The sequence below is a fragment of the Medicago truncatula genome, chromosome 5 (assembly GCF_003473485.1).
Source record: "Medicago truncatula cultivar Jemalong A17 chromosome 5, MtrunA17r5.0-ANR, whole genome shotgun sequence".
Lineage (NCBI taxonomy): Eukaryota > Viridiplantae > Streptophyta > Magnoliopsida > Fabales > Fabaceae > Medicago > Medicago truncatula.
The window spans coordinates 6,919,511-6,989,284 of record NC_053046.1 but is presented as its reverse complement, the minus strand read 5'-3'; the positions used below and the strand labels follow the sequence as shown (position 1 = coordinate 6,989,284).

Genomic DNA, 69,774 nt, shown 5'->3' with positions numbered 1-69,774 from the left:
ATACCTCTGTATAGCTTCTGGTCTACTACTGTTCCAGTATCTTCTTTGCTTAAGGTGCAGGTTGGATGCATTGGAGTGTTCATCACTTTACAATCTTCTAGCTTGAACTTCTTCAGAAGCTCCTTTGTATATTTTGTTTGATGAACATATACTCCTTCTTTACTTTGGTTGATTTGAATTCCCAGAAAGAATTTCAATTCTCCCATCATACTCATTTCAAATTCATCCTGCATTAACTTAGAAAATTCTTTGCAAAGAGATGCATTAGTAGAACCAAATATTATATCATCAACATATATTTGCACAATCAAAATATCTTTCTTAAGAGTCCTTCTGAAGAGTGTTGTTTCAACTTGTCCTCTTTCAAAATCATTTTTAATTAAGAAATTACTTAGTCTATCATACCAAGCTCTGGGAGCTTGTTTCAAGCCATATAGTGATTTCTTAAGTTTATAAACATGGTCAGGATGCTTAAGATCCTCAAACCCAGGAGGTTGTTTAACATACACTTCTTCTTCAATGACACCATTAAGAAAAGCACTTTTGACATCCATTTGATATAATATTATGTCATGATTAATTGCGTAGGATAGAAGTAACCTGATTGCTTCCAATCTTGCAACTGGAGCAAATGTTTCAGTGTAATCAATGCCTTCTTGTTGACTGTAGCCTTGAGCAACAAGTCTGGCTTTGTTTCTGGTTACTTCTCCTTGTTCATTCAGCTTGTTTCTGAATACCCATTTTGTTCCAATAATGTTCTTCTGAGAAGGTTTGGGTACCAGATCCCACACATCATTCCTTTGGAATTGATTTAGCTCTTCTTGCATAGCTAATATCCATCCATCATCTGAGAGAGCTTCTTCAACAGTTTTAGGCTCAATTATTGAAAGCAGTCCTATTAAAGACTCTTCTTGTCTAAAATGTGATCTTGTTCTTCTAGGACTATCTTTGCTTCCAATGATTAACTCCTCAGGATGTGAAGATTTGTGCTTGAATTTAGGTTGAATAACCTGCTGAGTGTTATCTTGAAAGTCCTCAGAAGCACTTTCATTCTGTACTTTTGGGCTAGGTTCTGCTTCTGAATTAGACTCAGCTTCTGGAGTGATTTCAGTTTCTGGACTAGATTCAACTTCTGTATACTTTTCAGAATCAGAAGGTTGATCAGATTCTGATGCATCTTCAGAATCAGTTGTACCTGCATTACTTTCACTTTGCTCTGAAGTTTTACTTCCAGGCTCTCTATCATCAAATTTTACATGCATAGATTCTTCAACGCATTGTTTTCTGAATTATACACTATGTATGCCTTTGACCTTTCAGAGTAACCTAAAAAGATTCCTCTTTGAGCCTTGGCATCAAATTTCTTCAGATAGTCTTTAGTGTTTAAGATGTAACAGGTACATCCAAACTGATGAAAGTAAGAGATATTGGGTCTTCTTCCTTTAAAGAGTTCATATGCTGTTTTCTCCAACATAGGTCTGATATAGATCCTATTTTGAATATAACATGAAGTATTGACTGCTTCTGCCCAAAAATGTTTAGCTAAGTTGTTTTCATGGATCATGGTTCTGGCCATTTCTTGTAAGGTTCTGTTCTTTCTTTCTACAACCCCATTTTGTTGTGGAGTTCTAGGAGAAGAAAACTCATGGAGAATCCCATGTTTTTCACAAAAAAGTTCAAATGGCTCATTTTCAAATTCTCCACCATGATCACTTCTGACTTTCAAAATTTTCAATTCTTTTTCAGATTGTATTTGAGTGCAGAAGCTGCTAAACACTTCACATGCATAGTCTTTACTTTTAATGAATTTTACCCAAGTCCATCTGCTGTAATCATCAACAATGACTAATCCGTATTTACTTCCATATAAAGATGCAGTGTTAACTGGACCAAAAAGATCAATATGGAGTAATTCTAAGGGTCTGGAGGTTGATACAATGTCTTTAGATTTGAAAGAACTTTTCACAATTTTCCCTTTCTGACATGCACCACAAAGTGCATCTGAATGATAATCAATGTTAGGCAATCCTTAGACCAGTTGTAACTTGCTAATTTTAGAAATTAATCTCCAATTAGCATGTCCCAACCTTTTATGCCATACCCATTTTTTATCATTCATTGACAGAAGGCAAACTACCTTCTGATCAGCCAGATCAGAGAAATTTATTTTATAGACATTCTCAACTCTCTTTCCCTTGAATGTAATGGATTTGTCATCCTTGTTGACTAGTGTGCAGTTGGTCTTACTGAACGTTACATCATACCCATTGTCACAAAATTGACTAATGCTCAATAGATTATGCTTCAGACCATCTACTAGCCACACATTATTAATTGAGATGGAGGAATTACCAATAGTACCTGTACCAATGATCTTTCCAGTTTGGTTGCCACCAAACTTCACTTCTCCTCCATCTTTCATTGTAAGGGTAAGGAACAAAGCTTTCTCTCCAGTCATGTGCCTTGAACATCCGCTGTCTAGGTACCATGACCTTTGTTTCTCTCTTGCCCTTAAGCACACCTGCATTTTTGGCCAATTCAGATTTAGGTACCCATATCTTCATGGGTCCTTTTAGGTTAGTTTTGGAGGTTTTACTTTTCCTCCCTTGTACCTTAGGGTGAGTGTTGAGTGGCTTCTGATCATTCAATACTTTAGGTTTGACACCTTTTGGTATTGTTTTCTCAGAAGCAGTAGCTGCTTTGTTCTTCTGATCCTTTTGTTTTGGAATTTTAGATTCTGGTTTAATCAGATTCTGATGAACAGGTTCTGATCTTTTCAGAATTTTAATCTTTTGACTCTTAGGATCAGATTTTGTCATTACCTTGATCTTAAGATTCTCTGGCTTTGATGTGATCTTAGCCTGTGAACCTGAAGCTTCAGGTTTTGACTGAACAGCAGTTATAGCATTTGTACCTTCAGGCACAAAGGTGGATTTCAATCCATCCTTGATACAATCACAGTAGCTCTTGAGACTGTATTCTTTGGATTTCTCCTCAGAATATCCAATCCCTTTGCCTTTGTTCTTGTATGTGCTGTAGATCATAGAAGCAACTTTGCTTCTGTCTATTCCAGCCATAATAAAATCATCCAAGGCAATCTCATGTTTATTGCCTGAACCTTTATCACATTTTTCTTGTAGCTTCTGACAAAGACTCTTGAGTCTATCTTCATATGTTGTTGATATGAGGTTAAACCCTTTGAGTTCTTCTTCAGAAGCTTTCAGTTCCAATAGAGTTGATTTTTGTTGTTTCATCAAATCAACATATTTTTCTTTTAAATCTGTCAACTCATTGGTTCTGTGTTCAAACAGTGATAAAAGTTCTTTTAGAGAATCAACAAGTTCTTGTCTAGGGATTTTGGAATATACCTCATTTTCATCTTCTGAATCTGATTCAGCTTCTGATACTGCTTCTGATGATACTGTTGCCACTAACCCAACGGCTGCCTTAGCATCATCATCAGCTTCTTCTTTATCAGAACCAGATTCACTATCCAAATCTTCCCAGGTCGCCATCAAGCTCTTTTTGATTTGCTTTCTGAATTTACTGGAATTGAAGCTTGATTTCTTGGATTTGCCTTTAAACTTCTCCTTCTGAAGATCAGGGCAATCAGCAATGAAATGACCAGGCTTCTTACAATTGAAGCATCCCTTCTGATCTTCTTTCTTGGAGTTCTTGTAGCTACCTCTCTTGCTCAAAAATTTCTTCTGCTTCCTTGCCAGATACTCAAGCTTGTTGGACAGCATAGCCATTTTTACAGATTGATCTTCATCAGAATCTCCATCAGGTGATTCTTCTTCAGATTCACTGGCTTTGTAGGCTTTGGAAGATTTTGAGATCTTTCCTTTAGATGGTAAAGCAATGGATTTACTCTTCTTAGAGGTTTCATGCTCATTTAAACTCATTTCATGCACTTTGAGTGAGCTAACAAGATCTTCAACACTTAAAGTATTTAGATCCTTAGCTTCCTCAATAGCAGTTACTTTGGGTCTCCATCTTGAAGGTAAGCTTCTCAAAATCTTACTAACATGATCAGAAGCAACATAGCTTTTCTTCAGTATTTGCAATCCAGAAACTAAAGTTTGAAATCTTGAGTACATTTCTTCTATACTCTCATCATCTTTCATTCTGAAAAGTTCATACTGATGAACTAGCATCAAAGCTTTAGCCTCTTTTACTTTCTTGCTGCCTTCAAAGTTTGCACATAGAGAAGCAAACATAGCCTTCGCAGTAGATTTGTCACTCATTTTCATGTATTCGGTGCGAGGTATAGAAGCCACAATGATTCCTCTTATCTTGTGGTGTTTCTTATAAAGCTTCTTCTGAGCAGGAGTATGTATTCTTCTGTCTATAGCAGCTCCTTCTTCATCCAAATCCAGATCATCAACTCCATCTTCCAGTATATCCCATAGCTCTTCATCCAATCCCATGATAAAGCTGTACATATTAGTTTTCCACCATGAAAACTCTTCTGGATCTCCATTAAACTTTGGAGCTTTTCCAGAGTCTGTTTTCTTGTCAGCAGTATCATAGTCATGCTTGACACTTGTGTATTTTGTAGTAGCTGATTCCTCATCTCCAGACATGTTTTTCTAATAGATCTTGAACTGTAACACGGTTAAGTGCTGTGATAACAGAGCAAGCTCTGATACCAATTGAAGGTGAAAAACACAAGAAGGGGGGGGTTGAATTGTGTTTTCTTTTTCTCTTAATTAAAACTTCTTCTGATAAAACTTCAGAAGCAGTTTGATTGCTTCTGATGAAATGATCAGAGTCAGATTGCAGCGGAAAAGAACAGAGCAGAGAAAAGAAAGACAAACACACAAGCAGTTATCCTGGTTCCTTCCACAACACGGAAGTAGTCCAGTCCCCTTGCACTTCCAAGGAGATTTCACTATAATCACAAAGATTACAACTGCTCAATACTTTCTAAGTATGAGACTTCACAAAACTATGCTCAAGCACACACGCAAGAGTCTTCCAATGCTCAAGCACTAAGCAAGAGACTTCTAATGCTCAAGCACGCAGGCGAGAGACTTCTAATCAAACAAAGATACAGAGAATTGAGTTTGAAATTGAACACTTGATATACAATCAGTGGTGTTCACAATACAATACAGAAAAGACTCTAGACTTTGAATTTCTAAGATGTATCAAATCAGTGCAGAAATTCAGTGTGCTTTGTAGAATCAAATTGACAGAGTTTTGGCGCTTTTAAACTTATGTATCTCTATCTAAAATCTTCAAGTCTTCATTCCTTTATATAGAGGTGTGAAAGAGACGTTGAGATAATCAGCACGTCTAAAGAGTCGTTTGAAATCCTTTGATTATCCACCAGTGATCCTTTGCCTGATTTGGGTGTAGTCCTTTGAAGAATAAACTTCAAATTCATTCCCATCTTGAGTGTACAAATTCTGCAGGCATGGCTGTTGTTTTGTCTTGTAGCGTAGACAGAAAACAGAGTAGTGGAGGTAGTGGTTGTACACTTGTACTTTGTCAACTCTATTAACGAGAGACAAGAGCTCAGTGCTATCCATATATCCGTTGATACCTCCCTTTCAATTCTTTGTTCTTCTTTGATAAGACTGAATTGAGAATCAGCTACTTTGAATCTTCAGTTTGATTAAAGGATCAAATGTAGCTTCTGGTGAAGATATTGCTTCTGATGAAAACTTTTGCTTCTGATGACTTTCTGCTTCTGATGACTTTCTGCTTCTGATGACGTCATCTCTTCAGGAGCAGTTTTCTTCAGATGCTCAGAATTTCTTTTTTCTTTCCATTGTTCTTCCAAGACCTATTGAAATAACTTGAGTAGCCTTTGGTCCTGTACACTTGAACAATTATTAGTAATAACCAATTGACAATTTTTAATACCTTGTTATCATCAAAACTTAATAAGGTTCATTGTGAAACACATTTTGTTCCAACAGATTATCACTCATCCATTGAGAATTTTTAACTATTTAAGCATAGTTACCATAAATAATTATTAAATCTATAACGGTTTCATAATCAAACCATCGTTTATTAAGTACTTAGTCATAATTGGTATTGAATATTGGATTAATATGAAATAGAAGACAGATGAGATTGAAGAATCCTAATCGTCGCCTAGCCTTTGAAGCAAACCTTTTACTTTCACGCAAAGAACTACTACTCACATTGTGCACTTAATTCAAACGTGCAACCCCTTGAAACCCCTTTAATTGCATTTAATTTAAATAAATCAAGTAAATTGATAAGTTGACGACAATCTCAGTAAAGACGATAAACTTACTCCTATTTTTCTTGTTATATAGTTTGATGCACTTGTCATCAAAAGTGATTCAAAAATCATGATTAATATGATAGCATATAGTTGCGACCTTAGGGGAGCAGCCCCCATTTTGGTGATGAGTATTCGTAACCTTCTGAATTTAAATTGACATGTTCAAGTTTGTTATAATGAACTACGTTGTTTGTTTTTTTGATGATTTTTCTAAGACTTGTATGTCTAGAAGTGCTCGACTAACTTTTTTGTTTTGTTTTTTTAGCTTTGACACTCTTTTATGTATAAAAAAATAATAATACAAAATAACATCCGAATTTATGTAGTCTTGAATATAGAAATAATTTTTATATGATCCATAACAAGCGTCTTAAAATATTCAAGCTATGTTTATCCAAAAAAGAGATTGAACTTCATTTTGTTTCTTGATATATTTTTATTGAAGGGATAGAACCACTCATTAAGTTTTACAGGTAGTGGGTCATTCATGCATGCTATTGAATAAATTAACAGTTTAACAAGCTAGTAGTAGCTACTGACTTATTGGCACTTGCTATAGTATTTACATGCTTTGTGTCTCATGGATTGTTGTCATGCTAAAATATGACATGATTTAAGCCCCCTCAATAAAAACATCAATTTCCAAATTTAGTCTACAGGTGATCAAGCCTCTGGAGGGGATAGATGGTCCAAACCTCCTTATTTTCTTATAGAAAATTACTCTTCTCATTTTAAATTTTGTTCATTTCATTTATTCAGCATATCTTTTAAGATTGATTGAATTGATCTTTAAATCGATAATGTGAGTTAACTCACGTTGAAAAATGTCAAACGTAAATTACTCACACCAAATCAAGAGAATGGGCAAAATTCAAAGTGAAGAGAAATTTTCTTTCTTATATGCAACATTATACTTGGTATTGGTTTTTGTCTATGGAATGATGTGCTCCATGATAAGATTATTATTTTGGGTTGAGAGTGAAATATGTGGTGGATAGTTTTTAGGCATTCATAAGACACGTCACTTATATAAAATATAAATTGTGTCGTTATCCTTTCTTTTCTTTCCAAAACTAGCTAGGCAACAAAATGAGGAATCAAAAAAGCTATATAAAAGCAAGCATACCATGGGCTCAAAAAATGAGCACGTACCAATTGATCTCTCCTTTCATACTAGCATATATATTAAGAAAATCTTCTCTACGAAGTAAATGAATAAATCCAAGGCCTATTATATACTGTTAAATAGTGGGGGCAACTGGAGTGAAGTCTTCTCTTTTCCTTTTTAATTTAAAAATAATAAATAAATTCAAGGCCTATTATATACTGTTAAAAAAAGGTTGGCCTTTAAGATGGGTCAACTATATGCTGCATGCCCATGGATGACAAACGCCTAACTATATTAAATACAGAGCTCTTATATGAAATTTGTCTGGTTAAACGTTATTCTATAATAATAAATGTTCAAATAGTCGGATAATTCAGTTAATCTTTGATACGGTGAGATTAAATTACAAAGTTCGATCTAATAATAACCTACTTCACTATCATTCCAAAAAAAAAAAATATGCATCAAGAAGAACACATGAGATGTTCTTTTTTGTTTAGAGATTCTCACAAAATCACATTCTAACAAAAGATACTTTACTTATATGTCGGATTCAAGACCAAAATTTCCATTTATATATTGGTAGGTGTAGTGTTGAAGAAAATTTAAATCGCTATTTATTTGGTCTGCAATTACGATTTGGTTAGGTGTTTCTCGCGCTCTTTCAAATAACACATCTGTTAATTTCGACCAATTATGTGGTATACATGTCCTCAATGTGAAGTCAAAAGATTGCTTTCTTGTCATTTGGTTAGCTAGCATTTGGATGATTTGAAAACTTAATAAATAGTAACCTTTTGGGCAAGGTGTCAACTAGGCTACCCATGAAAGAATGATGGGTAATTTACCCCAACCAATACATATTAGTCACATAAGCACATATTCATGAACTATCTTGACCCCACAAATAAATTGTTCATTTTCATTGGTTGGTGGGTAAATTACCCACCATTCTTCAAAGGTAATTTAGAAAAAACATTTGGGCAATAATAATCAATATTGAGTTTATCATTAAGCAAATCAAAATCTAATGTGGTGGTGTGGCTCAAAGTGAAGGTGAAGGAATTAGAATATGACTTCGTTCATTGGTGGGACAAATCCACTTCATTGCCTTTGCTACTTGGATCTTCTTCATAAGATTTTGTGAACCTTATTGTAATCCTTTCGTTTTTTTTTTTTTTTTTTTTTTTTTTCATGTTGAACCAAATGCATGCGCAAAGGAACGAAACAATAAAAGGTTCAACATAAAAACAACAACTCAGTTTAAAAGTAAAATATATGAAAGCAACACAAATAAAAAACACACCATATATTTAATGACGAAGTTTTGTTAATTATTAAGTCTTCGACTTTATAGGGACCATTGTACCTTTGTATTACCACCAAATAGACAATGGTTTAGTGAGTACTGGTTGTATATAAATTCAATAGTCCAACAACTTGTCCAATTATCACTCAATGAACCACATCCTTAAATTATTTTGTAAATTTGAATATCAAATTACTTTATCCATACAATTGTGTTTTTTGTTTTGCATATTAACTAATATACTGTGGTTGACTCATTAAGGCTATACATTATTTATAACTTAAAATGGAATAATAAAACCAATGTTGTAAAACCAACACTCCTCTTGATTATAATTCAGCTGTACTGTCCAATTGAGCTTTAATGTGTCCTATATTTTGGGTGGTCAAAGGTAGGGCACGTTAACCTTGCTGGCAAAATGTGTTGAATAGGAAGGAAGTTTCATGGCTATTGACGTGCTCAACTTTATGTTAATATCGATTCGATGAGTTTCAAAAATCTTGTGATAATAATTGTCACACGACTTGAAAATCTAATCTAATAGTTTGACATATCAAAGATGTTTTTAGACTATACACACACATAACATGTTATCATGTTCATGTGTTATTGCCGGTTGGTGGATTTTATGTTTTGCTTCATGTTAATTACATTCGTGTGCTTTCTAGTCCTATATATTATTATTAATTTAGCCAACTAGTAAACCAACGCAATATTATTATGTACTCAAGAATATGAATGCTGGAAGCTTAAATAAAGGCACATGCTGATTGAAATAATCATTGGTTTGTTGAGTACATTATACAAAAATGGCATACACAACAATGCATGGAGTGTAAAAGTTTGAAACTTGGAAACAGGGCAGGGCTTTTAGCTTCTTAATAAGAAACTATATTCAAGTTAAGTTAACTATATGAAACTATATAATATTATTGTACAGTCCAATGAATGTGGCCAAGTTAATTAAGTAATGCTTAACTTTTGGGGAGGACTTTAATTTGTTTTTCTTAAAAAGACATTCTTGAAGAGAAGAACTTTAAACTCCTACCTAAGCACTTAAACAAAGAAAAATACTCATTGAATAGTTACTATAAATTACACTTTTAGGATATCTTTTATGATGTTGATTAAAATTTCGATAATGACAGCAAATGAATCAAAATAATAATAACCCAGAGGAGTACAAATTTGGTTTATTTACATGAAGAAGTTAAGGTTTTCTATTGGGAAATACTTGATGTTGCTATTAAGTAATTTCATGAAAATAAACGAATGACTCTAATTGACTGCTTTTATATGCACACCTGCATGATTTCCATCAAACATGGAAGATAACGCCTATGTTTGGAACCACGTTTCTCAGCCGAGTCACCACATGTCCAAGTCAAACCTATCGAAGCTATTCATCCCGTGTCTGTGAGCAACCAGTTTTTGATTCTTAAAATGCAAAACACATCAGCCTTTTTATGATTTGTGGAAACAAACATTCATACTCTTTAGCATTGCTCTTTTCGATTCAGTAGGAGTTCACATTTATGTCATTCAAATCAACTTTGTTTACCCAAGAGCAGCTGGATAAGATGGTTCGGGTCTCTTCCAGTTGGGCGTGCAGAATTTCTGGTTTACAAAAAAAAATCAACTTGGTTTTCATGTGTAACAATAGAAGACTTGGATAAACTTTGGAGTAGAAACGATAATTCCAGTTATGAATCTATGCCTTTCCATCAATAAAACTTTATGCTGAATTAAATATAAGAGCAGTATATTTCCTCTACATCCAAATGTTTACATGGATACCCCGCAGACTTTAGATGATCCATTAATTGACCCAGCATAGAGTATATACTTGTTGAAGCTCCATGTCTTTTATCATCCACCATAAATTGATAACAACAGCCATCAATTTCAATGAAGCTAATTGCCCTGCACTTTTTTATCCCATTTTGATCCAGTATTTTCCAAATATTTTTCATGTCATCCCATCTTTGAGATTCTGAATACATGTTTGAGAGAAGCACATAAAGACCAGAATTGTATCGTCCCAACTCCAACAACTGCTTCATGATTTGCTTACCAATTGCAAGATTCCCGTAGGTTCGACATGCACCAAGTAAAGCACTCCAAACAACAACATCTGGTTTAACAGGCATCTTCTTAATCAATGATATCGCTTCTCCTAACAATCCACGGCGACCTAAAAGATCGACCATGCACGCATAATGTTCAACATCGGGAGAAATCCCGAAAGTCAAATTCATAATTTCAAAGTAATGTTGTCCCGTGTCCACAAGACCACTGTGACTGCAAGCAGAAAGCAACCCTGTAAACGTAATCTCATCAGGACAAACTCCACTTGCCTGCATCTTCTCAAACATCTCAATAGCTTCTTTTCCATAACCATGCAGAGCAAGTGCCCCGATAATAACATTCCATGACACTGCATTCTTCTCAGGCATCCCGAAGAAGACGTCCATGGCAGTCTGAAGAGCACCGCATTTCGCATACATGTCTATTATAGCGTTGCAAAGCGTCGCACTCAGTGTAATGTTGTTATCAAAAATGTAACTGTGGGCTTGTTTTCCCAATGCTAGATCACCCATGTGACTGCAGGATGAAAGAATGGCAACAAGAGTAGTATCATTAGCCATCACGCCTGAATCACACATCCTATAAAAAAGATCAACGGCTTCCGCATAAAGTCCTTCTTGAACATGACACCAAATTATTGAATTCCAAGAAACCACGTTCTTCCCCGGCATCTGGTTAAAAAATTCCAAAGCACAATCAATAAGTCCATGATTAGCATAAGCGTTAATCATACACGTCCAAGAAACTACATCCTTATCAAGCATTTGATCAAAAACACTTTTAGCACATTTCAAATTCCCACACTTGGCATACATATCCATGAGTGCATTTGTAACAATTGAATCAATTTCAATACCGGTAACGACCATATGAAGATGCACAAATCTTCCCAAATCGAAATTACCATGTTTTGTCGAAACAGAAAGCAAGCCAACCAACGTAAACACATCAGGCTCCAATCCAACTTCTTGCATTTCTCGAAACATCAAAACAGCTTCTTCAGACCTGCCCATTTTAGAATACCCATTAATCATTGAATTCCATGAGACCAAGGTCCTTTCAGAAATATCATCAAACACTCTCCTTGCACTTGTTATCAAACCACAAGCAACATAAATATTCAAAATTGCATTCTGAACACAAGCATGTGACCCCATTCCAAGCTTAAAAGACTGAGCATGAACACAAACACCAAGCCAATAACACGATTTCGCAGCACAAGCTTTGAGAACAAAAGGGATGGTAAACTGGTTTGGTAAAATACCATCACACACCATTCGACGGTAAAGTAACAAAGACTTAATTGGGTCACTGGAATTAGAATAACCCTTTATTAAATGGTTAAACATGAATTTATTTGGTTGAGGAATTTGATCAAACAGTTTGTGTGCGTAACGAAGATCTCGAAGTTGGACACTGGAGGAGACTAATTTGCCTAATGTGAGAACTTGGGTGGCAAGTCCATGGAGGATGATTTGTGCATGAACATGTTTGAGTTGTTTTAGGGAGATGCATTGGTCTATGAGATAGTGAAGGGTTTGATGAGTTGGGGACTTTAACTCTTGCAAAATGGTTTTACTGATTTGTGTTTCTGTGTGTATGCAAAACGAAACAGCTTTTGCTGGTTTCAGTTTGAAAATGGAGGACATTAAAAAATACCTCAGTTTTTGTGCTGGTTTCAAGTTTATATTGTTAAAAAACAACTAAATATTGGTGATACTGGAACATGACGATGATGAAAAGTGCAGGCAAAATTAGTTTACCTTACGAAGAACTTTAGTCCTGTGTGAATATGTAATGTCAATGGTATTTGAATATAAACACTTACATATATTTAGAATAGCAATGCTGAATAGTACGAGACGAAAGAGAAAGAGAAATGATATTTGTAACCAGTTTTTGACAACTCGTCTCTCATACTCATATGTGATTTTATTCTTTTTCTCCTTCTTTCTCTCTTCATTATTTTTGTCCAATCACAATAGAAGAAAGGTGGTTGTCACCAAAGTTGTCTAATATTAGTTGTACAAATATCAATCTCTATATAGAATTATCAAATTACACCGACGTAAAATTTGAGGGGAATGAAATGATACACGGTTAATAAAATTTTACTTGATACATTGTTAAATAACATTACACAAGATATGGGGTGAAAAATATTGGTTGTGTGGAGATGCCAGTTGGGGTATCCAAAGTCAGTAGAACAAAGAGTAAGAGGTATTAAAGGATTAGGAGTTGTGAATTAAGGACATAATTATACAATGGATGAAAGAGTTGTTGAGATAGTCGTTGAGAGGCGGTTACAATCGGCGCGCATAAGCGTTGATATCATCAATCATTGTTCTGCATTTATGATCAAAAAGCGTTACGGACCTGACCTACATGGATCCTAAGCTTCCTGATCATTGAAGGTATTGGGTTCGAAGATATGGTTTAATGTGTAGTCTTGATGTGTTTGGACTTCTCCTGCAACTGAGCCCTTTTTTGGTCAGGTCAGAGCGCTTTGGGCGTTGTATGAGTTGAATTTAGGGTTTTAGTCCAGTCTAAAATAATACACATACATATAAATTTATAGAAATGAGCTGTATAATATAAACTTTCAATTCCTTAAAAAAAATGTATATAAACTTTCGATCTAACAGTTTGATCTATATAATATATATTGAGAAAAATGTCATTGAGTGATCTAATATTCTTATAATATTATATTCATATAATTTGATCTCTCTTTAGGTGGGACAATAGTCTAAGTGACATTTCAATTTTTTATTACAAATAAAGGGCAAAGACTTTGTGTGTGATGAAGCTAATTTATACAAGTTTTGCATATTGGCATTGATTCAATAGTTTAAGTAACATGTAGGATAAGTGTCAACTGGTTTTACTTGATATATTCAATGAAAAATCACTGTTTTATTTCGCCAGTTCTTACTATATATCTTAAAATTAAATTTAAAATCTTGAGTTCTAATTAGATATCACTATTCGTGTATATCCTTTAACCTCATAATTTAACTATTTAAAACATTTTTAAATTATAATATAAAACAAGTATTTAGGGTCGTTCTTTGGGGAGTGCAAAGAGCTCAATCGAGTTGGGCCTCCCAAAGTGATTGGCCTCAAGAAAAAAATTATTGTTCAATATCCCCACCCCCAATCAAAAAAAGAAAAATAAACATGTTTCATGTTTCAATTTTTAAGTAAAAAATCATGTTTCATGTTTCTATTTATAAGTTAAAAAGCACGTCCTTAGTAAAAGTAATTGCTAATTTTAATTTCAGTGGCTAATAATCATTATACGAGAGTATAATTTTCAATTTAGGAACAGCCCTGCAAGTATTATTTAATTATAGCACTTGATTGATGTTATAATGATTTTTTGTGTTACTAGTAGTGGGGGACTTTTTTTTCCTAAATTGGGGCAAGGGAAATTATTTGTTAAATGATCATTTTACAAAGATTCCACGTAGAATTTAAACTTCGTACTTTAAAGTTACAAATTCAAACTCGTATCACTGTGTTGACACATCGTAGACTAATGAGCTACATACTTGTATTGGAGTGTTTTCTTTATCAAACCTCTTGCATTGAAAGATAAGTTATTATATTGTATTTTTGGTGAAGAGCTATTACATTGTTTATTGTCATCAAAATTCTATTCACAATAACACAAAATATATGCCAAAGAGGAAATGACTTTGTCATTTGCACCCTTTTCATTCATGTACATGTATGATGTATCAATAATCAGTAAGATAGTATGTTTACAGAGAAGGTAAAATCCAAAAATTAAAAAGACAAGAAGCTAATGAAAGAAACCAAGACAAGAATGCCATAGCAGCAGACAACTGATATCTACCACATAACTTTGCTGGGCAATGTGATTTACCAGCTTCATGCAGAAGATCTATAACACTTGCTGCGGAACATGCTGCAGCTAATGAGAGATATGACATAACCTGGAATACAGAAATTATATCATTAATTAGTAACTATATGAAACGATGAGGCCTGACTTAATATAAGTAGTGAGTACTAAGTACCATGTCTCCCAAAACAATTATCAATATGAGCCGTTTTTGAATCGGTAAACATTGTATGAAGACGGAGTAAGCATCTACCATGAACAATGTTATGCTCCATGGAATTGCCAAACCCATCACTGTTACCAAAAACCTGTGGAATAGCAAGTGTAAAGAAGAAAAATTAAGTTATAAATTCAAAAGCCTAAGCCATTTTTTCCGTCCTTCTGCAGATTTTAAACTATGAATATGCGATATGGACATTAAATTCTGACTTTTGCTCTCATATTCTAATGACATCCAAATATCATGTCAGAGTAAGATTATAGCTATGCAGAAAAAATTCAAAACTTGAATTCCCTCCCTTTGCCATCATACCAACAATTACACTTTGAAAATGAAGTGGAAAATCTAGATTAAATACATTGACACCGTGGTATTGTTGAAGCCTCAAAGTGTAGTATATTGTGATTTTGTCAAACTTATCGTGAATCCAAACACCTTGAAACTCCAACTTTGTATTAGTCATAGTTATTGAAAGGTTAAATATAGCCGAAAGAAAAAATAATATGTTCTGTCCTTTCCTTAATCCTACTATTGTTCCAAAATGTCCACCGAATTCTAGAGCTTTTAGGCAAGTGATTCGGATGGTGATTGAATTAACAATGTTATTAAATCCTGACAATAAACACTTAATATGAGAGTTTATATATAAATTGTTTCTACCATAGAAGAGAAAATGTGGGGTTAACTCTACAAAAGCTCTGTATAGATGATTTCTATAAAAAGTTTTTTTATAGTTTAACACTTGAATACCTGTAGAAAGTGCTGCTGTCATAGATAAAACATTCAAGAACACTATCAACGAGAAAAATATTGATTCTCATTTTCTGATTGAATGAAAAACAAACTGAGCTGAATATGAGAGATACTCTAAGTGCAATACTAGTACTTAAAAGTGAGTTTGCAAAATCATTATGATGTAATTTTGTTGAAACTGCCAGAATTTTGTTGAAACCTTAAAGTGTAGCTTTTGCCAAAATTACAGTGCTACAACGTGATTCTGCCAAACTCATTACAAGCAAAGTATATGTTTGGACGAACAGTGAAGTATATGTCTGGATGAGTGGTTAGATTGGCAAATTCATCCTAGCACTGTGTTGAGGCTAAAAAGTATTCCCTCCAGTATTATATATATATATATATATATATATATATATAAGAAAAAATCAAATGTATTTGGTCCAAATTTGAATTAAATACATTTGACTTTTTGCTTAAATATAAGACTCGAGGGAGTATAGCTATCACGGCAATTCATCTTAATTCTTAACTTTAACAATCTCACATTCAGAGACAATCCAAACATGCACTAAGTTGGCTTATATAAAGATAGAACAACCCAAATTATTGAACAAATGAAATTAAGCCGGCAAAAACCTACTAACAAAAAGTTAACTAAAACTAATAACAGAGGGTTGGTTAGACCAACAAGTGTGAACGGTTAAAGAAGATGAAAGTCATGGGTAAAAACCCAAATAAAGAGTAAATATTAATGTTATTAAAATATTAAAACTAATAGTAATAGCAGAATCTAACAATTGAATATTATGAGGCCCATATCCCTAGTCAAGAAGAGAAAGACATATGAAGAATGAATGAAATCTATAACATCTGGACCACCTCCTCTAACAAATTAAAGTCAACAAATTTATCAATCAAATATGAATCAAGAAATGGATTCTGTGTGAATTGAAAAGATACAAGATAAGAAAGTTATTGAATTAAACAAGAAAGTGAAAGGAACATACGAGAAAGAAGTGTAGGAGTAGAAACCAACATCCAAACACATGAAACAAAGAGAAGCAGAAGAGAAAACAATTTGTCCCAAACGAAGAGTTAAGCTAGCGCTTGTTCCAAACGCTCCTGGAAGTTCCTCCATCATAGCCTAGCATAATAATATATTCCTTTTTTATCTTTATATTATGCAAATTGTTCAAATCAATTATCAATCAAACATGCCCAGCTTTTTTTTTTTTTTTTTTTCCTTTCTAGCAACGTCGATCAAAATCAATGAATGAATGAAAAGTGGAAATAATTTGGGGTCAGAAAAGAAGGAAATGGAATAATAATAATAAATGAAATGAAATGAAATGAATGCGCAGTATATAAAGAAGAGAAATGATATTTGTACAATCAATTTGTGAAAACTTTTTTTTTGACAACTTTCTCTCTCATACTCACATTATACTCTTATTCTATCTCTTCCTTTTTCTTTCTCCATTGTTTTTGACTAATGAAGAGAAAAAAAAAAAAATAAATAAAGTGAAAGGTGGGAATAGGAAACTTTAAATAGGAAGGTACTATACTATAATGAGAGAGACAAATACTAAAATAGTAGGACAATGAATTTGTTTTAATTTTATTCTTGCTTTAAGTGGGAGATGAAATCCTGTAGATATTGTTATTGTGCAAGGAATCTGTTCCGTCGGTGCGATGGCTACACTATTCGGGTTGAAGGGCCTTTAATCATTCAACCCATTCTTCTCTCCAATCACATCATATATCATGCACTAGAAGGATATTGGTGTTGATTTGAGATCAAGATGAGTCTTTTTTTCAATACTTACCGAGTCAAAGTCATCTGAGTTTGATACTTTAAAAAGTGGTGAAATTCATTCGAGTTTCCCTCGATAAAAGGATGAGTATTGCAGAGAAAATGTTTATGATATTTCTTTTGATATCAACCCGTTTAAATTACACAATCAATTTCATTTGGATAATTTATGATCGATCAACACGTACATATAGAGTTGTCAAAACAGGATAGCCCATATTAGTCGGTCTAAATAAAACGTAAGGATTGTGCTTAAATATTGTAGACCGGATTTTTAACTTCAAATTGTTAAGAAACTTAAAAGAGAAAGTTTATCTTAAGGATTGTGTGTATTCAACATCTTAAAACGTTAAAAATCGACTTTTTCTACATTAAATTTATAATTTATTTCTATTTTTTACTTCTCAACTAGTGCCTTAAGAGCATTTATTAACATAACCCATAAAATAATAAGCCAAATGTTTTAAGACACAAGACCATGTGACATTTTAAGCATTATGATCAAGTCATTATAATATACAAACATGATACTAATTGCTCTCAATGCTCTTAACCAATTGGTGTCAAAAGATTTTGCTAACAAAATCTAAACCATCAGAAATGTTCTATGACTCAAGCTGAGCATACCAAACACCTTGAATCTTAACATCCTTAGGAGCTTTAGCACCTAAATCAGTATCAGAAGGCTGAATACTTTCAAACACACCAATAACCTCACCAGTTTCAGGCTTACTCTGAGTTACACTCAATGTAATTTTCCCTTTAGATGATGCAGCACTCTTGTTATTTTCCTTACCAAGTTCTTCCTCATCGCCTCTTCCACCAGCAGGCAATGCAACTGCATTGTCATAACCAGTTGAGGCACCTCTTCCCTTTGGGTCCAAGAACGACGAACCTCGGTAAGATGGTACTAAAAACTCTCCACTAAAGCTGTCCGGCTTCCCTGACGCTACCAACTGTTTGATCGTGAAGAGGAATGGCACGCGCTCGCCTCCGGGGAGCTGAACAGTCACAGCAGCATAATCAATGCCATCTTTCTCCTCGAATTTGACTGTACCGTCAGGAGATACTTCGAATGGTCCTTCTATCTCGTCCAGCGTGTATGTCAAGCGCGTCATTAGCTTAGTATTTTGGAAATCGAGCGGGGAGTTTTTAGTTATGCCTTCGGATTTTACTGTGAATGAAGTTGGTTCAAGGCAGAATTTTTTTGCATTGTATTTTCCTGACTTGAAGGAGAATGAGTCGGATCCACCTTCAATTGTTGGACATTGGTTAGCTGTTCCTGTTCCTTTCACTTCTAAGTATGTTTTGCTCTGGATTTCGTCAAAGGTTAGTCGCTTTGGAGCACCTTCTGCACTTGCTCCCTGAATATTATTAATTCCACAATAATCATTAGTCAATCAACATACATAAAATAACTAAATAGGTACATAAATAAGTAAATAAGTGATGTTTAAGTTAAGATCATATCAAATGAAAAAATATACAAGACTAAATAATTGTGAAAATAACTCTAGAGCCTAGGTTCAAAGACCCTCGTGATTAAGTTTAGCAAAAGAGACTAGTGAGTAGTGACTACTGACTAGTCCCTTGCAAACTCAAAATGAGTCGAGCCAGAGTTTGAATTTTCGTTAAGAAAGAAAGTGATTGACATTTACTCGAATAAAATTGTTTCTAGTAAAAATCTAGAGTCTAACCCGAGACAATCTGAAACTTAAAACTAACTCAAATTTGTGGAGATTATAAAATTAAAGGACTATTTAGGAAGCTAAGGCTTGAGAAACGAGGATTTTCTCAAGCCTTATACTTGGGCTAGCCCTAGGGATACGGAAACACACAAATAAAAAATAATTCACAATTTCAGATAAACCGCATGTTAGGATTTGAATTTCATGCATTGACTGTGCTTGATCATTCGATCTCAAATCAATGATATATATTATTTAATTAAACATGATTTGGTGAAAATATAATATGAGCAGATGGGATTTCAAATCGATGACCAAGATCAATTAATGTATGTAAATGTGTGTATTTTCTTATAGTCTATCCGGATCACACAGGTTGTTATACGTTGTTTTACAATAGCTACTAGGTTTGTTTTATGAATGGGCATAATTTAGTTCATCCCAAAAATAAAAGCAACTTTTAGCCTCTGAAAAAAATAAACCGAGAAACTTAATCAAAGTGCGATCAAAAAAAGGAATGATCAATAGAAGAGAGACAAAGTGAAACATACAGAAACAACAAGAGCAGAGGTTGCAAGAGCAAATCCTGCAATTTTAGCAGAATCAGCAAACCTATGAGCTATGTCCTGAAGAGAACAAGTGAGCTTAGCTCCATTGTGTTCCAAGCCAAAAGCCTTAGAAATGGATTGTGTTGACTTGAGATGTAAAGTGGTGCTACGATTATTGATACCAATCTTAGTTGGTTGCATGAGTGTAGCTGCAGCTTGTAGTGATACTGCCATTGCTGCTATTTTTTTTTCACCAGAGTGTTTTTCTTATTGTTATTTTAATTTTAATTTTAATTTGAGAGTTAAGTACTTTGTAGCTTTGTGTGTAGGATGAGAATAGACACCGACTAAACAGAGTACTCTGTTTTGATGGCTGTGGTGTGAGTAAGATTTTTGATAGGATAAGGCCATCTCTTATCGGATGAATGAATCAAGCTACTGTTAATGGATTTTTGTTTGTTGCCACGTTGGAAGCTTCTCAAATGAATATTTGGTATCATATATCAAAGATTTATGACCAATTGATAAATTTAGATAAAGATTTTGAGTGGATTGACTTATTTGTAATATTTGTGAAAATTTATGGATACAGTTTATAAAATGTTTTTAAGTTATTTTCAATTTTTTTTTATCAGCTCTTCGAAATAGCTTATAAAAACAATTTGATTTTATTTTATCTTTTATTATACATAAACATTTATATCATAGACACTTGTAATACAACGCTTTCTTTAAACTCTTTGATCATAAATTTAAATGTTTTTTGAAAACAAGTGTGTATGTAGTGTTTGAAGCCAAATAAGCTAGAAGACTTTTCAAGCTAGAGTTACCATGTGGAAAGATTACCATTGGTTGGTGGCATTAAGACTAAACAAAAACTAGATTGTTTAGCACGGGCCAATGATAAACACAATATATAAACACATGAGTAATAATTACATTAATTAATGGACATTCGCGGAAGCTTCTTTATAGAAATATGTTATCACTATAAATATTATACAATACTTAGGTTGAAATAAAAATGTAACAGGTTTAGTCTAAATTTGATTACAAATACGTATATAGACGTGTTTAATTTGGATAGACATTTAAAATGCGACATTTTCTCATTGGAATTGTCTTGTTAATATAGTGAATATGATTATTATACTAAAGAAAAGATAACTCTATAATAGGAAACCAACGACCGAAGTACATTTTATTAATATTTATTAAACTCGAAGTACATATTACTGATAGTTGTTTTGATTGTTGTTGTTGATTAGAGGGTAGATTCAGATGTTGAGAGCTGATATACATAGCACACAGCGTGAGGGTTATTTTGCTAAACTTGAAGTGAATGATTCCTGGTTGAAAGTGATTAGATTGACAAAAAAGATCCCAATTCCCAATTAAGCCCTATAAGAGTAGTATATTTATCATCGTTCTGAAGAATGACTTCAAAGTCTTTGTAGTACCCATTATCATTGTTACATGATAAAATCTCAGAGAAATTCTGCTGTAGAAAGTCGCAAAATTTAGATGGCAAAACCTGAAAATATGAACATTTAAGAGTTTTAGTTCATTATCATATAATAATGTTTTTGACAATAGAATGTTAAGAATAAATGACGATCATTTAGTTTAAAATTTATGAATTTAACCATGAGAGCCCTCTTCTCTTGAAGTCGTAATCGAAAAGACAGCTATCAAAGCCATGAGATCCCTTTGAAGTCGTAATCGAAAAGAGAACTATCAAAGTAGAAAGTTTCATATGGATCAAAGCTACAACTATGAAATTTTGGAATTATTATCAGAGAATCAAGTTCTCTGACTGGGAGGAGGAGGGGGAGTAAGAGGAGGTTTGATGAGTGGGATTTTTAGGTGAAGATTTGTATACCGACAAATTCTTAATAATGATACTCCATTTTTCGTTGAGATAAATTTATGTTTCCTGTGTAGTCTAAAGAAAGCAGCTCTAATCTCAATTATAAGACAAATTGGTTGACCACCATTACATTACATAAAGTCTTTATAAGTTAAAGAAAAAAGAAAATCTTTAAACTACAATATTCGAGTAGTAGATAACTAAAAGCATACCTTACACCTCAAAGTACAATAACAACATAAATCAGCCACCAAAACCTTAATGTCTTGATGCATAAGTGACACCCAACTTAATTGTTATGCCTTGAGATAATCCAAGCGTCTTGCAAAGATTTCTCCAATCTCCAGAAATTCTGCACGACATATCCATCTCTTAACCAAAATCTAAATGACAATTCCAACTATGTCCCAAATAATAGAATGCAATTTGACAAAAGCCACGCCAGGAAAAAGTTTGTGTTGAAAGAAAATAAACATAAATGAGTAAATATACAAAGACTAACTATTAAAAACTTCTAGTTTAACAAATATGAAAAAATATACAAAGACTTCCTTGTTTAGCAAAGTAGCTGAAACATCTTCATTGTTGATTGCCATGGTAGTTGATTGTGTATGTAGATTGTTTAAGTTGGATGGATGAAAGTGAGTTTTGGAAGTGAAGTTCAACTGCTTTTATAGTAAAACTTAGGTAGCATACACAATCGTCTCATTATGTTGTTTTGTAAACTAATTTTTATCACTCAACAAGCATTAAAAATGGAAAGAAATGCAGTTTATGAATTTGATATACAACAGTAAAGGATGCAAGTTAGATATTAAGTCATTTAAGAAGCAATATATCAAATGTCATTTAGCAGATTTGTTTTGCTTAACAACGTCGTATCAGTCGCACTTCTTACAAATTGAATAAACTCTATTAAGTCAGTCCTCAATTTAGTAAATGTCGTAAAGTAAAGATATGAAATGAAGTTTTGTTTTATATAACTTTCAATTCCAATAGTCATGTAGAAGCATCGACCGAGGTTCTATTATGTGTAATGTCCTTCTGAAACCTCTTTGTGCTTTACTATTAATAAAGATAGGGTTCTAAATATATTGAATTCAAAGAATATGCTAGCTACTGCTCATAAATTTGTAGACTTTGATTTCAATTAGTTTTCAGCATAAAATTTCAATCTTTAAAATGATAATATCTACACGAACAAAATAAAAAAAAATAAAAAAAAGTAGATTAGAGTATAGTAGAGTAAGTACCTGAAGAGTTGCATCACCACTAATTGTAACTACAGAGTCCACATCATTGACAGGCTTTGTCAAATTGGTTCGAATCTCAACTTTCCATTCAATCAACAAAAGTTTATGGAATCACATTACACCTATGCCTATTTTTCAAGAGTAAGACCGACAATTTTCAAGCAGAATTCAAACTTCAAATGACACTAAAAACCTATAACTATTCCTACCAAAGTACCATCCTTATAAAACATAAGCCAAAAATCACAATAACACTTATACTGATGTAATCTAGAAACCACAAACCAAACCTGCTTGAAAGAGAGCTAAAGGTGTTAATCAAATATTGCAATATAATGTTACTTGAAAATGACCATATCATAGTAAGATAGATTCAAAAAAATAGTTGAAAAGAGGTACAAATAAGCATACACCTAGTCAAATTCAAAAAATCTATCTACATGTTTGTTAGCTACAATTCATGTCACAATCACTTCCTATGTCTTGTATAATTCCTTCTATGAAAAACGAAGTACAGTGATAGAAAGTAAGCCACGATGTGATTCCAAAAGTAAGCACATTTGCAGCAATAAGTAACACAAATCATATGTTTCTGCAAGATAATCAGCAACACATGATGAAAAATTCTAATAGATTCATATGTTCCTTTCAAAAACAGAATCAAATGTTAAATAATTAACATGTAATACACAATGTCAAGCAAGATACAACAACAAATATCATCAACACATGATGTACTATAGACAAAGAAGTGAAAAACAACAAATCATATAAGGTTTTAAATAAAGGTAAGCTCGATACAATTATAATGTTTCAAAGAGCAAAACACAAACTCTATCGGTCTCGGACCAACACGGGCGTCAAAATTCACTTCTGTAACACCATTAAAATGTAAGTTGAATTGGCAACAGAATCACACCAGAAGCGGAAAAATGGCCTAACAAAATCTGCAGCAGCAAGTCAACAAAACAGGGCATAGCAGGATCCCAAATGAAAAAGTGCAGATGTATTACCAGAAAAATTCCTCATTTCCTAAATGAAGACGACATAGTGGTAGAGGAAAGGAGATGAAAATTGGATTGAAAATTGAAATGATAGATTGATGTGCGGCAGAAGGTTTTGTTACTTAACTTATTGGTAGAGATCATAAATGAAGAGGAAAATTAGAGGGATAGAGATTAAAGATATTTTGTGTCTCAACTCTCCATTCAACATATTTATGCTCCAATAGGTCTAGTTTAATGTGCCTGTGGTGGCAGTACTTGAGTACTCTGCACCGTCCACCTTCAATGAAATGGTGAATTTCAACCCTCAACTGTCTGAACATTTATATATAAGAGAGTGATGCACATGGAGTACCATCATGACAAACTAACTTGAATAACGTGCAACACGAGAATTTTGAACTCCATTCTCCTACATGGCGATCAATGTATGGAACTTGACATGGTTTAGAGATAGGGGTAACAAATTGGAAGAGTTGCAAAGGATGGAATTAGGGCAAACCTGCAAGTTTGCTACTCCATTAATAATAATAATAATAATAATAATAATAATATATATATATATATATATATATATAGAGAGAGAGAGAGAGAGAGGGCATATCAAGTGAGAGGAGTAACTTAAATGAGAGATGAGAGGAGCTAATATTATCTGTTGGATCAAAATAAACGGTCATGATCAAATTCCACTAAACAAGGATTGGCACACCTAATCTCTTTTGATTGTCTTCTTTGGATCTCCCAGAAATATGGTGAAGATGTTTTGAAAAGATTCTACACGTTACACTGCAATCCACCAGAAATACCAATAGAGATGGGAATCAAACTCGGCAAAGATGTTGATGAGAATCTAGTTGACTCTACATTGTATAAGAAAATTATAGGCTCACTGAGATACTTAAGCAATACAAACCTAATTTGACATTCCTTGTGGGATAAGTAAGCAAATTCATGAAGAAAAAAGTACATTTGGGTAATTATTCACGTTTAGTGAAGCTTCAATCTCATAGTGCTCAAAGAAACAAGGAATAGTTGCATTATCCTCGTGTGTTAAGTTGAGTATGTAGCAACCTCATTTGCAGCATGTCAAGGACTTAAATTAAAATGTTGCTTGAAGATTTGAAGTTAAATGAAACTGAAAGAATGAGACTATTAGTGGATAATAAGTCAGCTATTGATTTAGCAAAACACCTTGTAAGCCACACAAGGAGCAAGCACATGGAGAGGAAATTTCATTTCATGCACGACCAAATAAACAAAGAGAAGCTGGAAATTGAGAATTGAGAGACTGAGGAGTAGCGTATGAAACCAATGAAAAAATTCATAATTAAAGAGCTGAATGTGACAAGAATGAAGTCTTTGGCTAACACTCCCACTAATCTTATATTTTCTAATAATTTTATGTCATATTTCAAAAACATGTCTTCCAAATTAAATAGGCAAAAACTAATTATTAATAAAATAATAATAAAAACTCAAAAGCAAAATGGTATGGATACGGTTCCAACCAATGCTACTACCACCTTGTTAAATAGCGGTATCTATACTGACACAAGATGACACACGTAAGCAATGTCACCACCGATGTTTGTGCTCTTAAAAGGTAAGTATGAAACATTTAGAGTATGTTAAGATTGATGAAGGTTTTGAGGTAATGTAACGTTTTAAGGGAATTAAAAAAAAATAAATAAATTATATTGTTAGATGGTGATTTGTAGAGCTGTCAAAATGGGCCGGGCCGTAAGGGCCGGCCCGAAAGCCCGAATAAAATGTAGGGCTTGGGCCGAATAATTGGAGCCCGAAATTGAAGAGGGCTTTTTAGCCCGGCCCGTAAAAGCCCTTGGCCCGTTAGGGCTAGCCCGTCCGGGCTCCGGGCTGCCCGGAAGCCCGCAAAAAATACAACTGTTTTTTTTTTTTTTTGTGGTCTGTGTGTGTGAGAGACTGATACGGGCCCGGGCTGACCCGTTAGCCCGGCATATTTATGTATGTTCCGTACTTAAAAGAATGGAAAAGGGAAGAAAAAAATACGGGTCAGGGCCGGCCCGTTAGCCCGGGAGCCCTATAGGGCCGGGCTCGGGCTCATTTTTTGCAGCCCATATTCAAACCGGGCTTTTTAGCCCGGCCCTTAAAAGCCCTTGGCCCGGCCGGGCCGCCCGTTTTGACAGCTCTAGTGATTTGAAGAATTTTTAAAATGATGAAGTTTATAAAGAATTTAATTTAAGTTAAATTTAGAGAATTTCAAATGACACCAAAAAGCTAAGAAATTCAAATTCCTTCATTAATATAATTTTTTTGAAATTTTGCATTTTGGTCCTCACATTTTCCACAATTTTCAAATTGACCCCCATAAATTTTCAAAAATTGCAAATTGACGCCTTTTTTTCAAAAATTATAATTTGACTCCGTAACTTTTTAAAATTTGGTAATTGACCACTATTTTCAATTTCCAAATTTGGTATAAAAAAAAATTATAGAAGTTACCCAGAAATGATGGCAATGAAATTTTTTATTTATTCGTTCAAACAAAAATATTTACAAATGATGGAAATTTAATTGAATTATATAGAATTCTAAATTCTTAAAAATTTCTCAATCCCCTTATCCAAACATACTCTTAAGGTATTGAACAACTTTGTGTCTTGTACGATGTTTCATGGACAAAATATTAAAAGTGTGTTCATTTTCTTTCTCTAAAAAACAACTATCTTCCTTCTCTCTAAACTCATATTCGTCGTCCCCTCTTAATCCAAACTCGTTCTTTCCGTTGTAGCCCCAACTTGTGGTGGTGTAACGAGATCCACCTCGGCATCACCTTCAAACCTCATTGGGGTCGCTCGACAACATTTCTCTATTGGTGTTTCAAGTATAAAACAAGGTTTGGGTTTCCTCACGGTGGTGCCGCCTCTCAACGGCGGCAACTGGGTGTTTTCGGTTTAGGGTTATGTTTTCATCTTTTCCGCACTAGCAAATATGAGTTGATGTGTTGGTGAAATCTAGAGATTTGGTGAAGCGGCAGGTGAATAGGCATTTGTTGTGGCTTCGAAATTGTACTTGGGTGTGAGGTAGAGTCATTCGATTGCGGCTAGAAATTATTAGTAGTCTTGATTCTTATTTTTTATGGTTTTTAGGAGATGGGGTTGCTTGTTCTAAACCACTCATAGTGTATGCTAATCATCACTAGTTATATACGATGCCTTTATTGTTTGTGGTTTTGGGTGGGATGGCTGTGTAGTGTGTGTGTGTCACCTTGTGCACACCCTTGGTTGCATTGTGTAACCTTTATCAGTCAAGAAGATGGTTGTTGGGTTGTTTCGACATGATATTGGTGGTTGCTGGCATTGGTAGCACAAGGTGGTGGTTGTCGGTTTTTGGTTGGGAATCTTTTTGTAGTGGTGATTTTTTTGTTGTGAAGATGATGTTGATAGTTTTTTTTTCTTCATATAGGTCTTTCTCCACCTCTGCTAGCTCATTCCAATTTTGGAGGGGATTTAGTAACGGGTCATAGGTGTTTTGATTTTATTTTTGTGGTCATTTGACTTTGTTTTATGTGTTGACATTGAATTTGGTGGTTCCTTTATTGGTCAATTCCTTTATTTGTTTTTAAAAAATGTCCCTACAATTTTATTTTTTTGTAAGGACTAAAATCAAAACAAGAAATATTTGTAGTGATTAAAACCATATTTTAGCCTTAATCAAACAACATATTATTGTCTTTTAATTGGCTCTTTTTTCTAAAGAATTTTCGTTCTAGGTTACTTTTCTCCCTCTATTACACATACCAATAAAATCAAGTAAATTTGTTATTTTTGATGAAATTTTATATTACTTTCTATAATATCAGTATTATTGCCAAGCCAATAATCAATATTGCACTGAAACTTGAAAGCATTAAATAATTTGAAACAAAAATTATTTTTCAAAAACGACAAGTATTCAGAAATAGACGAAATAGAAAACACTAATCCATATTAACGATGTTTTTTTTTTTGGAACAATATATTGTTTGTGAATTTTGAATCTTGTATGAGCCTCACGATTGTCATTTGCAATCAAATTAAGGATGAAAAATTCTCATGCAACTGTTAATTGAAATTGAATTCGCTCAGGTTATTAATAATCTTGTATTGCGCTTAGAAATAGACCATCCAATCTTAATCAAATGAATACAAATGACCACATTGTGTTTGAAGAGTTGTAGACATCAGGAAAAAGTGATCCCACTTTCTCACTTGATTACCTAGATGATTAAAACCAACATTATTTATATTCATCTCTTGGACGTATGGAAACAGGACTTGAGTGGATGGATGGTTGCTACAGGAAAAAGGAATTACACTTCCACCGATAAAAAATATAAAAATGAAAAGGGAAAGGGTAATATTTGTCAAGCTTAATTAGCAACTTATCCATGGATGAATGAAAACCTTTATTTTTCAATTGTATCCATTTGTTTAGCTCTTGCCTCCTATCCGAATTTGATTTTAACTTTTACACATGATTAATTATCAACATGACATGACCGGAGTCAAACACAAGTTTTGTCATTTTGAATCAACCACGAGCTTTATTGCCATTTCCCAAATATTAATGTACACGAAAAGCCCATTGGAGATGGGTTTGGGTTTGCAGCACGTGATTGTTAGAAAAAAGCACACTACATAGTAAATACAATTGAATTAAAAAAAAAAAAAATTCTCTCATACTCACATATTGTGTTTTTATTCTCTCTCTTCGTTTTTCCCTCTCTATAGTTTTCATCAAATAAGAAAAGAAAAAAAAAAAGTGGTTTAACAAAAGTTGGACAATAATACAAAAAATAAAAAAGTGCATGTGAATTTTGAATATCAAGCATATAATACTAACTCTTTACTCCACTGCTTATATCACATTGTCCATGATCAAATGCATTTTGTTCTTTATTTCCACAATATTTATGTGGTAATGCTTAAAATTCCCGTCATCCCCTCACAACTCACAAGAGCGGCGCCATTTCTTGTTTTAAAACCAAATGATGTGATCCTTATATGACTCGTAATGGTAAGAATCCATTGCGAGAAAGAAATTGGTACTTCATTTAACTTTAAAACAGAAAAGGGAGCGACTGACCTAGATTAAACACTTACACTTAAGCTTAATATAAAAATAATTACTCACAGATAAAAATCAAGATAATTTTTTTTTAATTACGAATATTTGGTATTCAAATAATAATGTCCCCTAATAAAATACATCGGCTATTCAATAAACTATAATTATGAAGAAAAAAAATTATAATACGAAACTTTTTTTTTTGAGAGAGAGTGAAAAGAAGAAGAAAAAAAAGTGCTTGAAATGAATGAAATAAAATTAACTAGACCTTGAAGAAAGAAAGACGGTGGCTCAAAAGTGCTTGAAAGACAATCATTGAAAACTCAATAAAATGATAATATCATTATCATCATAGCCACCAACACATAAATATAGGAAAAATATAAAATCAAAACTTATATAGAACAATAAATATTTAGGCAATGACATTCAGAATGAGTAGGAGGATATTTTAATCCTGTAAAGAATCATATGGAAAGGTTCACAAATTATCATCACTATGTCATGCCTTTTAACAACCAAAAAATATTGAAATTCTATTAAAAATTTCACAAGTAAAATCAATGAAGGATTTCAAGAAAAAAGTAGAAACCTCTCAGACAAATGCCTCGATATGTCGTCATGATTATGAATGGATCGGACTCGTCATCAATTATTCATCATCACTGAGAAAAACCACGATTTAAACCATTTTCCTTCATAAAAATAAAAATTTCGAGAAAATTAACAAAACAGAAACATAGACATGTTACATATTAAACAAATCGAAAGTAAAGAAGCTAAAAAACTAAGGTTTCAGAAAGAAAAGAAAAAAACATAAACGGTGGCTATGTTATGCTACTTGGTGTTGGTGATCCAAAGATATGATTCGGTTTTATAGAGCATGTGTTCCGTTACGGCTTTAGGGTTTCTGCAATATTTGGTGATTTGAATGGGCCTTAACCCGCTAAAATTGGGTTTTTATTTTCCAATTGGTGTAAGAAGAAAATCTTTCAGGCAGTTGTTACTCCTATCTCAGTATTTCATTTTCACACCCCCGGCACCTTTTTATATGGTTAGTGTAAGTTTGGTTCTCCACTTCTAGATAAGCCACGGAGGTGTAGAATTGATTCTGACATATTTAGTTACTTTCGAGTAGAATCAGTTCGTCTCTATAATTGATTCTACTTGAAGTTAGGATTTGTAGCTTTTGATTCTATAATTGATTTGTACACATAAATTTATAATTCAATTCACTTTTACATGAATTTATCCAAATACAAGTCATTTTACTTTCGACTCACTTTTAGTTGAAATTCATTTACAAAATCAATTTACACAAAAGCAATTTTCTCTGCATAACCAATTAAAAATCTTTATAAGGAGGAAATGAAATCCCATTGTTGTTCATTAACCTTTCATCTTCAATTTAGTTGATTATTTTATTGATATCATATCATTAAGGATTTACTACGTACGAAATGATACTTTAATCAAAAAAAAATTATGGGTACAAACAATTAATTAAAAAAAAATATCAAAAATTGATATTCAAGTTCAACGTGTACTGTGTTTTATGTACAGTACGTGAACTCTTGATTTTGAATAAATCATGCTATATGCTTTTTGGTGTACAAATCATGCTATATGGAAAAATAAAAATTCAATTGGAAAAAACAGAAATCATTCAATTAGAATTTTAAAATTCAACACCTGAAGCAATTAGATAATTGAAACAATGATTATCAAAGAGAATTGGAATAAAAAAAATATATAATTAGAATTCAACACTTGAAGCAACTAGAGAATTGAAACAATATTATCAAATAGAATTGGAATAAGAAAGAAAAAAAATAAACCTAAAACAATTCACCTGGAGAGAATGACTGATTTTGGAACCTTTTGGTTTTTCTTTTTAAGTTTCTTTTTTCATATGTCTTTCTAATTGCTCAAAAGAAGTTTTTGTTTGTGCGTTAGTTGGGTCCTTTCCATTATTTTCCTCTTTATTGGGTCTTTCCACGTTTCTTTTTCCTTTCTGTTTTATTCCTAATGGGCCGAGAAAATGATTCAGATTTAGGCCGGCTGGTACGAGTTACTATATGCACCCCACTTTTTCCTTAGCTTTGCTATATACACCCCCTTAAAAAAATTTAGGGCCCCTATGCGCATGGGCCCTAGGCCGTCGCACTCGTGGCCTATGCCTAGGACCGGCCCTGTTGAACATAGAGGATCCGATGGAGTATGCTGCGATCAATGTTTTTTTTTTTAAAGAATAAATAAATTGTAATTTTCAATTTTTATGAATTTATCACTTTTGTAATTTTCGTAATTAAAGAATATTGATACAAATGAAGGATTAAAATGAAGTATTTTTGGACTTTTAGATTTTACGAGGAGATAAATAATAATTGTAAATGTAATAAAATTTTCACTTATTTTTGCTATTTTTTTATTTGTCCGAACAAAATTAAGGTGCTACATCAAGTAGGTAGACATTATTTGCCTCTATGAAATGTATATAAAACATAATGTTTGATTTCTTGACATTGTGTGTCAAAATAAAATTAATTAAAGTATGTTAATTGTTATGTGATGGATCTAGGTAAAATATGGGTTATCTAAGTTTCTTGTCCTTTAAAAGTGGCATGTTTTAGTGTGAAATCTATTGTTCATATTTGTGTTTGTACTTTCTAGATGCCTATTATGTAATACTTCCTTAAAATTTATGGTTGATTATGTTTGGTTATGTGGTTACAACAATTGATTTTGAATAAATTGATTTTGTAAAACTAATTAGGGTTAAAAGTGGATTGAAAGTAAAATAATTTATATTTATATTCGTATACATTTATATAAAAGTGAGTTGGATTATAAATTTATGTATGAAAATCAATTAGAAAATCAATTCTACTCAAAAACAACCAAAGTTGTCAGAATTAATTCTACTACTCCAAAATCAATTTTGATCCTTATAAAAGTGGAACCAAAATCACACTAGATCATTGTAAGATACAAAGTTAATGATAAACTATTAAAAAACACAGCCAATTAATACATCTATTTTTTTACTTTTTTTAATACTTCTTCCGGTCATATTTATAAGCAACTTTCCATTTTTAGGCTTCCTAATGATTGGGGCTGTTTTCATACTCAAGACAAATTATCAAAAGCCTGGCAACAAGATAGTTACCACAATAGCACTAAAGTTCAGATGAAAGGTTTCAAATTCTTTCAAATTTCAATTGGATCAACAGATTACACTAATTACTTGAGAGTGACTTGGTTAAGAAATTTCTCTTATCAGGTGTACTGATTTTGACTTGGTACTTCACTCCCTATCAGACAATTTACGAAAGTATGGGTTAAAGAAGGGAACAGATAACAATGAAGCATTGGAACACAAATCAAGGAACAGAGGAATTTATTTTTTATTAATAGACTCAAAGATTTGCTCACAAAAAAATACAAAAAATAGACTCAAAGATAGAAAAGAATGCAGGTTAATGTTGGTCACTGTAACATGATCACCAATCCTACATTACATTATTATTTATATCTTTTCTGGAGTAGACACTTTGTTATAACATTACAGTGAAGTGTACGTTTTGATTAAAGGTGAGATTGAGTGAATATAAGTTGAGCCACAATGATTTTGCTAAAAACTACATTTTGTAATCTCACAAAACTACGGTGGCATTATGATTTTGTCAATCTCATCGTCAATCCAAACATACACATAATGGAACTCGACAATATCAATGCTTTCCCTCTGCATGTTCATCAAAAGCAAATTACTGCTGGCTGCGGGTCATCATCGATTCAAGAACTTTGAGAATTTGTATTATCTGCAAAAAGCAATATCATAATTAATGTTTAAACATATAATTTTTTAATCTTTTAGAAAAGATAAGACTAAACACCAAGGTTTCGTTGATCCTAGTAAAATTAGACCTAACCAAAAGATCAAATTAAACACCGATGTTTCATTGATCCGAGTAAAATTTTGTCTCAGGTAGTGACTAATTACCGGCAAAGTCGGTGCACAACTGTTACAATACATAACCAAAAGATTAAGAAAAAGACCAAATTAAAGAAATTGTACCATGAGAGTTATTGGATGTTGATGGTTGGTCAGTGGTTGTGGCTGTGCGTTGCTGTGAGGGTATAACAACGCCAGGCCAGGAGCGGCACATACAGTGCATTCCTTCATCAATACTTCTGTAGAGGGTGGTCAAGTGTTTACCACATCCTCCCCATGTATATTTCCCACAGGTAGCACATTCCAACCTATAACACATTTTTTTTTTGCAACCCCTCAATTCAGAATTGAGTATTGTTGATGTTGTTTCACTCGTAGCAATACGATCTAACTATCTTGATTTTATAGTTAAGGGGTAAATATTATATTCCTATGATTTCTAGCACTTTGATAACATCAACATTTTCTTGTTATTCTGTTTATAATTTGTCTCTTACCCGCAGGGACGGCTCGCTACTGAAGATAATAACGCCTTACATAGTTTTTTGGTTCTCAATTTTATAGATTGGATTTTGCACCCACTCCATAGTAGTTGAATAATTTATTAGTACTATTTTATTAAGCCTGACACGTGGTCTTCTTATCTTCCGCAAACTTAATTTGAATTTTTAAATAGAGGATCCCAACTCATTCCTAATCATCTAGTCATCATTACATAATAAATTCAACCTAATTCAGCGCCAAACCTTAAAGGAACATGCATATAATACTAACGGACAGTGATTAAATCCATAAAAATTCTCATGGTTTTTCTAGGAAATACATTTAAGTCATTTGATACTTGTGACGAGATAACCTTAGCTACAGTGATGAAAAATATGGCATAACACTTTCCTGAAAACAGTCAACCATGGAATTTGCAAGAATTTGTCCCATCCATAATTCAAAGAGTGCGAAACTCATCACTCCATACAAAAGAACTGAGACCAGTATAAATCATGCGTTGCCACCATCACCTTTCTCTTCAGTTGTTTCCAATGCTGGTTTTTTTGAAATGCTTGCTTCTGTCGTGCTAGTATTTGATGATCGCTTAACTCCTCTCCCTACCACACCAAGATGTGTGACTCCAGCAGATCCATTGGTGTGAGCGGTTGAAATGGTTGGAGAGTCAAAACTTCCACTGCTGTTCTCCGTAGCCAACTGCGAGGAGCTCACTCTTGCTAGAGATGGTTCTTTTCCACTGCCTGCCTTGGCAGATGCTAGAATCTCAGCGAGAATTGATTTTGGGTTTGCAATTAACTGCTGTAGATCTTCAAGCTGCAATTCCATACATTCCACGTTATATCAAAATAACATAAGACAAATAAGCATCTTAATTTTTTTAAAACAAAATTTACCTTCTTTTCCAGTTCACTTGAGAGACCTGCGAGAATTTCAATTTCTGCTTGTTTATCCGCAATTGAGTTATTAGTCTCGGAAGATGTCGACTCTGAAAAACTCTTCACTTCATTTGTGAGACGATCTATGCGTGCCTTACAAACAGATGTAGCCTTCTCCAAATAAGCAACGGCTTCCTCAGGTTTTGAACTAACCTCCAAACACAAGCATATACGGAAATTTCTTATTTCAGAAGTTAAGGCAGTCTAGCAATGGAAGAGCACAATTGATCATCTTAAATTGGAGAAATTATTAATAAGTGAACTAAGCAATTATATGCCACTCTGTATGTTGTTTAATTTTTTATTAACATTTAAACATGCTAAAGTCTAAACATAAGTAATATCACATCAAAATAATAATCATGACAAGGATACATGTCAGCAATGTTTCTATCATCTGGTTCAACCAGCTGTTCTAGGATGGATAGAGCCTTCTGGTAGTCAGAGAGAGATGTTTCAAAATCCTCTGGAAAAAACAGATCCCAGAAACAATTCAACTTTTAGAACAGGGGTAGAGAGAATTGGCTAAATTTAAAATAAATGTAAGATGGTGAAAATACCTCTTTCCAGAGCAACATCTGCCAATGTTGATAGTATATCAACTTGTTCCATAGTATGGACAGATTGCTTTTCAACAATGGCTCTAGCAACATCAAGCATTTTCCATGCCAAATCCAGGTCAGACTCGTCTTCATCACCTTCTGCCAACTCTTCAGTATCACTATCCTCATCATCTTCCTGGTCGTTCTTACCGGACACTGTTTCACATTTCAAAAGAACACAACAATGAGAAATTGTTTTCTCAGCAAACTACAACTTAGGTGATTATGAAGCTATAACTTTACCAAGAAAAGTGAAAGAAATAATGCACTACATTTACAATACAACAATGATCTTTGCTAGCTATCGCAAATATGATTACTATAGTTGACATTGTGAAACAAAGTGTCTACTCCCAACAATTCAGGAGGTGGTTTTCTTTTAACATCAATTCAGGAGGTAGCGTCACAAGCTTCATACGTAAAATGCTTTAACCATGGGCCTTTTGTACCCCACGGACATAGTCCGCAGCACACGTCACAGACTCGAGTCATTTTAAACCCCACAATAAGTGCCAGTCATGCACACGTATCAAAGAGAAGGAAAAAGTTCCCTGATTAGGGCACAGAAAATATAGAACACTTTGTTGTCCTATCCTATGTCTTGAGTAAACAGTTGATAACTCAAGGTAACTCAATTCCACATAAATAGACAATAAGGAACATGACATAGTTTCCCTTTCATTAAAAACATTGCCATAAAACACTTTCTATTATTTGACATGATGAGTAGAAGGCACTATAACGCAAACAGCAAACCCAGATTAATATCATACATGTTTTTGCAAGCCAAATTTCGTAAAATGTTCTCATTTTAGTGAAGGAAGCAAAAAACAGCAGAAGCAACGCACTGACCATTATCCACTTCTGACTCCTGGTTATTTGAAGTCACGTCCTGCTCAACATTGCTTGCAAAAGATGCAGTGGAGGATTCAGCATTCACAGCACCCTTCACAGGTTCATCTTTGTCAGAGCCATGTGGAGACCCCTCCTGCTTCTTGGGAACAGCACCCAGAGGATCGGCTTCCTCCTGAGCCTTGTATAACAGTGCACAGCCATATTTGTAGTATGTGTGGACACACTCGGGAGCAAGTTCACCATAATGGGCAACTCTGTTGATTAAAACTCAATCAGAACTCTGTGAGTGAAGAAAACGAAGCTTAGAAAACATTCAAACGTTCTTGTGTGGACATATAATTGACTTGTACATGGGTCCTATAAGCGCATCGGGTTGGTTTGACAAAAATGAAATCTCTGCTCGTGGGATTCAAAAACTACATCATACTTTATATCAACCAAAGAGTTTCCCAATATTGCTATGATAACTAAGCTTAGTTGAGTACTTGACATCAAATGCCGTCCATAATATCCCCTGACCTATTTCAAATTTCAGATATTAAAAAAATATAATACGATTTCATTTCATCAATTAATATTCTTGAATATATGAAAATGCATAATTTGACAACCTGCACTAAATAATTGCATGCTCCTTTTGAAAATAAAATGTCTATAATCAAGCAATTAAGCAGGTAAACTTCAACCATTCCTAGCACGGAATTAGCCAAAACAAGACGATAACATCTTACTGTAGTGGATAGACCTGTCTGGATAAACAACTTAATTTGCATCTTATAACATAATCACTTATCATTATAAGCACTAATGTAAAATCTATTTCTAAATTCTATAAGTTAAATTTTTTCGCATAGCTATTAGTTATCTAGAAGAGCTTATGAAAAAAGCTGAAAACAGCCTATGAACAGTCTCCCAAACAATCCAAACAGGCCTTAAGTTTTGTTTTGACGAGGGTTCCGATGCTTTCATATTTTAAAGGTAACATTGTCACAGCTTAATTGTGAATGAAACTGGGTTCAAACTCGTTAGAGTGTGACTAATCCATAAAACACTGAGAACATGCATACTGAGATTTTTTCCAACTGAATTCCCAATCATTTAACCTAAAGATCAAATTCAACGCATAAGAACAATTAAACAATCAAAATCAATAGAATAATCTACAATGAAATTACGGAAAAACGAATCAAAGAGAAGTAGCTCCACGAATAGAACCTGATCTCAAGAGCGCGGCTATAGTTATCAGCTGCTTCGCCAAAATCATTCTCTTTCATAGCCTTGTTTCCCTTTTCCATCAGTTCATTAGCCAAGTCCAGAGACTTCTGACCTTCGGTGCTGGACGCCGGAGCAGAAGTAGCGGCGGATTCCACAGAGGCGTTGACGGTTGTTCCGTTTTTGTCGAGGTTTAGGGTTCCGTCGACGACAGTGACAGGTTCGGTTGGTTGAGGCATTGTGACCGAAGTCTCAGATGCGGTTGGAGTTTCTTCAACCATGGTGATTTTGGGAGAATTTCGTGAGAGAGAGAAATGAGAAGAGGGAAAGTTGAGATTTTGGTTCAATTTGTTCAACGACGAGTTACGAGGGTTTGGGTTTTGGGGTTTTAAGGTTTTCTTTGTGGCGCAAAATGTGAAAAATGAAAATGAAATTAAGGAAAAAAACTACCGCTCTCTGAAATTGCAAAGGTGGAGCTTTTTACCATGAAATCAGTGAATTAGGAAAAAATATCTTTTTTAATTACATTGATTTATCGCATATCCCACTTTATTAATTTAGTTATTTAATTATTATATCACTTGCTCCATTCGTTTTTTAATAAGTATTTATATTGTCTAAATGTTCAATCCATCGCATCCTCACGATTGATCTTTTTCAAGAATGTTGTTCGTAACAACTCCCAATTACTTCTCAATAGTTACTCCAACACTATATTACTCATTCTCACTTCAACGCAATGTATACACATTTCTACTATTAACCTCTCACTTTTCGCTCTTTCACTAACTTAAGTGGTAGAGTGCTTGTAATCATCACCCTCGCTATCAAATGGAACATTGCTCCAATCCAACCAACATTTTTTGTATATTCAAACCATTGCCCATTTAGCAATATTTATAAGTCTTAAATTATTTGTTCTTTTAGAATATGAATACAATTGACATAACTGGGTAGCTTAATTGATTTTAGCTAGGGCGTTAAAAAAGTTAAAGTAGTTAACCGTTCAAAGTTCAAATTATAGAAAGAAGAAAACTAAAGTGCTAACTTTTGTTATTAAAAGACAATATCAATACAACTTTTTTTTCTTGTTGTATTTTAATTCACTTAACTATTTCATTGCTAATAAAAATATTTTAGTAAATGAAAATCATCTTATCGATAAAATCAAAACAACTAGTCGTTATAATCAAAAGTGCATAAAACATAAATGGAATACCTAAAACAAAGAAAGTGCTAACAAATTAAAATAATTCTTGATTTATATCACTTACCACAAATTAACAAAATGACTTTTATTGCAAATTTCAAGAGGTAAATGCTTGACCCTTACAATTTTAGAGAGAAATGGATGATTATTCTTAAAACAGTCGGATTTAGAAACCCAAATCCAATGCAAGGATCCATTTAAAAACCCGGACATTTTTTTGGATTATTTTATACACGTGTAGGTTTTATAACGGTTGATAAAGGAAGGGTATCTAGGTAATTACAAAACTTCGTTAAAGTTTGTAAAAGAATGAAGAATCAGTAGCCACAAACGAAGAGGATCAGAGTGTCGTGAAGAAATGGTTGGGTATGCAATCTCGTCGTTCCCAACTCTCTCCTTTCAACGTGTCATCGTTTCCAACGCGACGACATTTTCATGCAAAGCGAAAGCTACAAACTCCGTAACAGCGTCTCCATCATCCGGACGAAGGGAGATGCTGTTTCTCCTCACGGCGTCTACTGCTTTAACGGCAAGGGAATCGGTGTCTATGGCGCAGGATATTCCTCTGTTTGGGATACGAAAGAGTCTGAAGAAAGCGGAGGAAAAGGCCGAGGAGATTGTGAAGGAAGGATTTGAATCGGCGGAGAAAGGATTGGAGACGGCGGAGAAAGGACTTGAGAAGGCGGAACTAGGATTGGAGGAGGCGGAGAAGGAGATAGAGACGGGGGTGGGGCTTGGGAATTTGGCACAGGCGATTGTGGTGGGGGGAGCAGAGGTTTTTGGGCTTTTGGTTGCTTCGGCGGTGGTGAATGGTATTTTGGGACCTGAAGGTTCAAAGTCATGACTCGTGACAGTATAGTGTTGTTTATGAATAATATTATTATTAGAATTCAATTCAATTTTGTATGTTTGTGTGAAAAGTGATCATGCAATAACTCTGTAATTGTAAGAATGTGCCTGCATTTTGTGTTTAGTTTTTACATACCAATGCATTTTAGTGTTTATTTTTGTGGCTTTGTGATTATGTGATATATGAATGCATCTTATCTTAGAGCTATAACAATTGGCTTGTTTGAATGTATGGACTAATTCCGTCTAATACAATACAATACATACATTTTGATCAACTTGGTTTAGGACAGCCCCATAACAGCAACTTTAATGGGAGTTGCATTTTGTCACTAATTTGGTTACTAGTTTATGGTTGGAGTCCCCCATGATGAAATGGTGGGAAGAAACATGTTCTTATAAAAGAAAAACAATTTTAATCAAAAATAGCAATTGATTTATTTTTTTTTTTGGTAGTGAAATAGAAGTTGATTTGACTCAACCAGGAAATAAACCGGTAACTTGAGACAGAAAAATCTTATCATAAATATCTTTATCAACTCACAACACAAAAAATGCATGTAAATTACAATTCCAGATTTGAAAATACCGAAAAAAAGTAGAAGACTTTCAAATGTTCGATTTCTCGCTAGAGGAAGTGCGAGTTGTTTGTGTGTCTTCTTATATATTAAAGTTAACATGTAAGCCCTAATTTTAACCTAAACCCTATTGCATAATTTTACTGTTTTAACCCTAATGCTCACACCTAATCTTCTTATATATTAAAGTTAACATGTAAACCCTAATTTTAACCTAAACCCTATTGCATAATTTTACTGTTTTAACCCTAATGCTCACACCTAATCTCCTATTTTCATGAACAACCTTAATGCTCTCACCTAATCTTCTTATATATTAAAGTTAACATGTAAGCCCTAATTTTAACATAAACCCTATTGCATAATTTTACTGTTTTAACCCTAATGCTCACACCTAATCTCCTATTTTCATGAACAACCCTAATGCTCTCACCTAATCTTCTTATATATTAAAGTTAACCCGTAAGCCCTAATTTTAACCTAAACCCTATTGCATAATTTTACTGTTTTAACCCTAATGTTCACACCTAATCTCCTATTTTCATGAACAACCCTAATGCTCTCACCTAATCTTCTTATATATTAAAGTTAACCCGTAAGCCCTAATTTTAACCTAAACCCTATTGCATAATTTTACTGTTTAAACCCTAATGCTCACACCTAATCTACTATTTTCATGAACAAAGCAAATCGGCATCGCTTTATTTCCCCTATTTCTTCAAAAAAAATCGCCCTATTTCTTCAACAAAACAAATCGCCCTATTGGAATATAAAGGTTTTGAAAGATTATAGCAATATTTTTTTTTGTTAATATTACATTTTTCATCCAAATTAGAACTGAACTCTCTTTGTTAAATATCTACCACAAAATGCACCAGAATTTTGCAATCTATATAAACAGGTGGAAGAAACATTTCAACAAACAGTTAAAGGGTATCATTTATGGTAAAGGCCAAATATTCGATAAAAGGAAAATTATTTAAATAAAACATTTTACATGTTGAGGTTAAGAATGAGCTATTTTTTGGTACATAATATAACATTAACATATAATTTTTACAAAAGAATGAAGTAACATTTTGTCAAAAAAAAAAAGATGAAGTAACATACCAATAATATAACGTTGACATATAATTTTAACAAAAGAATGAAGTAACATACGATTGATAAAAATTAATATTTTTCAGGTGAATAAGTGTGGTGTATGAGGTTCGAATTCCAACATCTGCATATATTTGGGACCACATATTTCATTCTCTTTGATATGCATTGAGATTTGTTTTTGTCTACTACATCTACCGGGTGGAAAGTCTAGTTAAGTATAAATTAGAAGTTTCACATTGTAGCAAAAAGTAAATGTTGAACAACATATAAGTAAGAATAATTACATACCTATTTGGAGAAACACAATGACGATATCTAAGTGACATTTTTAACAACATCCTAATAGTAAATTTGTTTTAAGCGACAAAATCACAATGTGTTAAGAAGTCATGGACCAGTGGTTGAGATGCGAGGGACGAAAGGAGGAGACTCGATGCTAAGGTGAGAAGACAAGCTAGCTTCTGTGAGGAGGAAGAAGGAAGGGTGGTTTAAGAAATACGAATTGTGGAATTTCTTTAGAGAAATGATATTTGTACAACCATTTTATAATAATTTTTGTGACAACTTTCTCTCTCATACTCACATATGTTTTTACTTTATCTCTCTATTGCTTTGATTTTCGTGCCAAAACCTACTTTTCCTTTGTAAATTTATGGTTGTCAAATAAGTTGTCTATCAAATGGTTGTTCAAATAACACACCTCATTTCTTTAACATGCATTCACACATATTTGCCAAGGTATCTCATACATGTCTGACGCAAACATTTCTCCAAAATGGTAACTTGTGCCATTAAGACACAAGATAAGAAATCAAAAGTAAAAATAAAATCTTAAAAAATATGTATTCTTAATTTTAAAACATTTCAATTTTATCTTTTTAACTTGTGCGTTTATTGATTAATTATTTTTCTAACTTCTTAACTTGTACCTTTAAGACACGAGTTAAAAAAACCCACATTGAATATAAAATTAAAATTTCAAGAGTTTAAATAACGGAGGCGGTACTTTTTTGTGTGAAAGAAAGTGTGTATATACTTAAAACATACTTAAATGAATGAATCTAAAAAGTCAATTTTGCTTGTATTTAAATACTCCTTTTTATCCATCCTAAATTAAATAAATGGATAATATATATCCTTTTTCCATTTTTTTTGAAAGAAAATATCTGTTTTTTCTTATTAGCGGTGGCAGTTGGAATGAAGTGCAAGTTATGTCTTGCTTACTGCTACTTCCTTCACCAAGCAACCAAAGATATTTGTTTTGAACACCCCGTGGACATGGCTCGTCTATCTTTAAATCCAATCGGTTTTCATAGATTCCAACCATGCCTCCATCTTCAACCTTCTCAACAGTTCACCCTATATCCTCCTCGTCACCGCCACATCAAATTCCTCACCTTAGCTTCCCAAACAGACCCAAACCATAACGAAAAAGATAACACTACCTCAACAACACCGGTAAAAAATCATTTCCACTATTATTAATTTTGTTTCATTGATTAACTTCGTTTTTAATTAATTAATGATTTTTATCAGCCTCAGGAAATAAAAGTGGTGGTTGAGCCTAGCACTAGTAGCAGTAAACCGACGACAACTTCAGCCGTTGATTCAACTAGTCTTCCTCAATTGCCAAGTAAAGATATCAATAGAAAAATCGCTATTGTTTCTACTTTAGCAGCTTTGGGACTTTTCGTATTTGCTAGATTGGATTTTGGTGTTTCTTTGAAGGATCTCTCTGCTGTTGCATTGCCTTATGAACAGGTTCCCTCCCACTCTTAACTTAACACTATTTTCATATAAGTTATAACTTGTTTTCGTCATGAAGATCTTGAACTTGTTTGGATAAACAGTTTAATTATCAGCTTATAGCATAAACGCTTATCATATAAGGGCTTATACATTATGTACAAGTCGATAAAATAAAGTCAAATTTGTTTCAATATAAATAGACTATTAGTTTTTTAGTAAGCTGTTCTCAAGAGTTTAATGATATAAGCTGAAAATAATTATAAGTTGTTTCCATAAGCACCCCCACAATTGCACTAGTGCTTATGCTAGTAGATAAGCTCAAATAACCTAATCCAAACAGGCCGCTTATATCAATGAGCTGAAGACAACTTATGGATAAGCTTTCTCAAATAGACTTAAAAGTGCTTATGTTATTGTTAGAACAACAACCGATATACAAGTATAAGAAAAAACAAAAATTGAAAGACAATGAGACACAGTTTTGTTGGCCTATGATGCCTACCTATGCGACTATAGAACAGTTATAGTTCCATTTATTTTTGTCATAAATTAGGGTTTACAATGTTATAACAAATATATATAGTACTTTGGTTCAGTTTACACTTTACAATAATACACCTGAACCGTACTGCAAGAGGCGAACAACAATTGGGACTAACACACGTTTGGGCCAAACTCAAGGGCAGGAGCAGAGGGAGTTTCACAATGCTCCACTAGCTTTGCTCCTTCTCCGCCCCTTGTCCCTCATTGCTGTATATATGAGCAATACTCAACAGTTATAAGCTCAAATAAGTCAATTCAAAAGATACGTTTAATTGGGGTTGGTTGTGCATAAAACCTAACTGTTTCTGTCACCGAAAAAAGGGTCTTTCTTTGAAGGCGTGACTTATTGGCCTTATAGTGGTAATTCACTTTTGAAAAGGAAAAAATAAAGAGTTCCAATCTTAAATTGAAAAACTAATGGTTTTAAAGTTAATTTCTTATATCCAATTATATGTTTCTAATCTACACACCTGGTTTTTTTAAGTTCATCTGTGTTGCAAGACAAGAATTTGACAGACTATAATAATAATGACAATGGGTCATAATACATGGAATGATGAAAGGGGGGTTGTATTATTGATGAAGAAGATAAAATGAAGTTGGGAAGTAGATTCCTAACTAACCACAGAGCATTGCTCCTTCAGAGGTAGGACTTTCTCTGCCCAGATCCTCTAAGGTCGTAACTGAGAAGTAATGAATGCCCCTCTATTGCTATCCCGGTCCTTCATATAACTGGCATTCCCCTCTAACAAACTAGCCACGTCAGCAAATGTAGCCAAACCCCCTATTTAGTACATTACCTGAGCTTAGGCCAAAAACCTGATACCTTACAATTTGAGTTTTTTTTTTTGAAGAACAATTTGAGGTTGTTATTGTTACATTTTATCAGCTATATATTTTCTGATAGTGTTTGTATTCTGGTTTTGGATGTTTCTTGTTACAGGCTCTTTCAAATGGGAAGCCTACTGTCGTTGAGTTTTATGCAGATTGGTGTGAGGTTTGTCGGGAATTAGCTCCTGATGTCTACAAAATTGAGCAGCAGTACAAGTAATCACTTTCATCTCTCACTTTTGTTGATGTTATTTGAGGGAAATATCAACACTTTGTAAAAATAGTTTGTGATTTTTGGTGTATACTAATTCTCAATCTTAACCACATTTAACTTCTTAAAACAGGAATAAAGTGAACTTTGTGATGTTGAATGTGGATAACACGAAATGGGAGCAAGAGCTTGACGAGTTCGGTGTGGAGGGTATTCCACACTTTGCCTTCCTCGATAAAGAAGGGAATGAAGAGGGCAACGTAGTAGGTAGACTTCCAAGACAATACTTGCTTGAAAATGTAGACGCGCTTGCTCGTGGTGAAACATCGGTGCCTCATGCACGTGTTGTAGGTCAATATTCGAGTGCTGAAGCAAGAAAGGTGCATCAAGTTGTTGATCCAAGAAGTCATGGTTAGATAACAACATACAGTACTCTCTTCATACTGTTTTACAGTGAATTGTTAGATTTGTCAATGAGCAACATTTCAGCAGACAAATTAAAAACATTGTAAAAGCCGGTTATAGATTAGGATCTAAAACCCGATATCAATGGCAATTGTTAGCTCAAATGTCTATTTTCGTGCGATCTCTGGGCACTTCAACGCTTATAAGTTCGCTACTCTACTCACTGTACTGATGTGTTTAAACCATGTATATCTGTTTACCCTCCGATACTAAATTCACGAAACTCTTGGTCAATCAGAAATTGTTGCTGTAGATACAACATTCTTGTGCTGCTCTGATTATAATTAAGCATCCACGACTATGAAATTTAAATGACATATACTGATATGTTTGAAAATTTGAGACACTTGCATTACTCCCTCCGTCACATTATAAACTTCATATTGAGTTGTGCACGATTCTTTAGAAAATGATTGGTTGTGTTAATTTTAAAGACGCAAGTCTCAATCGAATAGTTATCTTTTGCTGTTTACTACAGGCACTTTTCTTTGGATAATCTTCCAGTTCTAGGGGTCTATGTGGCTACGTCTTCTGGTTCAGTAATTTTAAAATAACCTTCCAGAAGTAACATAGCTGAAACTTTTAACAACATGCTATTTCAAAACATTGTCCTCTTAATAGAGTATATTTTAGAGGGAAAATAAAAGAAATAAGCAGCAAAGGTATTCTTGCTTAATAGAAAATTGTCCGCTTAATATATAATAACTATTCATAGTTTACATCTTGTCTGCATAGAAAATTTTGTATATCTACTGCTGATTATTTTTGCATATAAGCTTTTGGAAGATGTTAGTAAACCAGAATCTTAATCACACATAAAAATATCTATATCAATGACAGTTGAGAGAGAAAATAAAACTGTTGTATATATGGCTTTAGTATTATTCACATTGCTGGAGGCTTATGTCACCGAACGACGTTTCCCAACAAGCTGTTCGTTGAAGGTGAGCTCGGTCCACTCGACCAAGGATTATGCACCGATACAGGGGAGCTGTCCATCACCTCCATTTCCATAGACTTCAATATGTTATCATTTTTGGGTGGAACAATCAATCCCTCACTCTCTTGACCTACTGTCTTCAACTTAATACCACTCACTGAGTTCTCACTTCCATAGCGAGGCGATGAACTTCCGGATCCAACTGATGAACCCAAGCATATGGCTTCCTCCATAGTTGCCCATGCACGGCGTCTGATGTACTCCAGCTCCTCAGCCACTTCCATCATAGTAGGCCTCGTGTCACTATGAAAAGCAAGGCATCTAAATGCAAGCTCAGCCACCTTATGAATGGAATATAGAGTCCAAGCATCTCTATTTGGTTCAAGGAAGGGATCTACAATCTCATCTACAGAACCTCTCCGAATCCTATCAACAGCAAGTGCAGCTAAATTAATCTCACTCTGAGGTCTGCCAAAATCAACCACTTTCATGGCAGTTATTATCTCTACCAAAACCACTCCAAAACTGTATACATCACTTTTATCAGAAAGATGGAAATTCTGGTGGTATTGAGGATCCACATAACCTGGAGTCCCTTGTGGTGCAGTTGAAATATGTGATGTCTCCATCAAGCCAAGCCTAGAAAGCCCAAAATCAGCTACTTTAGATTTGTAGTTATAATCCAAGAGTATATTGCTGGATTTTATGTCTCTGTGGTAAATTGGAGGATGAATTGCAGAATGGAGATAAGCTATAGCATTAGCAGTTTCAGAAGCAATGGTGAGTCGTATTGTCCACGGAAGACCTTTACCCCTCTCTCTCTGCAAATGTTGAGAAAGCGTTCCATGTGGCATATATTCATAAACAAGTATCTGTTCTCCCTCCTCAATGCAGCAACCTAGGAGGCGAACCAAATTCGGGTGACTGACCGAAGAAAGGAGCTTGATCTCATTCATGACTTGATCTACACTATTGGTGTCTCTATGCCTTATCTTCTTTATTGCAACAAACTCATCATTGTGAAGTTTTCCAGCATAGACTGTACCGAAAGCCCCGGTTCCCAGCATATGTTTATCAGAGAAAGAATTTGTAGCTTTTTCTATGTCTTTGTAAGCGTAGAGAGGCACAATAGAGTTTCCAGCAGCTTCACGTAGTAGGCGCTTTACTCTGGTATGTTTTCTCAACCAAGTAAAACGGCGCCTGGCACAGTACCATATAAGAATGAGAGCAGCCACAATCACAACTCCGGCTACAACCGCTGTTAAATGTGAACAATCATGTAACATTAATCAAAATTATTCATGTAGCAATAATCAAATTTATTTACATCGATACGAGGAATGAAAGTAAAGGTTATACCTCCGACAACAACGCCGATTTTAGTTGCACTCCCACATCCCCCGGATGTTATTGTTGAAGCACTGCAACTTGGAGCTGAGACAAAGCAACCATTGGTAAATTGTTAAAAAGATTTCAATATTTACTAAAGGAACAGACAAACAAATACTATTCTCAACCAACCAATTTGGATGACCTGAATGTGCAGTATCTAAAATGTTACTTGCTGACTGAGTCAAAAACAAACTTCACACAAATCATTGATCACAAAATGCATGTTTAGTTTTGATTAACTTTTTAAGATTTTTTTTATAAAATATTCTTCTTGGAAAATTTAATAAAAAACCATTTTAAATAAATAAAAAAAAAAGATAATATTCAAACTCATGCAAAGCTATAAATTTGCCGCAATTAACGTGGCACAGCTCAGCAAATGTTTGACATTTAGTTCCTACTAGCATGTTTGTTAGATGTTTATTTTGTTTAATCGAGAAACTCGAATGAGACTCAATTTCCTCTGTCAGCAAAGTATGAAAAGGTAACAAAATTGTTCTGTCGGTGATGTCCTCATGCTTAAAGTTTAGAAGTAATCACATTAATTAATATTTATATAAGGTCATTTCCTAACTCTTAATTCCTATTATTGTTAATGTATCACCACCACCTCTCTCTTTTGACCACCATCAATACTAAAAAAATTCAGGGCAATCTTATTCTTAGCTACCACACATGTGCAGCCACTGATGTTGACTTTTGAAGGATTCTTTCTTTGTTAATAGGTTCCCATTCAAAACAAATAGCACACCAAAAAAAACTAATTCAAGACAAGATAAGAACACACATGAGTACATGACACATTCATTTACCATACATCCTCATCCTCTTTTCCATGATACTAGAAGCATCAAAAGTGGTATGCATAGAATTTAAAGAGGAAAACAAGCAATCAATAGTTGCTTTACTTCCATATATCAATTCAAAAATAAAGGAGCCTAATAGGACCCTCAAGGTCCACAAGACTAAAAAAAAAAACTAGTTTGTTACTTGCCACAAAGGAAAAGTTGGCGTCGAACATTTGTGGGATAAAATTTCGCAATTAAAAAATACATTTACAATGAAATGATCTCAATGGTTGAGATGACCGTGAGTTTGATAAAATCATAGACACGTTATAATTTTATTGAAACTCTAAATCATAACTTTTGTAAAATTACTATAACTCACCGTGATTAGTCAGACTTACCACAGATTCAAACATGCACTAAGACAGCTAGCTAGCTTATGCTCTAACTTTATTAAATGCATCTGAAAATAAGAGTTGCTGATCTTTGTCTATCAATTGAGGTCCACTACATTTTCAAAGTAATAGCTCTAGTGGTATGGGTTGAAAATTGAAACACCAAATGAGTATTATATTTGTTTAAAGTTTGATATTGCTACTAACAAATTCTTTTTCCCAAGAATTTGCTTATAAAAAATATAAAAACCCACTACTGCATGACTATATGATACAAGTCCCTAGTTTGCCAGCAAAGAAACAAAATTTCCATACAAGGGGAGCCTTAACAAATCACAAACTAACCTTTTGATCAATCCCAAATCAAAATTTAAAATTAAATGAAAAAGAAATACAGTTTTAAATTTGCATCTTTAAATTCAGTTTTTTAAGATGTAGTATTTTTTAGCAGGCGAACAAAAGTGCAATCTTTCTTTTTCTACAGCACAGAATTGAAGTGCAGCAACTTGAATGGCCATAAAATAAAGAAGCACCAAACCAATTTGTCAAAAAGCATCATAATTCATTATTTTTATGCAGCATTATAATTATTCTAGAAATAAGAATCAAAGTATAATAATAAAACAAATCCCATTTCTGAAAAACACATAAAATACCTAAAAACAATAATAGATGGTTTGTTGGAATCATTGTGCAATTACCGTGATTCTGACAAAGTCACCGTGATACTAAACATGCATTTAGTAAAAAAATTAAACTGACCTTTCCGGCAACCAGTGCCGCTAGCAAATCCATCTCCTCGGAAACCATCAACACATTGACAACGAAATCCAGTACCATTTCCTTGCAAATTTACCGTTGAACAAGTAGCATTGTTAGAACATTCACAAGAACCTTGAAGCCACCAACCTAATTCAATAGCTTGAAACTGCAAAGAAATTTCTTTGTTCTGTTCAACAGCAATAGCTGAGAACAAATAGTTACACTTAGTCTTATTCAATTCATCATAACTCAAAACATCAACATCTCCTTCATGATACTCTTGAGTAAAACAACTAATATTACTACTTTTGCTATCACAGCTTTCAACTTCAATCTGATTTCCACCAAAACTTGAAGCTGGAATCACACATCCACCTAAAGAAGCTGAACAATCTTGAACTAGAAAACTATTGTTTCTTGTTGGAGCAAAATTATCATTGAAAAGTGGTCGAATAGATGCAATACTACGGTTGCATTTTGCAGGAAGGTAGATGAATATACTGTTTTTTGTTAAGTTTTGAATCAGAAAATCGTCAATTTGGACTTTGTTGTTGGTACAGTTTAGTTTGATTCCACAACCTTCAGAGATTCCAAAAGGATATTGAAGAGTTTCATCTCCACAACGATTCAAACAAGTTGTGTTATTGCTGTTGTTCTGTGCTCTTGTTTTGCTCAATAAGAAGATTGTTATGATCATGATGAAATTTTTTATCATGTGATGAAGATGAAGAAACATTTTTTTGAGATGATGATTGAAGAATTTGAAGTTGGTAATCTTTGATCAAGATCATTACCCTGAAAAGAATATAAAAAATAAAGTTTAGTTCAATTCAATGGTATTTTTGATTCAGCTTGAATAGCTCAAAAATTTGATCTTTATAAGATACTATAAGAAAAATATAATCAAAGTGATGTTTATTTTTTCAGGTGATGGATTAAATGAGAAGTTAAAGCTTGTGAAATATTTAGTTGGGTAGCCATCTATATTAATTAATGTTTGTTCATACTGGAAGAAAAAATAATCAGTGACTTTAATGATGGTAACAAAAATTTGAAAAACTGTAGGCATAAATATGCATATAAGTATACCTTTAAATGTTGTTATGCTAAGGTTGAAATTAATATTGATGTAGCAGTTGGAGAAGTAAATTGAGCACAACTTCTAGTAGTACGAAAATGGAAAATGAATTGTGACTTGTGTCAGGTTACCATAAAGTTCATTATTTTGGTATGAAAACAATAGAGGGAAGAAGTAACATGAACAAGTATTATTTTGTATTTGTAGGGTAGAGAGAAACTTCGACTCATTCACACTTTGATTTATTTAGAATTAGAATGGAAAATGCGTGTACATCGACATGTTTATTTGATTTTTATGTGTGTAATGGCGGATATGCGCCTGGATGAATTTTCTTTTGCACTAAAAGCCCTTGTCTTGATAGGAAATTACTTGTTAGTGGATGTAACGCTTTATGTATGGTCAACAAAAGGCAAATCATACAATGTTTGACCAAGGGAAATTGACTACTATCTGTTTTCATGTCCCTGAACATCTATTTAGTGATAACTTTTGCAACAACTTTATCTTTCATACTCACATTATTTTTTACTTTATCTCTCTATTGCTATGATTTCCGTGTCAATACCACTTTTTTCTTCGTAAAATATGATTGTTAGATAAGTTATTACCAAATTAATTGTTCAAATAACAATCCTTTTAAAAGAAAATCTCTCCTCTCCTACATTCACAAAATCCACTCAAATAGTCTTCTTTTTTTCTTTTCTTTTCGGATTAACCAGTTTTGGATAGGATTTATCCAGATGTATAAAATTTGACTCTCCATTTAATGATGTTTCATTTCATAAGAAATAACCAAGGAAATATTAGATTTTATTTCTTGAATAAATACAAGAAGCAGTTGAAAATGGTGATAAGTTGTCACCATTAAGGTGTGTTTATTTCAAGTTATATTTGTTGATTCCTGAGAATAAAATGATAGAAATATATATATATGTTTATGTTTGTTACAAGTTTACTAAATTTTATTTTCGGATATAAAATATTATTGGGAATAGAAAAATTTCCCAAAGAAAATTGTGGGAATAAAGTTCCCATGAAGATGGAAATAAATTTATATCTAGTTATCTATTATAATCTCTATCTGTAAGGTTTCTAGGAATATTATAAAGTTAACCAAACATATTTTTTTTAAATACCTTAAAATAAAATTCTCATCTTGATATTTCAAGGAATGTTATTCATATGAATAAATTTGATAAACTTAAAACAAACACACCCTTATATCTTTGAATCTCAAATTGCATTTGGCAATTGCAACTTACACGATGCATTGCCCGTTCGAAGCTACAAATATAAGGTACCATTTGATCCGGTTTTTTTTCAACTTTTCTACGTTTTTAAGGAGAAGCTAGGCCAAACACAATATCAATAAAGTACCTTCGAAAAAAGTACTTTTTTTAGAATGCATAAAATTGAATGGAATGAGTTTTAACCAAAAGTTGTTGAATGCTACTTCAAAAAACTATTTCTCCCCAATTTATTTCACAAGCACCTCTCTTCAACTCCCGCCGGCAACCTTTTGTTTTATTTTTTCAATATGCTTTTTTCTTCCATTTTATTTTATTTTATTTTTTTTAACCGGTCCATTTAATTTTTTAATGAGGTTCCATTAAGTTTATTATCTATTTTTTTAAGGAATTTTATTATCTTTTTATCACTTATATATTAATTTCAATATCTTTTGATCATCACAACCTCGCAAATATTTGTATTCACACGCTGTCAATGAATGACACCGAATATTTTTATTCCCTTTCTTCAACCACGGAAATACACACACACGTTAGCGTTTAGAGTAATACTTTATGTTCCTCTTTCTGTTTTTTTTTGTTATGCTAATGCGTATAATTTTTGTTAGTGTTGTGTAATGCGTATAATTATTTTTATAAAATTTTGATTTTAATTAAAAGTACAAGTGTAGTTGCCTAAAAAAATTATACTTATATATAATTTACACATTTGTATTGTAACAAACTATGCATATCTTTTTCTTATTAAAAAAACTAAACATATCTTTTTCAATGACACCAGCAATGTAACAAATATAATATTATATAATATAAATTCTTATCTTTTTAACCAACACTAAAAATATGGTATTCTTATAACAAAATTTGTTGTAGAGTATAATTGGAAAAGAAAAAACCAATTATTCTCATTATATACACACACATATACATATTATAGATATATTCTGCAGCTCCACAATTCTTTTCACTGAGGCACCTTGCGAATACCCTCTTGCCAAAATCAATCAGGTTCTTTCTTTTCATTGTTTTGTTAATTTAACTATTTATTTTATAACATTCTTTTTTCAATTGCTCATAGTTGATACCTATTAGATGTATATTATTGTATTGTATAATAATTAGATTGTTCCATGCATGTTTTATTTTTTAATCCGCTTAGTCTATTATCTATATATAAATGCAACTATGACTACCAAAGAAAATATTTCTTCTAAATCTGAAAATTTAGAAAAAGCAAAGTGGAACAATTGGAAGAACAATCGGAGTTTGGAAAAAAAAGGTGGCATATCTTATGTGATATGCGACCATTTTCACTAATCAAACAACAAAAGATCATAGTTACAACAACAGCACTCCACAACTTTATTCGAATGTGTGGAGTTGAAGATGAAGAGTTTAATAAATGTGATGTTATCTCTGAATATATGATTGAGCGTGACGAAGAAAACAATATAAATGAAGAAATCAGTTCATATAATCCAGGAAGAGTGCAAGATGGAGGTTACATGAATAAAGTTAGAAATCAAATATGAGTTGCGTTGATGGAGAGTAGAAATGTTTGAGTTTGTGATGATTTATGTCTTTTTTTAAAATAAAAGATGATTATTGTTTTTAATTTTCCAAACTACTTTGATATTATTTATGTTATTATTTGAGCCTCCTTAAATTATTTTTCCTATTCAAATATTTAACAAGTCGTTTATATGATGATACAAATTTGTATTCATGTTACACAAAATAAACGTCATTGAGTAAATATAGTATTGGTAAAAATATATCTTTTATATTTTAAACATTTTTTTATTTATTATGTTAATTCATAATGAATTCAAAGTTTTTTTTATTTATAGACAATGCATAAATATATGCAAGGTCCCAGGTTCGAACCCCAGACACCACCAAAAAATAATAAATTCAAAGTTTTGTACAATATTTTGCCAAACAGCTTTTAACTCAAAAATAACTTTAGAACTAAAAAAAAAAATAAAGAAACCGAACAGCTTTAGTCTTTTTCTTAAAAAGCTTTATTTTAAAGTAGCTTTTAGACCGAAAAAAAAAAGTCTGGCCAAACGGTACCTAAATTTACCTTTCATGAAAGGAAAAATATGTTCCAAATTCATTCAAAAAGATTCATCGTATCTACTACTATAGATAAAGCAAGTTTTACCGTTTATAAAAGACAAAATTATGATGTTTGTCTGGAAAAAAAATCGAACTACCATGTAAGGCATCTTGGAGGATTTTTTAAGTTTGATAATCATTAAAAATGGTCTTTTGTTCTCAGACTAAGTATGCATCTTGAGTGGGAACTAAGTGGTAGGTCTAGAGAAAACCAAAAACTTTATCAAGTTTTTATTTTATTTTGCTAAAGAAGTCAAACTAAAACACTAAATTTGCACCGGGGTGAATCGAACCATGTAAGGAGCTTACTCCAAGGTCCCAAGCCAACGTCATCAGGCCACCCCAAGTGAGTTTGGGAGGCAACTCCTAGAAGCTCTAATTGACAAAAAACCATAAAAATTATGCAAAAACTGAATGTAAAAGGAGGAAGTAAGCTTTACATGCTAATCGATCACAATTGAGTTAAAATTGATCCTATTTGCTTGAATGAATGTGATGAAAAAACCCAACATCGTCGAAAAACTACAAGGTTTAGGAGAAATTTCAACTTGAGTGCAAAAGAGGAAAAGTATGACGACCGTGTTCTATCATATATAAGGAGTCTTCCAGGAGATACGTACCGAAACAAGGCGACCGATAGTTATGTACCGGATGTGCTTGATATGGGTAAAATCGGAAATTCAAGGGGACTTAGAAATATTAGGGGGCTAAAAAGAAATTTTCACGATTATTTCACTCACGAGGCCCGTTAGTTCTTCTTTGGGCCTTTGTCTTCATCGTTGCAAAAAAAAAAAAAATCAAACTCACGCCTATGGCAGAAACACAAAACCCGTGCCAATTTGCTTAAACCCTAAATTTTCTGAATTGATTTCGAAAGTGAAAAAGAGAGAGAGATAATCAAAATCGCATCCATGTCAGACAGCGATTCTGATGCCCCTGAGGAATTCACAGCTGAACAGGTTTCTTCAGTTCATTTTCCAATTCCAATTTATTTGTTTCAATGAATCAAATCGAATTTACAATCTTTAATTTGTTTTTGAGATTAGTTTACTTAATCTAAGAGTGTGTATCGCAGGGTATTCAACTAGATGAAGAGATTCGAAAGACTAAAAGGGAAAACACAATCAGGTAAAACTGTGTTTACTTGGTTACCAGGATAATTGAAGTTACTGGAAGCATAATTGGAAAATAATTTTTGAGAATTTCTGTGATGTTGTTTTTGCAATATGAGTAACGTTGTTTAAAAATTTATCAATACAAATTACTATGTTTCAATATTATTTGTTTTGGGGAGAGAAGTTTTAGCTGCTTTGCAGTGACTAAGACATCGACAATCTTGATGTGGCTGCTGCTGTTTTGCCACACACTATTTAGGACAGCATGTTGTTAATTAGCTGATATAGTTGCGCTGTAGCACTTTTGCGTAGTGGAACTTTAACAGTCCGCTATTTTCCGTTGTCTGTGATCGATAATGTTGGTTACGCTGGCAGAACTTTTTTTAACATTGATAGATTATTGGATAATCTCAGGCTTGAGTAGGGATAGAGAATTCTAACTGAGTGAATTCACTCATTCATAAACATTGTTTTATAGAAAGATATGACTATGTGAGTGTCTCATTTTGCTGATTATTAATTGGTTGGCACTATGGTGCTTAATGGTTTTTTAAGAATTTGGATAAAAGATTTGGTAAATTTGAACAATATGAGATCTGATCAGTGAATATCTCAGTGTTGTCAATTGCATATTGCAAAAAATAGTGCTCTGTTCAAGTTCTGCTACTCAACTGTGCTATAGCGCTGCTAGAGTCACTATTTCACAAATATTTGTACTAAATAGCATATTGTAGAACGATAATGATTTGTTCAAATTCTGCTATGCTACCGCACCACTATAGCTGTTATTTAAATTTTAACAACACTGGAACATATGAAAAGGTTTTTCATCAAAAACATTCATGAGATGAGAGATAGTGCTTATGTCAGGATGTCGTTAGTTTCATAAATTATTATGGGCTAACCGCTGAATGGCACAGATGGGTGTAGCTAGCATATGGCTTTTGATCTGTTGTTTTGCAAATATCAACATTCCTTTATTCTCTCTTATACTGCATAATTATGGGTTAAGATCCACTTGCACGCTCTCTCGGCTTTATTTTGGACTCATGCATAACAACCACATATACTGATGTCTAATATGACTTTACATGGCAGGGTTAATATTGAAGAGAAAGAACGTCGGCGAAAATGGGCTCAAAATTTAACACCTCGACCATCTAAAGCTACTAAAAAATCTAGGGACACATCAAACACTGAATCTGAGCAAGAACCAAACACTGAATCTCAGCAAAAACCAAACACTGCTGTGGAATTTCTTCCCAAAAGCATTGTTGAAATGCTTGCAGCTAAGGAGAAGTAATGATTGGCCTCTCTTTCTCTCTTATCTAACTATGCTTTGATTCTTTAGATAAATCTTTTAAGAGGCTATAATCTGTTTGCAGAAAAAATTTATTAACTGAGACTGATGAGGAGGAAGATAAATTAAAGGCTACCACTTCAAGGAAGAGAAAATCCAAGGATTCAGGGTTAGTAGGGATTTCATCCTATCTATTTCTATACAATTATAATTATGCTTTCATGCCGCTTTTATTCCTGTAGTTATATATATTTCCTTTGTCATTTGCAGTTCTGAACCTATTATTGTGAGCAAACCAGCTCCTCCTCAATGCTTAAAGACTGCCTTAGGTTTCTTGAAAGAAAGGAAAATGTCAGTTCCAAGATCGTCTGCTGTTTTGAAGAATTCCAACCAAGCATTACGTCTACTTTCCAATTCCGGGATCATACGCCAGAAATGAGGATTTTATTCCCTTATAAATTTATAGATTTTTTTGGCCAAGGTGAGGCGTCAATGTTGCAACATGTATTTTTAACCAATCATCTTTGTTGCTTCTGTCGGTGTACTGGACTAAATTGTAACATTACTATATAATCCATGTTAGTTGAAGTTAATTATGCACTAGTGTTTTTGCCACATAGAACTCCCTGTCCAAACCCTGAAATACTTTCAGAGAAGGGAATGATAACACTGATAAAAGGGGGAGGGGTGGTGTGCACAGTAGTAAAGAAGAAGCTATAGTAACACATGGCTATTATGTTCGTGAGCAATTTAGTGAAATTGTTCCACTTAGTAAGTTATTTATTGTTCGAATCATTGTGCAAAACCTTAAACGACATATAATTTGAATTGGAAGCAATATTTTATGATGGTCAACCTGATACATGATGTTACATAAATTGGAAAAAAAAACATTAGAAGCCATTTAGCAACAAGTCAATAGGCCGCCTATTGCTCATATCTGAAAACAGTGCCAGTGGCTTGCATATATTTAAGGTGAAGAAAAAACATCATCCTGTTGTAGCCACTTCTGTTCTTGGGCTGAAGCTGAGCAGCCCCGAAAACCCTCAAAAACACTTTTGATTCTGTTTAGGGACTTCTGATGGCGAATGCGTCGTAGGACTACTTCTTTGTCGAGGGTTTGTGATGAGGATTTCGACAAGGACGATTTCAAGTGTAGCTCACTTGAGATGGCACTCTCTTCTCTTGCAGGGTTCTTGTCTTCTTGGTGATCAAGGCCACCCTTCTTGGTCTCTGATTCAGCTCTTGAAATCACAAAAGCCATTTTTCTTTCTTTCTTTCTTTTGGTTCAAGTTAGAGTGTTGAAAATTGCTGAGTCTGATGGATGTTTTCAAATTTATAAAGATATCACCAACCTTTTATAGTTTAATAATTTAGTTAAAAATGTGAGGCCAGTTGTTTTTCTATTATAGGATGTATATAGGAAGTGGTTTCACTCTCAGCTCAGGGTATCTTCCTTTGCAAATGCCTGTTGTTTTTCTCAAACAAGGGCTAGAAACACTAGTAACGTGTAACGGACAAAAAGTACATGGGCGTGGCAACTACAAAAAGGACCAATATGATTCATGACATTACCATGAAAACCACCAAAGTGATTCAGCTGCCTGTCTAGTGGGATTTCTTACAATAGATAAATAGATTACCACTTCCTATGATTCATAATTAGGTAATCGCTCCCTTAATAATATAAAACTTAATTTTAACTTGCTGTGTTAAGAAAAGTAGTTAATTTAGTTTATAAAAATAATCTGTAAAACAAATAAAGTTTATAAAAATAAGTTGTCAATATACATTTTTCTTAATCGCTTTCATAATTATCCGCCTCTAAAAAATCTACAGTATTCTATTCTTTGTACACGAGAGAGTAAAAATACCCTTTCTACCAATCTGCATGAGAGACCAAAATTTATCTTTTGCAGGAGAATGAAGTTTTGACATTTTAAAGTTTGATCGAGATGTAAATAAGTATGATTAGTGATTATTTCTATTAGGATTTGAACTCGTGCTCTTTTAGACTATTTATCCTCTAATTGAAGTTTGTTAATAATTTGAATTCAGTCACTTGGTTAATTTTTCTTGTTTGTGTAAAATAAGTTGGACTGTTTTTGCAATAAAATAACACATTAAACAATGTAAAATGAGTTTTGAAAAAAGAGATATCAATATAAAAAGGACAGAGGGTATAGATAACTCTAATAAATTAATGTTACTCTTTTTTTAGAGGTAATATTACACTTTTATTTATGGGTAATGTTAACCGGTGCCCCTAATTTAGAAGCATATATAGTATGTATTGCCTCAGAAATTGTGTTGTCAATTCCTTAAAAGTCAATAAAGTGTATTTTTTATTTTAAAACTTTCTTTTTCTGATTCCCTTAACCAGTTACTTGTTCATTGGTTATATATTCATCATACTAGTTAACATGACCCTTTATTTATTGATATATGATACTGTAAATGATTGTGATAAAAACTCTTAAATCAAGTTATTTAAAGTTACATAGATACTCTTTCCGTCCCAAATTGTATGTCGTTTTGGCCATTTCACGCATATTAAGAAATGTAATTAATATTGTGTGAGAAATAGATATTATGAATTGTTTTACAAAATTGTCCTTAATAAATGATATGATAAATGAAAGAATTGAAAGAAAAAAGAGTAATAAATAGTTAAGGATATAATAGGAAAAATAACATTAATGTTTCATTAGTATTGTAAAGTGACATACTATAATATAAGACAATTTTTTTTCTTCTAAAGTGACATACAATTTGGGACGGAGGGAATATCAACTTAAAAAAAAAAAAAAAAGGGACAAATATTAAAAATATCTTATATGCAATATAAAAGTGTCTTCTTTTATTTTTAACGATGATAAGTGAGAGGATGGATGATATGGAAGTTGGAATTTAACTTCTTTTTTTTTTTGAGAGGAAGTTGGAATTTTACTTGGATGCTATCGTATACCTTATTAAATTTTTGCACAGTCACTATATCAAAATCGATTGAAATTCAAAGTAGATATAGAAGGGGGATGGGTGACGTTGCGTGATAACTCTTGGATGAAGACAAACTGAGGAGAAAAACAATGGGCTAAGCTGTTTTCGTTTTCCAAGTTGGCTTGTGGGGATTCTCCTTAGATTAATGTCCTTCTCATTGGATAGTATACTTTTTTAGGTTACAGCAATATCCATTGAGCTACATACATATAAATCACATGCCAGAATACAATATTGGAAATTTTGAATTGTGAATTTTGATAGATATTTCCATGCAGTAATGAGATAATTTTGAATTTTGTCTTTACTAAAATATAAGATATCGTTTGATAATTTCCATTTTCCCTTAAAGTGGATGGGCAATACCATGTGTTATCATTCTGTTTTTCAATAGAATCCCTCTATTAGAAGTAACCTTACCCGAGGCACATCATATGTTAAATATAAATATCTCATTCAGTTGGAATTTTAACATTGATCCATCACATTGTGAGAATTTAGCTAGCACTTTTTGCTAACCTAAAATCCCAATAGTTTTAATTATTGTAATAGCGAGGTATTAGCCATTGAATGAAGCTATTTTATCCTAAGAATAACAAATATCACTGCTTTTTATGGATACTTGTTCCACGAAAAACAAAATTATTGTTTAAAGGAAAATACTAAAGAATGCTCTAAGGCTTTGTTTGCGAGTTTTGAGGGGAAGGAAAGGAAAGACTAAGGAGGGGAAGGGAAGGAAAGGGAGGGAAGAGAGAAAAGAGGGAAAACCTTCCCCTTGTTTGAGAGTTAAAAAGCCAATAAGGTAAGGAGATGGAGGGTTTATGTTATAATTTTACTATTTTACCCTTTTTCCTCTTAAAATCAAAACATTGTTATACTTCGTAATTTAACTTCTAATTTATTCAAAACAACTTATCTCATGAAAAACAAATTATTACGATCTATTGTCAAAGTTTATTTTTAAAAAACAACTTATTTATATAAAAAAAAAAAGCTTATTACAATCACTTTTTAAAAACAACTTATTTATACAAAACAACTTATTACGGCCTCTTTTTAAAAAACAGCTTATCTTATGAAAAATAAATTATTACGATCTTTTTTAAAAAAACAACTTATTTATACAAAACAGCTTATTATTACCTCATTTAAAAAAAAACAGCTTATTTAAAACAGCTTAATACGATATCTTTTTCAAAAACTGCTTATTCAAAACAACTTATTTATACAAAACAGCTTATTACGACATCTTTTTCAAAAACATCTTATTCTAAACAGCTTATTTACGCAAAAACAGCTTAATACGATCTCTTTTTCAAATATAGCTTATTCAAAACAGCTTATTTATACAAAATAGCATATTACGACCTCATTTTCTAAAACCGCTTGAATAAATGAGCAGTTTTAGAAAATGAGGTCGTAATATGCTGTTTTGTATAAATAAGCTGTTTTGAATAAGCTGTATTTGAAAAAGAGATCGTATTAAGCTGTTTTGCATAAATAAGTTGTTTTGAATAAGCGGTTTTTGAAAACGAGGTCGTAATAAGTTGTTTTATATAAATAAGCAGTTTTGAATAAGCTGTTTTTGAAAATGAGGTCCTATTAAGCTGTTTTGTATAAATAAGTTGTTTTGAATAAGCGGTTTTTGAAAATGAGGTCGTAATAAGCTGTTTTGTATAAATAAGCTGTTTTGAATAAGATGTTTTTGAAAAAGAGATCGTATTAAGCTGTTTTGCATAAATAAGTTGTTTTGAATAAGCTGTTTTTGAAAATGAGGTCGTAATAAGCTCTTTTGTATAAATAAGTTGTTTTGAATAAGCGATTTTTGAAAATGAGGTCGTAATAAGCTGTTTTATATAAATAAGTTGTTTTGAATAAGAAGTTTTTGAAAATGAGGTCGTAATAAGTTGTTTTGTATAAATAAGTTGTTTTGAATAAGCGGTTTTTGAAAATGAGGTTGTAATAAGCTGTTTTGTATAAATAAGTTGTTTTTAAAAAGATTGTATTAATTTTAGTAATGTCTAAAATTGGAATTTTGAATTATTAAGAGGGCAAAATTGTCAATTTGTATGTTTAACCCCCCAAAACCCCCAATTTGGGGGAACTTTAAAATTGGACAAATGAAGCCCTTCAAAACCCCTCAAAACCTTTCCCTTTGTTTTTTTAAAACTCACAAACAAGGATTTACCACTCCATAAGCCTTTCCTTCCATTCCTCTCCCCTTCAAAATCCAACTCGCAAACAAAACTTAAGAATATTGTTTAAAAGAAAAAAATAGAAATATTTTATTAAAAAAATGGTGAATTCAACTTTTTAAAAGTTCTTTTAAAAGTTAAATAATTGTTGTTTCTAATACAAATTTACTACTATTAGTTTCCTTTAACAAGTGGCCTAATTGTTTTTTTTTTGAACAAGTGGTCTAATTGATATCATAACCCTTGTTTAAAAGAGTTTGATCATAGTTATAGTAAGTACTACTATCACAAGTATAACTTTTTCTCAATGTTCATTTTCTTTAGTAATTTGTTGTTGTGAATATTTGTTTTCATCTTCATCCTTTTTCTAGTTTATTCCATCTGGTCAGTCATATTCTTTTTTCTAGCTTATTCCATTTGGTCATTTATATTAAATTACATGATTTTTTAAGCTTCAACCAAGATTTTTCCAATCTCTAATCACCTCATTTACTAGTTGACTAACACGATTTGAAGAAAATAACTTAAACCAAAACAATACACTTTTTTTTCCCAACCTCTACATAAATTATACAATATCCCTACTAACTGAGCTAAACTCATAGAGACCACTTTATCTAAATTAGTCATTTTCTAACATATTTTTCTCCATTTGACAATGTCATTTGATAGATAAACAAAACGTCTATTATTTTCATCTTTCCGAAATATTGGAAATCGTCATGCCTAATCGGACCCTTTTCTATCATTAGATCTTAAACTTTTCGTCAGTATTTTTTTTTTTATTGTACTGGATCATAAGTGCTTGTAGGAGCTTTTTTTTTTTTTTTTTACAAAAAGTAATTGTAGGAACTTAACTAAATGTAATAATATGCTCGATTTCTCATCATTCCATTATGTTTTTAATTGGAATTATGACTATTTGTGTTTCTGATATTATCAATATTACTGTTCTGCTTCTATCACTTTTTCATCAATTGAACTTTTTTTTTATGTCTCTCTAAATCTAACAGTACAATCGTGTCATTATATTGTTGTAGTTGTAGAGTAACCGGATTGTTAAGAGTCTCACATAGGATATGAGATGATTGACAATGTGTTTATAAGTGGGGACAATTCTCACCTCACAAGCAGTTTTGTGAGGTTGTGTTAGGCTCAACCACGATTTTTAAGATGGTATCAAAGCCTCTTCAAGATCCATTGAGTCATCTGCTATCAGGTTTCCGCTTTCGGACCACTCACCATTTATGTCCACGAACCAAGCCCAATAGTGCTGGTCGTGATGGTGTGTGTTAAGAGTCCCACATCAAATAAGAGATGACCTGACAATGTGTTTATTAGTGGGGGCAATCCTCACCTTAAAAGCCGGTTTTGTAAATATGAGTTAGGCCCCAAATTTCAACATGTATTAGAGCTTGTCGAATTTAAAAACCACCTACCTATTCACGCATCAAGCCCAAAGAGTGTTGGGTGTGATTGGGATGTATTGGGAAAAACCTAAGACTCACATCATATAGATAAAATTCTTGATAAGAGTATAAAGAGGAGACAATGATCACCTTATAAGTTGGTTTTTTATGGATGAGTTAGACCCCAAATTTCACCTTAAAAGCCGGTTTTGTAAATATGAGTTAGGCCCCAAATTTCAACATGTATTAGAGCTTGTCGAATTTAAAAACCACCTACCTATTCACGCATCAAGCCCAAAGAGTGTTGGGTGTGACTGGGATGTATTGGGAAAAACCTAAGACTAACATCATATAGATAAAACTCTTGATAAGAGTATAAAGAGGAGACAATGATCACCTTATAAATTGGTTTTTTATGGATGAGTTAGGCCTCAAATTTCAACATGCACACAAAATGAACTTCTTTTTTATTTTGATATCAAAATGAGACTATACTTGTAACATGCTTAATTATTTCCTAAAGTGAGTTAAGATATAATAACAAATAGTGATACATCAGAGGAAAAATATATTTTATTGATATAAAACTATAATGAGAGAAATAAGTATTACAAAATGAAAAGAAATATAATTAATATTTTATTGATATTTGAAAATGTAACATATTCTCCTTTCAAAAACAAATCCTCTAACATGAAACAACCAAAAGAAGCCAATTATCACACACCCTAAAAATACAAGAGGCGACAATTTTAGTAAATTGACCAAATCAAATGTGATTTAGACGGGTCAAATAATCCCATTGACTCATTCCAAATCTAAATTTACACAATTACCTTGTTTAGTCATTCAATTACCACCTAATCCTAACACAACATGACATGGCATAACACAATTATCCTTAACAAGCAACACAATTACATGCCTAACAAACCACCTTGTCTGTCATTCATTTCTTACATCAAACCAAACCAAACCATATTGTCTATTCTCAACCTTCCTTTCATGTTATGTAAAACAAACAAAACCTTAATTTCTCTTCTTTTCCTTTATCCTCTTTATTCCATCCAGCTCCAAAGCTACAATAAATATAATTTATCATTTCTTTTATGTAACTTTGCATGAGAGGAAGTAAGGAATAAATAACTAATCAACATTATTAGCAATGACAGGGTCATCAAGAAAAGGACATACATTCTTGGATGAAGGAAGCGTTCATGGTAGAAGATTTGGCAAATTGAAAAAAGACGAATTTGACGGTTACAACTCCGACAACCATCCTCGAAAAAACAGCCCTATCAAAACAACTGATGCACCCCATTTAGATCCTCAAATGGCATCAGATAATTCACCTTATGATGCATCTCTTTCACCATTATCAAAATCACCATGGCATGTTAATGAAGAAGCTTCGTCTAGCGAAGAAGCTCTTGTTGGTTCATTAGTTCGCGAAGAAGGTCATATTTACTCGCTTGCAGCGACGAAGGATTTATTATACACCGGTTCTGATAGTAAAAACATTCGTGTTTGGAAGAATCAAAAGGAATTCGCGGGTTTTAAATCAAATAGTGGTTTAGTTAAAGCAATTGTTATAGCCGGTGAGAAGATTCTCACCGGCCATCAAGATGGAAGAATTCGTGTTTGGAGAGTTTCAAACAAGAATGAACAAACTTATAGAAGAGCCGCGACATTGCCTACGCTAAGAAACTATATCAAATGTTCAATGAAACCGAGTAATTATGTTGAGGTTAGAAGACACCGTAATGTTTTGTGGATTAAACATTATGATGCAATTTCGTGTTTAAGTCTAACGGAAGATCTTTCGTTAATTTACTCTGCTTCGTGGGATAAGACTTTTAAGGTTTGGCGTGCTTCAAATTACAAATGTTTAGAATCAGTAACAGCTCATGATGACGCTGTTAACGCGCTAGTTGTTGGATTTGATGGTTTGGTTTTTACCGGTTCAGCTGATGGAACAGTTAAGATTTGGCGGCGTGAGATGCAAGGAAAAGGAACAAAACATTTCTTTTCACAGACATTGTTGAAACAAGAATGTGCAGTAACAGCTTTAACATTAAATTCTGATGGGACGTTTTTATACGCGGGTTCTTCAGATGGGTTGGTCAATTATTGGGTCCGCGAAACGAATTTGGAACATTGTGGAATTTTGAGGGGTCATAAATTGGCGGTTTTGTGTTTGGTGGCGGCTGGAAGTTTGGTGTTTAGTGGTTCTGCTGACATGGCAATTTGTGTGTGGAAACGATCGATTACTAATGAACATGTTTGTATGTCAGTGTTGAGTGGACATACTGGACCGGTGAAGTGTCTCGCTGCTGAGAAGGATCTCGATGTGATGTTACACGAGCGAAAGTGGATTTTGTATAGTGGAAGTTTGGATAAGTCCGTTAAGGTTTGGAAGGTTAAGGAGAATGCGCCCCCCGGACAACAAACTCACCAACAAGCACCACGACTTAGTGTTAGTAGTGGTGAGTTTCCTAGAGTGTCGTCGTTGCGAAAAATGGGATCACGAAGATACTAGCATTTGTGTTCATGATTGAATGAATGATGATGTTGCATATTTTTTAATTTGATTACTGGAACTATTTGTTGCTGAGTTTAATGTGCAAATGTATGTACTAGATTAGTTAATTAATTAGTTAGTCTTTGGGGGTATAGAGGATAAATTAATGTTTATATTGCTAACTCATAAATTTTTCTGTCTTGATTGTGAATTGTAAATGTAATTATGACTTTCTTCTCTTGGTTTTGTTGTTGATTCTTGGTGTGATGATAAAAGTAAATGCTCAAAGGGTTATCGTTAATTACGTGCATATAGAGCTAGCAATGTAGTAGACGTAGTGCATGGAAGGTTGGATTTCTCAAATTTACATTTTCCACAATAATTTTAGTATATTTCCTTTGTCTTTCCCCTTCTTCAACAAGCGTTAGAAACTCTATTTTCCTCTCTTCTCAATTGCTACTCACCCATGCCATCGCCCATCATCTTTTTTATGGAAAATATCTCATGATAAGATTTTAACTAATTAAGAAATGTATTCATAGATGCATGACAAGAGATAAGTTAAGTCCTATACGTGGTGAGACTATCCTAAAACTTTTATTCATGGTTTAAGAGATTGTGAAGAAGCATAAATATTATGGAAATGATCTTATCTCCCAAGATGTTTGGAGTAAGTAAGTTTTTCGGTCTTGGGTTGAATCAATGGTTTGATTGGAATGTCACAACTCCTAATATTGGTACTACACGTGACAATTGACAAACTTTCTCTGGAGTTGCTATTTATGTGCTTTGGAAAGATAGAAATAGTTTGGTGTTCAATAGGAAGTCTATGATTGACAATCAACTTCTCTTAATTTCAAACCAAGCTAGTTTCGTTATCTCCTCTTCCAATTGTAGTGTGGATTCTCAATCTCATTCCATAGGATGTAGCATTGAGATATCTTGGACACCTCCACCGCATGATTATTACAAGATTATTAATATTGATGGATCTCATAAAAAGTCTTTTAAGGATTTCTACTTATGGAGGTTTGATTAGAGATTCTCATGGTAAGTTCATATGTTACTTCTATAATAGACTTGAATGTTGCTATGCTTTGTGGGCAAAACTCAACCTTCGAATTGGGATAGATATGTCAAGTCACTTAAATATTAAAAAAAATAGTAAATAGACAATTACCCACCTGAAATTGTAAGTTTCGTCAATTACCCTCCTGAAATTGCACAATGTTAATCAATTTACCCCCTCCGTCAAATTCTTCTGTTAGCCAACATGACGTTTTGCAAATAACCCCTGAAGTTTTGCACTTATGTGCAAAATGCCCCCTGAACTTGAAAATTAATATTTTTTTTCTTATCCTTAAAAGTGACTGCATTATCACTTAATTGTAGAGCATATTAGCTAAGTTTTGACGGTATACAACCATATATGTTCCCTGAAACGATCAAACATTAATCATGTATTAGAGCCTAATGATATGAAAGTCAACATAACAAAGTACAACCACACCTGTCAGATGGAAAACTAATGCATGACATACATAATGAAGCACATAAATGACATATGATTGACATAACCAAGACGTCAAAATATATGGCTTTGTTATTGCTAATTTTAACCACACCAAAAATTCCCACTTCCTTTATATTGAGAGCACTGCACACTCTACACCAACACACTTCTCTCACTTTTAAGAAAAAATACATAAACTTGTTACTTCTCTCACTTTATAAAATAGGCTTAATACATGATTTGGTCCCTTAACTTATTTTTGAATTTCATTTTGGTCCCTTAACTTTAAACCGTCTCAATTTGGTCCCATAATTTTACCTCCGTTTACCTAAGTGGTCCCTTCTGTTAAAAAAACTAACAGAAGGGACCACTTAGGTAAACGGAGGTAAAGTTATGGGACCAAATTGAGACGGTTTAAAGTCAAGGGACCAAAATGAAATTCAAAAATAAGTTAAGGGACCAAAGCATGTACTAAGCCTTATAAAATATCTTGAAGGAATCATGGTCTTCTTCCCCACGTTAGGATTCAAAGAAATGATAATAATATTATATTATGTATATTTCATTATTTTTTTTAAGAGAATAAAAAAACATGATAGCCACCATCGTTTTGATCTCTAATGGGGTGAAAGACAACTTGAAAAAGAAAAAACAACATATGATGTTGGAACAAAGAAATGCTTTTATGTTTGTTTTGTAAATATTCGTGAGTTTTGAACATTATTGTAAGGTTTACCAAATACTGCCAACTTGTTCTACCATACTGCCAATATATAGTTGTAATCGTCAAAACTTAGCTAATATGCTCTACAATTGAGTGATAATGCAGTCATTTTAAGGATAAGAAAAAAATATAAATTTTCAAGTTCAAGAGACATTTTGCACATAAGCGCAAAACTTTAGGAGTATTTGCAAAACGTCATGTTGACTAACAGAAGAATTTGACGGATAGGGTAAATTGATTAACGTTGTGCAATTTCAAGTGGTAATTGAAGTTTTGTTAATTTCAGGAGGTAATTGACGAAACTTACAATTTCAGGCGGGTAATTGCCTACTCATTAAAAAATATTATTTTTAAAATGGATTCTCCTGTTGTTTGGATATTGTGATGCATTCATCCAATCTTTCTTTTAAGAGGTGCTTTCTCTTCTCCACTGCCCTGGACAGAGAATATATGTTTGTCGTATGTATCATCATGAAGCTAATTGATGTGTTACCTATTAGCGAGTCTCGAACGCTCTTCTCTAAATTTTGATCGTAGCTTATTTGATGTTTTTTCTCCTACCTTAAAACTTCGATGTTTTTTCTCCTACCTTAAAACTTCTATCTATTAAAAGATAATGTAAGAGAGGTTAGTTTTGCCTTGTTTAGTTTCTAACTGAAAATCTATTTTCTCATAAAAAAAAGAAGTTGAAACTCCCGAATGACAAACGGAAGACTCCAATTGAGGAAGGATTCACACGCAACACAGTGGTGAAAAACTCATGTCGAGAGGTCGAATCAGAATCCAGCAACGTGCAACTATATTGCTTGTAACACAGCACACTTGAAAAGGAAAACGTAAGAAACAAAATAACAACAAACAACAAAAAGATAAAAAAAAAAAAAAAAGCTGAATAACTAATTAGATTATATGCTGAGCATTGCTTTATGGTAGACCGCCTGCACTTGATTTTTCTGCAATCATATTCATCTTGTTCACATACCCAAAAGGAAAAAATGACCTCAGTAACCGTACTGGTTCCATTATTATCGTTTTTTTTCCTTCTCCAAGTGTTCCCCAATAACCAAGCTTTTCCATTTTCATGGGATTGGGGCATGTTGTTTCTTCAATTAGAAAACCCACCAAAAACTTATTTTATTTCCTTGTTTTCATAATTATTTTATTTGATTGTTCCATTGATTCATAATTCTGCTGTTTTTTTGGTTTCTCAGATTTAACTTTAGTCTTTAGCTTTTGAAAATATTTGATAAAAAAGAAATTGATGAATATAAAGAAAAATATCATGGCAACAATAACTTTCTCTTTAAATCTCAGAAATAATACCCATGTTTACAATTTGCTTCCTGGAAATTTAAAGAGGTTCCTCCAATTGCAATTTTCTATTGTATCAGAAAAATGGCTATGGAGTGAGTAGAAATTTATGTGACCTCATGTGGACTTAATATGTTCATTTAAGAAAGGTTGTTGTTGCCGTGATTTAACAGATTTGGATATTTTCTACTTGTGGTTTTTTAGATTTGAGCTTGTATCATAAAAAATTGATGAAGGTGAAGATTCTTTAAAGAACACATGAAGATAAATAGTATTTAATTTTTAATTAAAAAAGACTAAAATATGGTTTTGGTCCCTGCAAATATGTCTCGTTTTGGTTTTAGTCCCTGTAAAAAAAAATTGTTGTTTTTGGTCCATGCAAAATATTTTATTTTTGGAAATAGTCCCGGACTATTTCCAAAAATAAAATATTTTGCAGGGACCTTTTTCAAAATCAAAAGATTTTGCAGGGACTATTTCTCTAATAAATGTTTAAGTCATCATGTGACACATGTGCAAATTATCACAAAAGTGGAGCCAGGGACCAAAACCAAAATGAGACATATTTGCAGGGACCAAAAACAACAAATTTTTTTTTGCAGGGACTAAAACCAAAACGAGGCATATTTGCAGGGACCAAAACCATATTTTAGCCATTAAAAAATTATCTAATTTAACATGTTAATCTGGGTTTCAATGTTTGAATTCGAAAGTGTTTGAAGGTTTGAGGTTTTTGAAGTCACACATTGTGATAACACTTATGTGACATAGAGTTTGGTGACATTGACCAATCACAAGCATTGTGACATTGTGATTGACTAATGTCAACTAACTCTATGTCATACAAGTGCTACCCGACATATTGAGAACTTTGATGTTGGTGGTGGGGACATGAAAGAGAGAGGATGAAATATAATGTAAAATTAATCTAGTGTTGAAGGAATATGGTAAGAGGGTGTTCTTTATTTGATCCAATGTTTAAGATTTAATTTCCCATGGTGGAAAACAACTCTCCATTCCCATGTTAAATCTCACCTATAGAATATAAAAATTCTAACACATCCTTCACATTCCTTCATTCATTCACTAATAATTGAACATGTCATAGTAATGGAGTGCTTTTTGTTCGTGGGTGACTGGGTTTTATGTAGCACCAAAACCTGGACCACCCCACCCTTTTTTGGTTCAAAAAGGAAATTAGATGAAAGGGATTTCCCCCACTTCTTTAATTAAAATATATACTATAAGAGACGTATAGAAAAAGAAAAAAACCTTATAAAGTAACATAAATAATGTAGTACTGTAACAAAAAATCTAATTAAAAGATTAGTTAGTAATTATAGTAATTAATAGATAGAAAAACAAGATTGGATAGGATAGGATGCCAACTTCAGCTATGCAAAAGGACAAAGTGGTGGGCAAACTCCAAACCCCACATTCGCCAAACAAAAAGCACAAAGATTCCAATTCCACATTTCCCGTTTC

At 33.2% G+C, this 69,774-nt stretch overlaps 10 protein-coding genes, 1 long non-coding RNA gene and 1 other non-coding gene across 15 annotated transcripts; 4 read left to right on the top strand and 8 right to left on the bottom strand.

Annotated features, from left to right (window-relative positions):
• Window positions 1-9,837: 9,837 nt before the first annotated feature.
• On the bottom strand, window positions 9,838-12,651 carry LOC11407065 (pentatricopeptide repeat-containing protein At2g29760, chloroplastic). Its single transcript, XM_003611814.3, has one exon. It carries the CDS (start codon window positions 12,420-12,422, stop codon window positions 10,431-10,433), a length of 1,992 nt encoding a protein of 663 aa, XP_003611862.1. The 5' UTR covers window positions 12,423-12,651; the 3' UTR covers window positions 9,838-10,430.
• Window positions 12,652-14,358: 1,707 nt separating this feature from the next.
• On the bottom strand, window positions 14,359-16,926 carry LOC11407382 (CASP-like protein ARALYDRAFT_485429). Its single transcript, XM_003611813.3, has 3 exons — window positions 16,610-16,926; window positions 14,820-14,952; window positions 14,359-14,735 (listed from the first exon to the last, which is right to left on the bottom strand). The coding sequence occupies exons 1-3, from the start codon at window positions 16,741-16,743 to the stop codon at window positions 14,541-14,543; spliced, it is 462 nt and encodes a 153-aa protein (XP_003611861.2). The 5' UTR covers window positions 16,744-16,926; the 3' UTR covers window positions 14,359-14,540.
• A 948-nt stretch (window positions 16,927-17,874) lies between these two features.
• LOC11405827 (oxygen-evolving enhancer protein 1, chloroplastic) lies at window positions 17,875-20,049 on the bottom strand. Its single transcript, XM_003611812.4, has 2 exons — window positions 19,655-20,049; window positions 17,875-18,779 (listed from the first exon to the last, which is right to left on the bottom strand). Exons 1-2 carry the CDS (start codon window positions 19,883-19,885, stop codon window positions 18,021-18,023), a joined length of 990 nt encoding a protein of 329 aa, XP_003611860.1. The 5' UTR covers window positions 19,886-20,049; the 3' UTR covers window positions 17,875-18,020.
• Window positions 20,050-20,823: 774 nt separating this feature from the next.
• LOC11405826 (uncharacterized) lies at window positions 20,824-24,095 on the bottom strand. 2 transcript variants are annotated; one of them, XR_003012249.2, is made up of 3 exons: window positions 22,775-24,094; window positions 21,734-21,873; window positions 20,824-21,185 (listed from the first exon to the last, which is right to left on the bottom strand). It is a non-coding gene; the product is annotated as an uncharacterized lncRNA (long non-coding RNA). The 2 variants fall into 2 exon arrangements; XR_005646228.1 differs by having other exon boundaries at window positions 21,734-24,095.
• A 5,361-nt stretch (window positions 24,096-29,456) lies between these two features.
• LOC112422313 (small nucleolar RNA SNOR75) lies at window positions 29,457-29,537 on the bottom strand. Its single transcript, XR_003012680.1, has one exon. It is a non-coding gene; the product is annotated as a small nucleolar RNA SNOR75 (small nucleolar RNA).
• Window positions 29,538-33,190: 3,653 nt separating this feature from the next.
• LOC11413488 (NASP-related protein sim3) lies at window positions 33,191-37,359 on the bottom strand. The gene is made up of 6 exons (XM_024784175.2): window positions 36,936-37,359; window positions 35,718-35,974; window positions 34,824-35,021; window positions 34,639-34,729; window positions 34,222-34,444; window positions 33,191-34,141 (listed from the first exon to the last, which is right to left on the bottom strand). Exons 1-6 carry the CDS (start codon window positions 37,211-37,213, stop codon window positions 33,821-33,823), a joined length of 1,368 nt encoding a protein of 455 aa, XP_024639943.1. The 5' UTR covers window positions 37,214-37,359; the 3' UTR covers window positions 33,191-33,820.
• A 1,089-nt stretch (window positions 37,360-38,448) lies between these two features.
• On the top strand, window positions 38,449-39,154 carry LOC11415557 (uncharacterized). Its single transcript, XM_003611805.4, has one exon. The coding sequence runs from the start codon at window positions 38,501-38,503 to the stop codon at window positions 38,984-38,986; it is 486 nt and encodes a 161-aa protein (XP_003611853.1). The 5' UTR covers window positions 38,449-38,500; the 3' UTR covers window positions 38,987-39,154.
• Window positions 39,155-41,849: 2,695 nt separating this feature from the next.
• Window positions 41,850-44,731, top strand: LOC11416547 (thioredoxin-like protein HCF164, chloroplastic). 2 transcript variants are annotated; one of them, XM_003611804.4, is made up of 4 exons: window positions 41,850-42,131; window positions 42,216-42,434; window positions 43,909-44,012; window positions 44,141-44,731. In XM_003611804.4, exons 1-4 carry the CDS (start codon window positions 41,871-41,873, stop codon window positions 44,421-44,423), a joined length of 867 nt encoding a protein of 288 aa, XP_003611852.2. In that variant the 5' UTR covers window positions 41,850-41,870; the 3' UTR covers window positions 44,424-44,731. The 2 variants fall into 2 exon arrangements, with proteins under 2 accessions (XP_003611852.2, XP_003611851.2); XM_003611803.4 differs by having other exon boundaries at window positions 41,852-42,131; window positions 42,210-42,434.
• Window positions 44,732-45,122: 391 nt separating this feature from the next.
• LOC11416546 (wall-associated receptor kinase-like 14) lies at window positions 45,123-50,093 on the bottom strand. 2 transcript variants are annotated; one of them, XM_003611802.4, is made up of 4 exons: window positions 49,839-50,093; window positions 48,750-49,544; window positions 46,772-46,846; window positions 45,123-46,670 (listed from the first exon to the last, which is right to left on the bottom strand). In XM_003611802.4, the coding sequence occupies exons 2-4, from the start codon at window positions 49,483-49,485 to the stop codon at window positions 45,379-45,381; spliced, it is 2,103 nt and encodes a 700-aa protein (XP_003611850.1). In that variant the 5' UTR covers window positions 49,486-49,544; window positions 49,839-50,093; the 3' UTR covers window positions 45,123-45,378. The 2 variants fall into 2 exon arrangements, with proteins under 2 accessions (XP_003611850.1, XP_039690719.1); XM_039834785.1 differs by lacking the exon at window positions 49,839-50,093 and having other exon boundaries at window positions 48,750-49,568.
• A 3,907-nt stretch (window positions 50,094-54,000) lies between these two features.
• Window positions 54,001-56,231, top strand: LOC11415556 (nucleolar protein 58). Its single transcript, XM_003611801.4, has 5 exons — window positions 54,001-54,160; window positions 54,277-54,329; window positions 55,415-55,615; window positions 55,702-55,785; window positions 55,887-56,231. Exons 1-5 carry the CDS (start codon window positions 54,113-54,115, stop codon window positions 56,053-56,055), a joined length of 555 nt encoding a protein of 184 aa, XP_003611849.1. The 5' UTR covers window positions 54,001-54,112; the 3' UTR covers window positions 56,056-56,231.
• A 180-nt stretch (window positions 56,232-56,411) lies between these two features.
• LOC11413487 (uncharacterized) lies at window positions 56,412-56,971 on the bottom strand. Its single transcript, XM_003611800.3, has one exon. The coding sequence runs from the start codon at window positions 56,878-56,880 to the stop codon at window positions 56,587-56,589; it is 294 nt and encodes a 97-aa protein (XP_003611848.1). The 5' UTR covers window positions 56,881-56,971; the 3' UTR covers window positions 56,412-56,586.
• Window positions 56,972-62,978: 6,007 nt separating this feature from the next.
• Window positions 62,979-64,978, top strand: LOC11411961 (protein JINGUBANG). Its single transcript, XM_003611798.4, has one exon. It carries the CDS (start codon window positions 63,386-63,388, stop codon window positions 64,757-64,759), a length of 1,374 nt encoding a protein of 457 aa, XP_003611846.1. The 5' UTR covers window positions 62,979-63,385; the 3' UTR covers window positions 64,760-64,978.
• The last annotated feature ends 4,796 nt before the right edge of the window (window positions 64,979-69,774 follow it).

Bases quoted from the DNA above. Each gene is read 5' to 3' on its own strand.
- LOC11415556 (XM_003611801.4), top strand. From the start codon at position 54,113: ATGTCAGACAGCGATTCTGATGCCCCTGAGGAATTCACAGCTGAACAG. The intron at 55,616-55,701 runs GTAATGATTGGC...ATCTGTTTGCAG, and splicing joins ATGCTTGCAGCTAAGGAGAA to AAAAAATTTATTAACTGAGA. The intron at 55,786-55,886 runs GTTAGTAGGGAT...TGTCATTTGCAG, and splicing joins AGAAAATCCAAGGATTCAGG to TTCTGAACCTATTATTGTGA.
- LOC11413487 (XM_003611800.3), bottom strand. From the start codon at position 56,880: ATGGCTTTTGTGATTTCAAGAGCTGAATCAGAGACCAAGAAGGGTGGC.
- LOC11416547 (XM_003611803.4), top strand. From the start codon at position 41,871: ATGAAGTGCAAGTTATGTCTTGCTTACTGCTACTTCCTTCACCAAGCA. The intron at 42,435-43,908 runs GTTCCCTCCCAC...TTCTTGTTACAG, and splicing joins TTGCATTGCCTTATGAACAG to GCTCTTTCAAATGGGAAGCC. The intron at 44,013-44,140 runs GTAATCACTTTC...TTCTTAAAACAG, and splicing joins AAAATTGAGCAGCAGTACAA to GAATAAAGTGAACTTTGTGA.
- LOC11407065 (XM_003611814.3), bottom strand. From the start codon at position 12,422: ATGTCCTCCATTTTCAAACTGAAACCAGCAAAAGCTGTTTCGTTTTGC.
- LOC11405827 (XM_003611812.4), bottom strand. From the start codon at position 19,885: ATGGCAGTATCACTACAAGCTGCAGCTACACTCATGCAACCAACTAAG. The intron at 18,780-19,654 runs GTATGTTTCACT...AATAATATTCAG, and splicing joins CCTCTGCTCTTGTTGTTTCT to GGAGCAAGTGCAGAAGGTGC.
- LOC11411961 (XM_003611798.4), top strand. From the start codon at position 63,386: ATGACAGGGTCATCAAGAAAAGGACATACATTCTTGGATGAAGGAAGC.
- LOC11407382 (XM_003611813.3), bottom strand. From the start codon at position 16,743: ATGATGGAGGAACTTCCAGGAGCGTTTGGAACAAGCGCTAGCTTAACT. The intron at 14,953-16,609 runs GTATGTTCCTTT...GCTATTCCACAG, and splicing joins TACTCCTACACTTCTTTCTC to GTTTTTGGTAACAGTGATGG. The intron at 14,736-14,819 runs GTACTTAGTACT...TCTGTATTCCAG, and splicing joins TAATTGTTTTGGGAGACATG to GTTATGTCATATCTCTCATT.
- LOC11416546 (XM_003611802.4), bottom strand. From the start codon at position 49,485: ATGTTTCTTCATCTTCATCACATGATAAAAAATTTCATCATGATCATA. The intron at 46,847-48,749 runs GTCAGTTTAATT...GCTTTGTCTCAG, and splicing joins CGGCACTGGTTGCCGGAAAG to CTCCAAGTTGCAGTGCTTCA. The intron at 46,671-46,771 runs GTATAACCTTTA...CACATTTAACAG, and splicing joins AATCGGCGTTGTTGTCGGAG to CGGTTGTAGCCGGAGTTGTG.
- LOC11413488 (XM_024784175.2), bottom strand. From the start codon at position 37,213: ATGGTTGAAGAAACTCCAACCGCATCTGAGACTTCGGTCACAATGCCT. The intron at 35,022-35,717 runs GTCAGTGCGTTG...AATGTGAAACAG, and splicing joins GGAGTCAGAAGTGGATAATG to TGTCCGGTAAGAACGACCAG. The intron at 34,730-34,823 runs GTATTTTCACCA...TGTTTTTTCCAG, and splicing joins AGATGTTGCTCTGGAAAGAG to AGGATTTTGAAACATCTCTC.
- LOC11415557 (XM_003611805.4), top strand. From the start codon at position 38,501: ATGGTTGGGTATGCAATCTCGTCGTTCCCAACTCTCTCCTTTCAACGT.